Source organism: Eleutherodactylus coqui, chromosome 2 (genome assembly GCF_035609145.1).
Source record: "Eleutherodactylus coqui strain aEleCoq1 chromosome 2, aEleCoq1.hap1, whole genome shotgun sequence".
Classification (NCBI taxonomy): Eukaryota; Metazoa; Chordata; class Amphibia; order Anura; family Eleutherodactylidae; genus Eleutherodactylus; species Eleutherodactylus coqui.
The window spans coordinates 114,890,035-114,961,476 of NC_089838.1; the positions used below are offsets into that span (position 1 = coordinate 114,890,035).

General features: G+C 45.1%; 1 protein-coding gene and 1 long non-coding RNA gene across 3 annotated transcripts; one reads left to right on the top strand and one right to left on the bottom strand.

Annotated features, from left to right (window-relative positions):
* Positions 1–1,385: 1,385 nt before the first annotated feature.
* On the bottom strand, positions 1,386–3,591 carry LOC136610631 (uncharacterized). 2 transcript variants are annotated; one of them, XR_010790136.1, is made up of 3 exons: positions 3,507–3,591; positions 2,576–2,729; positions 1,386–1,515 (listed from the first exon to the last, which is right to left on the bottom strand). It is a non-coding gene; the product is annotated as an uncharacterized lncRNA (long non-coding RNA). The 2 variants fall into 2 exon arrangements; XR_010790137.1 differs by lacking the exon at positions 3,507–3,591 and adding an exon at positions 3,413–3,465.
* Positions 3,592–3,787: 196 nt separating this feature from the next.
* On the top strand, positions 3,788–44,485 carry SCYL2 (SCY1 like pseudokinase 2). The gene is made up of 18 exons (XM_066591392.1): positions 3,788–3,920; positions 9,781–9,976; positions 10,906–11,063; positions 12,665–12,809; positions 14,040–14,189; positions 15,752–15,973; positions 16,407–16,523; positions 19,052–19,177; positions 21,085–21,261; positions 22,392–22,514; positions 30,147–30,260; positions 30,893–31,025; positions 31,120–31,238; positions 32,357–32,457; positions 32,670–32,736; positions 35,265–35,357; positions 39,030–39,173; positions 40,289–44,485. Exons 2-18 carry the CDS (start codon positions 9,800–9,802, stop codon positions 40,940–40,942), a joined length of 2,820 nt encoding a protein of 939 aa, XP_066447489.1. The 5' UTR covers positions 3,788–3,920; positions 9,781–9,799; the 3' UTR covers positions 40,943–44,485.
* The last annotated feature ends 26,957 nt before the right edge of the window (positions 44,486–71,442 follow it).

Sequence of the window (71,442 nt, forward strand, 5' to 3'; positions counted from 1 at the left end):
TTGCCGTGCAGACTTTCCGCATGAAAATCTCGTGGCAATTCCGCCCCAAAACTAAGCCTTAGCTGCACTCCACAAAAAAAGGTAATACTCACGTGGTAGGCTCGGTCCTTGATTTTGTTGACCTTGTGAAAGTTACCTAGACCTGAGGAAGACCATGACATCCCATGTTTCACGCCTTGGTTTTGTGCAGCATCAGTTGCCACACAACAGACACTAATTCTGCGAGTAACGGCTTGAGGACTCCGCAGCAAATACCACTTGGTGGGGTAAAGGGTGAAAACCACAGTAACCTAGGTGCTGAGGATAGGTCATCAATAGTATTTCACTGGAAAACTCCTTTAACCATTTCCTGCCACAGGGCATAAGTGTACATCCTGGCAGAGGGGTACTTAACGCAACACAACGTACACTTGTGCACTATCCGGCAGTGGGAGCCGGCTGTGACCGATAGTTGGCCTCCCGCTGCAACAGCGGGAGTGCATTGGAGTAGCAACCCCCGCTGTTAGCCCCTTATGTTGTGTGCTCCCTCTTTGACATCATCAGACCCCCATGATGTAATCGCAGAAGGCCGAGTTGCCATGGCAACAGGACGCCAGCCACAGACGTCCTGCTTTGCCCTTGCCTATGATCACTACTGCTGGTGATAAGGCATTGCAGGACAGAAGTCCTGCAATGGCTTATCATAGCGATCATAGGTGTTATGGTGCAAGTCCCCTACAGGGACATAAAAAGTGTCAGCCATTTTGGTCCTGACATGCCACCTGTGTAATGGCCCTTAATAGCATTACACGGCAAGAGTGTCAGCCATTTTGGTCCTGATATTCCGCCAGTGTAATGGACCTATGGCGCATTTCACAAGAAGAGTGTCAGCCATTTTGGCCCGGACGTTCTGCCAGTGTAATGGAACTATGGCGCATTTCACGGGAAGTGTCAGCCATTTTGGCCCTGACATTCCTCCTGTGTAATGGATCAATGTAGCATTACACGGGAAGAGTGTCAGCCATTTTGGGCGAGACATTCCTTCTGCGTAATGGCCCTTGATCGCATTACGCGGGAAGAGTGTCTGCCATTTTGGTCCTGACATTCTGCCAGTGTAATGGACTTATGGCGCATGTCATGGGTAGAGCGTCAGCGATTTTAGCCTTGACATGCCCCCAGTGTAATGGACCTATGGCGCATTTCATTGGAAGAGTGTCAGCCATTTTGGCCCTGACATTCCTCCCATGTAATGGATCAATGTAGCATTACACGGGAAGAGTGTCAGGCATTTTGGGCGAAACATTCCTCCCATGTAATCGGTGTGGTGCATAATAAAAACGACACACTGCAAGTGTTAACTTACAAGTTTTTATTAACAAAATAAATACGAAATAATTTAACTTTGCCAAATACAAAATAAATGCAGATTGGATTGTTCTTCATTTTGTGCTTTTCAAAAAAAAAAAACAATTGTAAAGGAAAACAACAAATCATCATACTGCAGGAGCGATCAAAGCATCGCTAGTGGTGGTCCCCCTTGGGAAATAAAAGAAAGTGTAAAAATATAGACAAAAAAAGTTTTACTAATTATTACAGACAAAAAGGAAAGTAATAAAAGTAAAAAAAAAAATGTTGTGCCTTATTTCCAATTAAAGGAATCTAAATAATAACGCAAAAAAACTTTTTGGGAAATCACTGCGTCCAAAAAAAGTCTGATCAATCAAATTAACGCATTATTGTCCCCACACAGTTAATTGAGTCCAAAAAAAAAATTAAGAAAAGCAGAATGCGCTTTTTCGGTCACCCAAGCTCCATGAAAAAAGTAATAAAAAGCAAACATAAAGTCACGTATAATGAAAAATGGTGGCAATGAAAATGACAGGACGAACCGCACAAAATGAGCCCTGGCACAACTACGCGTTGGAAAAATAAAAATTTTTCCTGTGCGCAGAGTATGGAGACAGGAAATAAAGTGAAAAAATTACATATTTTTTTATTTAAAAAAAAAGTAAAGGGGAAAAAAAATTGTTTGGTATCGTAGTAATCAAACTGGCTCATACAATAAAGTTATCAGGTCATTTTTGCTGCAGTTTGTGCGCCATAGAGAAAGAACGCCCTGAAAGATGGCGGAATGTATTTTTTTTTTTTTGCCTTTCTCTCCACTTAGAATTTTTTAATCCCTTCCACCACACCTCAGTACATTATATGGTACATTAAATAGTAACATTGGAAAATACGACTCGTCCCGCAAAAGACAAGCCCTCATACAGCGACGTCGATGGATAAATAAAGGTGTTAAGATTTTTTACAAGGCAGAAGTAAAAAACGAAAATGGAAAAAATCCACAAAGCTGCATCACTAAGGGGTCAAAGTCACATACAGTGAAGCAACAGTGGACGCGACGTATGCGCTAAACTGCAAAGTAGGGAACGTCCTCGTGCACGGCGCAAATCAGCTAACTGCATGCAAGAAGAACGTGATCGGGCACAGGGCTACTCTAAACTACATTACACTATACACCACACATAACATAAATATATATATATATTATATAATGCGGGAGAGAAACTAATATCTGCTGCGCTAATATACTTACGGTCATGTTCCCATGGTGGGGGCCAAGTACATTGGTTGGTTCATGTACATGGAAGGTCTTTTCACCTTGCCGCTGGCTCCACTTCATGGCTTTGCTGTATCTCCCTTTCGGAATGTATCCCTTTCCGAACGCCACTTCTTCTTTACGTCCAAAACTGCAAAGAAAACAGGAATAAAGTTAGTGCAGTACCAAGTAATATAGCATAAGATGCGCAACAATGTCAACAGAAAATATACATATGCCAGATCAGTTTGCAGGTGACTGTAGCTGATGTCCATACATTGAATGACAATTGCGGATTCATTGCGAAAAAACGCTTCCATTGACTTCAATGGAAGCGTTACAGCGAGGATCCGCAGCAAATCGCAGCATGCCACACTTTAATATATGCGTGGAAAAAATCATTATGGTTTTCCGCTCGTGTACATGAAGCTGCGAGTTTCTTCTTTTCCTAATGGAAGGCATATCATGCGTTAATCGCACGCGGAAAATCGCTGTGATAAACGCAATACAATATCGCCCATGGCCATTTTAACCACACCATGAATGCTGCAAAAACCAAAATCCCCCATGTCACCCGGCTTCATTAAAAAAAAAATTCTAATAAGTTAAAAAAATACAACTCATCATGCAGAAAAAAGTGTTCATGTAGCTAGGCCAATGGAAAAATAAAAAAAGTTCTAGCTCATAACCACTGGGGATGAAAAAAATGAAAACAAGTGAGCGAGATTTTCCCGAGGATGGCTTAGAATGTGATTATTCAGGAACTGACCACTAGGGGGCCAAAAAAAAGCTCCTTTGCCAGTGCTGGGAAATAGAGGGCTGCTGTAGAGCTACCTGCCAGCACAGGTCCTCGCACATCCCTCCCACCACACCTCTGCTTCACAGCCCGCCCCTGCTACAGTCCCGTGACTTAAGCCTGTCACCTGACCGTTACGTCACAAGCTGCTCAGCGAGTGCGACACTTCCATCACCCTGGCTAATGAGGCCTTATTATACGTCATTGTCGCAAGAACAGACCAGAAAGACTTGTTTGTTCTCCTGGCACCTTAGTAACTAGAGCATGGCTCCTACTCCCTGACCCTTGTACTGTAGGTGACATCTTGTTGTAGCCTCTGGTATAGCCTAGAATCATGTGTGACCTCCGGAAAAATGGCCGTACAGTCCTGTACATTTGTGGCCGGTTATTTTGTCCTCTAGTGACTGCTGTGAGGCGATCAGCTGACGGCAGATGTGGAGCCACCTGAGCGAGGAGGACAGTAGTGGAGCGGCCTGACGGGAGGAGCACGTAGCCGTATGTCCTAATCACAGCCGCCGCCTCCTGTGTACTCGGAGCTGGGCGAAGGTACGGGGTCGCAGCTGTGTACGGAGGGGGAGAGGGGACAAAAAGGATGAGCAGCCCGGGCTCAGTGCAGTGTGTTGTCACAGTTACTGGTCATTCATCAGGAACTTGTTACTGACGTATATATTACATTAGTGAGATCTCTATCCATATAGCAGCTATAAATCATCAGGTGGTGGACAAGTGTCTCCTACAGGGCTGGACATCTATATACTGTACCTGGGCGCAGGTAGGTACAGGTAAGTGCCCTCTGTCACCCTGCGGAGCCCCAGGTACAGTACATAGAAGTGCATGCGGCCCCACATCTCAGTTGGAGCTGTTAAAGGGACAGGACTGATCCCCTATGGTAACAATGGGGTCAGTTACGCCATCAGTGCCCCCTGGGAGGAGGGCGATCGTGGACCCCCTACACCCCGTCTGTACAGCGGCTCTCAGGATGATGACTACTACCCCTGTGTGGTGCCGATGTAGGCTGCAGCACCCGACTAACCAGAGGGCACCCCTGCACATAAGATCAGACATTATACATGGCGGTAAACTGCTGGACAAGAAGTGTTCCTTCGCACGAACCTGCGGTGACGGCACATTACGCACAGAGTACGCCGCCATGCCAGGCTCCCATGTTGCCGCTCACACATATTAAGCAAAATAGGCACGCAATAAATATCACAATGTCTCAGTGCATATCACGCACACGTACGTGCCAAAATAGTGCATGGCGATTGGCGACACACAGCATTGTGTACTTGCTGTGTGCCACCCTGCAGCAAATTACGCTCGTAGGAGGCTGCCCTAGGAGTGAGGGCGCTGCTCACAAGAGCTTACAATCTATGAAGACGTCGGGGTAAGATAAGAGGTAGCGGTGCTTGTTTTGTACAAAGGGGGAGCGGTGTCTATATAAATGGGGTATAAAGCTGGGTGAGCCAATCACCAGCCTGTATCTGTACAGATAGAAGGAAGGGATCAGCTCCTGAGAGGGGATGCAGAAGAGGGGTGCATGCTAGAGATGAGCGAGCGTACTCGGAAAAGCACTACTCGCTCGAGTAATTTGCTTTATCCGAATATCGCTGTGCTCGTCCCTGAAGATTCGGGTGCCGGCACGGAGCGGGGAGCTGCAGGGGAGAGCGGGGAGGAACGGAGGGGAGATCTTTCTCTCCCTCTCTCCCGCCCGCTCTCCCCTGCTCCCCACTGCGACTCACCTGTCAGCCGCAGCGGCACCCGAATCTTCAGACCCGAGCACAGCGATACTCGGATAAAGCAAATTACTTGAACGAGTAGTGCTTATCCGAGTACGCTCGCTCATCTCTAGTGCATGCAGTATCTCCGAGGGGTGGTGGTTTTTCTGGCAATTTTACTATTGTCATTATCGGATTTAAACACCATTAGAAAGCTTATAAGCTCCATTGATGGGCCACTCGGGCAAAAACACTTTTTTTTAAAAAATCCCTGCCCCTCCCCTCCTACCTAATTTCCTGTCACTTTGGAGGTCTCCTCTTTGTTTTGCAGCCACATCCATGGTGTACAGCCCCCTGTCTGATGCTTATCAGCCATCATCTTGAGGCTGGATTCACACGAACGTATATCGGCTCGGTTTTCACGCCGAGCCAATATACGTCGTCCTCATCTGCAGGGGGGGGGGAGGCTGGAAGAGCCAGGAGCAGGAACTGAGCTCCCGCACCCCTCTCTGCCTCCTCTCCGCCCCTCTGCACTATTTGCAATGGGGAGAGGCGGGACTGCTCCTTGCTCTTCCAGCCTGCCCCCCTGCAGAGAGAGATGACGTATATCGGCTCGGCGTGAAAACCGAGCCGATATACGTTCGTGTGAATCCAACCTCATGGTGAGATTTCTTTGGTTCCACTTTCACATCTATCCCATGATGCATCAGCGCAGCATTAGTGAGGAGATGCTCCATTTCTGCCTGCTGGGGGGACAGTTTAAGTATCATTACATTATAGAGTCTTCTAAATAAGCTGCCAACAATATATTTACAGTTAGGAGGATGAGCTGTGATCTCCTCTATTATAACTATATGACAAGAGCTGTGTGGTCATCGTCCGTAACTGTGATAGGAATGCCTGTATCCCCCTGTAGGCAGTTTCTGTGGTAGGTCCATGTAACAGCATCACACAGACTGATAAATTGACTAGTAAGTGAACAGATAACCCCAAGTAGATCTTAGCTGGTCAGAATTGAGTTCATGTGACCATGTGAGGAGGGCTGCCTAGTATTATACCTGCACACAGATAAGGCTTGTATAGGGGCCAGTCATACAGATACGGGTAGTGCACCATGCCGGCTTACAGACTGTTAGTTATACCCATACTATTAGACCAGGCGGCCTGCCCCACACCATCGAAGTGTACCACACAAAGTACTGACACTCCAGGTTCCTCCAACATCTCTGGTCCCAACTACTACTCCATAATTATGAAAAATTAGTTGGCCAAATTACGCAAGCTTGCAACCCATGTCAAGGGTCCTTATGTTTTGTGAGTCCTCATGTCTAAGTTCCATTTAACCCTTAAAACACATGGTGAATTTTATATGTGCTATAAAACAGGAGCTCTAAAAATGTAAAGATGTCACACTGATGGCGGCCTAAAGCCTTGCAGGCCAGCATTTACACAAACCTTTGTTAATCTGAGACATTGTCATACTGAACCACTCCCAAGGGCTGTAACGAAATATTAAGGGGCGTTGCTATCAATGGTACATGCCGTATATGTCTGATGGGTGCAAGTTCCAACTCCAAGGCTCCCATTTACTGTGTGAAAGGGGTCCCATTCTCCCCCCCCCCTGTCAGCACTATAGAGAAGTGGTGGCCCATCTATACATGAATGTGCTTCTCCCCATTGTAGATTATGGGTGTTGTGATAACAGCCTAGCATTTCACAACTCCCATAAACTACATTACAGAGAGCCGGGTGGCCACTCATATAATCCTTTCTGAGGTGCTACACATGGGTCCTGGCACCCCATTCTCCTGCTTATAGGGGACTCGGAGTTGGCTACACGCTATACAGTTATTAGCTGCCCATCCATGTTCCTGGGCTATGAGACACTCCTCTTCTTCCTAACTTGGAGACCAGCACTTCTTTGTCCGGATGGTTGGGGCTGCACAGCACGGCATTGTGGGTCCGCAGGTTGTGCTGATTTAGACAGCTTACATTCTGCAAATAGATGTCAGAGTCCTTTTAGATGAGCTGATTCTCATTTGATCCAGAGAAGGAGCGGGTGACGTCATCGTTCGCTCTCGTTCAGTCTGTTTAGACAGGCAGATACATCGTTGGCTCGTTCAAACGAGCATCAGTCAGTATCGGTCAGTCATATTCGCTGTATAAGTGAATGAAAGGGAATGAATGAGCGCCGCTTAAACCGAACGATTAGCGAATGAGCCAACAATGGTTTTTATGCTGCATATAAGGAACGATGAGAGAAAAGCGTTGATTCTAGTTTGGCCGCTGGTTTACATTTAAACTGAACCATTGTTCACATTTTGCTCGCTTGAACGATATCGTTCCGTCTAAAAGCACCTTTAGACTGCAGACGTGTAGAACGACCTCGCTGATCGGCAGAAGCTGCTGGCATTTTGACAATTGCCTTGCAGTATCGGGCTGGTCCTGCTGCCAGCGGAGGGTTTATTCACACGCTGAAGGTTTTTCATTGATTTTCAGAAATTGCGTAAAAAGTTCTCAAATGGAACTGCTGTTTGACAACTATCTGTTGTATTCTAATGGTGGCCTTTCTTGTAATGACGGGATCCACTGATGATTATAGGACCAGACAAGGTTTCCAAGTGGAGCACCTCAAATATTGATGCAGAAGCCGGATGCAGGCCTCGCTGTATCTGTGCATATGTGGTGCTCATAAGTTTCATTGACTCACTAATATTAGTTTTACAATCCTAACTTTGAAGGAACACTAAAACTAAAAAATGGAGGACCGGCAAAATCTGCGTGTGGAATTTCCAACATGATTCAACGCAGATCCGCGTGAGGAAGTGGCATGCCACCTCTGTGTACGAAACACTGGGAAATTCTGCAGTTAGATTCTGACCATTGACCAGGCTAAATCCAGGTGTGGATCCAAGGAAGAATAGCCGCAGGTGTATGACCTGGAATCAGCAGAGATCATTCTGTGTCCGATTCCGCCATGTGAACTTACTCTTAAGAATGACAGCGTAACCCCAAGTAACTTAACTGGAAAAATAGATATCACTGAAGTGATTGTGAATCACAAGCTTTTGGTGCAAATGAAGGTGACAACAGAAGCCCTGGAGAAAATGGCAAGACAACCCCCGAAAAGGGAATGGTTTTGGTGGCCACAGGCAATTACTATCTCCTCATCCTTCCTGGAGCCTCGTTTGGTGCAGAGTGTTAGGGCAGCAGAAATGCAGCAATCTCTCGCTCGCGACCTGAAGGTTGTGGGTTTAATCCTCGCATGGTTCAGGTACTCGGCTCAAGGATGACTCAGCCTTCCATCCTCCAGAGTTCAGTAAAATGAGTAAACCACATGGTCATGTTTTCAGGATCTCCTATAGTAAGAACACCTGTAGCAATGTCTGAGGCACCGACAATAATTACATCACCTGTGCAATACTGAGGATATCCTGAAAACATGACCTGTTGGGGGTCCATGGGGATTGAGGTTGGGGAACACTGGCCTAATGCATATGAAGACCTTCAGAAAACTGTCTGGAGCATCCGTGGTAAAACCAACTTGTAACGTGGTGTTCCCTTCATGTCTCTTATGTAGTTTTAGCATATAGATTATGCGGGCCTGAATAGGAGTATGGAACTTCAAGCACGTACGTTAAATATATAGCCATACATCTATCTTTCTCATTATATAAAGAAAAAAAACTCTTTTCACTGTAAATTCTTTATACTGAAGTTTTTTTTTGGTTTTTTTTTTACACATTACGATCACTAGGAAACTGATGAAAACATAAAGCTGTACATTTCCATACTTTTAAAGTATGCATTTTGTTAAACGTATAGAATTGTACAGATTTATGCTTCCCTGCATTTCCTATTGACTGTAATGTAAAAAAGTACACAATTGTAAGAGAGGACAAGCTGTAAAAAGTGGGTTCTTTTGAGCTACATTTCAGGAATCCTAGTCTGTGGTTACAACGAGCAATACGTTTTAAGACTTTTTTTCCTCGTTTGTTTAATTAGTACATATACATTAACGTATGGCTAAAATGTGATGTGAACATGTTGATTTTGCTACTATCAATTGAATAGAATGTTTAACAGCTTTGTTTGGTCGTCTTTAAGGTACCTCTACCCCGGGATAACTGATGGGTGCATAAGTGTCCGTTCCTCGGACTACCGCCCAACTATCTCATAGGAGTGAATGGAGGTGTAGCCAGAGATCGTGCCGGCCAGTTCGCCTTCATTCACGGTAAACAGGCAGTCGTTCAGAAATTAAGCGGCTCCTGTTTTCGCTTGTTTTTTAGTTCTGCTAAAAATCAAGTGATCTAACATGTACATGGGGCGATTATTGCTCAAATTTGCTGTTTCCAGCAGTAAACGCTCCATGTAAAGGGACCTTTAAGGACTAGTGACATTGCCGTGAAAAGCGCATAATATTAGACATGATGGGATTTTCTGTCCGTAAGTCCTCCCTCATAATATATATTATTTTTAATTTGTTTCACCTCTTTCCCTAAATTTACAGCGCTTGCTAGTTCCTGTTCGCACGGTGTAAATTATTCACTGCTAGCTATGACGGGTACATAGCTGACACCCGGCTTCTCAGCCACTTGCATGCAATTATTTCATCTCATATTAACTCTTCCTTAGATTCTTTTGCACTGAAATTCCTCTTTTTTTTCCCCTTTTCTGATATCTACAAGATCAAACAAGAAAACCAAAATGGAGTCTATGCTAAACAAGCTGAAAAGTACAGTCACAAAGGTGACAGCTGATGTTACAAGCGCGGTAATGGGAAACCCTGTCACAAGGGAGTTTGATGTAGGAAAACATATAGCCAGCGGTGGTAATGGACTTGCTTGGAAAATCTTCGATGGGACAAAAAAATCAACTAAACAGGTAGGTATGCATTATTAATAGCAATGCCAGGTAGCCAGTGTCCCTTGTATGTGCCCACAGGATTCGCCATAAATACTTCATATAGTCCACATGTAGTTGGAAGCAGATAGCGCTGTCCGCATTGCAGCTGCCGGGTTTGGTACTACAGGCACAGCTCATATTGAATTCACATAGTACTATATGACAGCACAACTAAAGCAGCTCTGAACCCTAATCAGCCTCATACCTTAAATACGAAGCAATGTTATGTTATCAGTATAGAACTATTCAGATACTTTCATAAATGGTGTACTTCTTTTATTTTTTTTCTTCTCAATCTTGCTAAATGAAGTAGGCTGAAAAAAGTGGCGCAGCCCAAACATGTAGTCACAGTGGTGTTCCTGTCCCACTAATGTAAAAGTCAGTCAAATAAAATCACCTTTAGGATAGTTTCACACGGGCGAGAGTGATATCGGGCTGTGAATCGCCATGTGAAAGCCCCGTGGATGCTAGGCATTTTCATGTGAAAACACCTTGCATCACTACAAGTAATCCCTCCATCCCATTGCTTTCGGCAGCAGCGCCGGCCCATCGAAAGCAGTGGGAGAACTCCGCTATCCTCTGTGACAGCAACGTCTGAAGTGACTCCTTCATTCCCACAGGGAATCCCTTTACTCCCACTGCATCTGATGGGATTTCCCGGAGGGATGAAGACATCCTCTGCCGCTGCTGTCACAGAGGATTGCGGAGTTCTCCCATTGCTTTCAATGGGGCCAGCGCTGCTGCCACCTCATTGAAAGCAATCAGCGATACCGCAGGAAGATAGAATGGGGTTTATATTTGTGCATCTTGCCACACACAAATCTCGCACGATTTTTATCGCCTGTGTGAAACCGGCCTCACAGAGATGTATTAATAAGAGATCATTTTTTTTCTCTTTCTCTTAACAGGAAGTTGCTGTTTTTGTTTTTGATAAAAAGTTAATTGACAAATATCAAAAGTATGAGAAGGATCAGATTATAGATTCTCTGAAGCGGGGTGTTCAGCAGCTAACAAGGCTTCGGCATCCACGGCTACTTACCGTACAGCATCCACTTGAAGAGTCCAGGTAAGGTAGCCTGTTACAGACTTACATCATGAATTTTGAAGGAGCACAACATCTAAAGTATCCGCTTCCAACAAGAAATGTTTGTAAATGTATTGCGATGTTATCACACTGGATACATTTGCAAGAAAATAGCCGTCACAGTGGCAGCAATTTCCTGGTATGGAATAGCTAGCTGTAGGCTGTCAGTGCATGCTGGGAGTTGTAGTTTTGCAACAGCTGGAGAGTCACAGGTTGGAGGTTGATGATGTATGAGAGAGAATTTAGGCTTTCTGTTTTAGGTTCTGAAGGACTTCAAGATATTTCTAAAACAGACCCTGTTTAGCATATCTATACCCGAATTAATAATTCACTTGTATGACTAGAGATGCGTTCCACTTCCCAACTGCTTTAGAGTTATTGAAGTGTATGCACCCCTTTGGATAATGTTACAGTTTATAGTTAGTGTATGTCCAAATCTCTATATAAGATTGGGTAACTTTGTAAATGCATTCCATCATTTATCCTGTAACCATCCTCAATTATAGCCTACATTATACTCCAGAGCTGCATTCACAGTTCTGCATGCTTGCAGCATCACAACTTATGCTAGTAAAAATAACTTTCAGGCCTCATGTCCACTGGCGGATTGGATTCTGCATGCAGGAACCTGTAACGGATTCCGCCCCTGCCCGTGATCGAGGACACTGCGGGACTTCTCTTTTCTTTACAGCGGAAGTGTGCGGAAGCGCCAGCCGGCGCGCCACTGCACATGCGCAGTGGAGGTTTTTTTTTTTTTTTTTTTAAACTCCTACTTTCCCGCTGAATCCGCGACCCATACGCAATTCAATTGCGGATGGGTTGCGGATCGATCTGTGAGGGATCAGCAGTGAAATGAAGAATGCCGTGATTATTTTTTTCAGAACGAAATCAAATCCGCATTCTTTATTACGCTTGCGGATGCCTATATATCCCTATGGGCTGCTTGATTTGCAGTTCTTCCGCGTGGGTGAACCGCAAATCAGATCCGCCCATAGACACTGGGCCTTATTAATATGCTGTACAAAGGCTACAGCTACTCTCCAAAAGTTATTAATGTATTTACAACCCGGCAGTCAGACACTATTCAATGTCTGCTGGAGATTGCTTTAGTGATCTGCTTTCTGAAGAGCGTCATCCTTGCAGTACGCATACATGGGGCGCAACGCCGCGGATTTTCCACAACAGAATTGGGTGCGGTAAATTTGCAGCTTTGATCGTAGGGGCATAGTGGATCATATTTTATTAAATCTCCTCTTCATGCTGCCAAAAAAAATCTGCTGTATAACTTGACCTGCGGTTGGACTTTAAATCCGCAGCATGTCCGTTTATACTGCGGGTTCTTGTAGATTACACGGCATACAACACATGCAAAGTTTGCCACATACGTGGATATACCCTTACACCAGGCACCATGCAATAAATGTGCTGGAAAAGCTGCTTTCACCTCGAATAAACTGATGGGGATGTGTCTGATGGAAGCTGCTTGACCGTTTCCATCATCAACCAGGAGAACGGTCAGTACAGCCCTGAGCTATAGGTCAGCTAATATATCTCGATTTATTTTATTCCTTTTCTTCGTACAGGGATTGTCTTGCCTTTTGCACAGAGCCGGTGTTCGCCAGCTTAGCTAATGTTCTTGGAAGCTGGGACAATCTGCCATCGCCACTCCCTGCAGATATTAGGGATCACAAACTGTATGATGTGGAAACCAAATATGGCCTGCTGCAGGTAAGGGGTGGTGGGGGTTTAGGAATATAGCACTGTTTTTAGCGTATTTCTTCTTCTGCAATAGAAAGTACAAAACAAAAGCTGAAAGCGGTCCGCTGTACGGCGGTGTAGAGAGCAATTGCAAACCTAGTTCTAAGCATTTTGGGACATCTCTTCTGTCAGATGGGAAAACATTAGAGATGAGCGAGTATACTCGCTAAGGCACATTACTCGAGCGAGTAGTGCCTTAGCCGAGTATCTCCCCACTCGTCTCTAAAGATGCGGGGAGCGGCGGGGAAGAGCTCCCCGCCGCAACTCACCTGTCACCCGCGCCGGTCCCTGAATCTTTAGAGACGAGCGGGGAGATACTCGGCTAAGGCAGTACTCACTCGAGTAATGTGCCTTAGCAAGTATACTCGCTCATCTCTAGAAAGCGTGTCCGGCATAGCACAATCTCTGCCTGCACATTGTCTGGCTGAGCAGTGAAAGTGATTTTGGAAGGCTTTTTTTTGTCACCTGCAGATAATGATCATTAAATAGTATTTAGTTTGAGAAATACTGTAGTGGAGAGTCCATAGGAGGGAAGCTCAAGTGTTTGTTACTATGTGATTTGTAAACGTTTGCTTTTGTCTAGTTAATGATAGCCTAAGGCCCCATTCACACTGAGCTGTTTTGTTTAACATGTTGAATCTTTATCCTTTAACCCTTTTGAATTGAACTAGTAATTAAGAAATGATAGCACCAGTGTTGTTGGTGGCGCAATTCGACACCCAGCTCTGCTACATGCACGTCGCACACCCAGCTCTGCTACATGCACGTCGCACACCCAGCTCTGCTACATGCACGTCGCACACCCAGCTCTGCTACATGCACGTCGCACACCCAGCTCTGCTACATGCACGTCGCACACCCAGCTCTGCTACATGCACGTCGCACACCCAGCTCTGCTACATGCACGTCGCACACCCAGCTCTGCTACATGCACGTCGCACACCCAGCTCTGCTACATGCATATCAGCATATTGCGTGTTACGTTGAATTGTAGCAGAAAAGAAGAAAAATTACAAATTGTGCTGCAAAAAACAAGCCTCGTACTGCTTTGTAGATGGAAAAATAAGTTATTGGTTTTGGGAATTGAGGACAAAAAAACACAAATGGAAAAACTTGTCTGATGTTGTAGAGTGAATATACTGAAGAAGGAATGACTGATGTTTTGACCACAGGTTCTAATGAGAATTTGTGTCTCTGTAGGTTTCTGAAGGTTTGTCATTTTTGCATAGCAGTGTCAAGATGATCCATTCCAATCTCACACCAGAAAATATCATTCTAAATAAAAGTGGCGCTTGGAAAATTATGGGTTTTGACTTCTTCAATCCATCAGTAAACCCATCAGAACAAGAGGTAATTCTGAGACAACACATGGTAAACAGGTTGAGTCTCTCTTGATTTTAGTATTTTTTTTTTTTGTATGCCGATCAGTTTTGAATGCCATGACTATTGAATCCTGTCATACATACGTATTCCCTCTATTTTACCAGTCCTGGAAAAAGTAACCCAAAATAAGGTCACTTAGATTTGTACTCCAGATACTAAAATGATCGGAAAAAAAACCCTTATTCAGATGAGCTTATGCAAGTTGCATCTAGAATCTTGGGTGCAGTTCATGTTGGGCAGCACACAGATACCCCGTCCACATGCTGTCTGATCTGCGTGGACTGTGTACATTGCATGTTCTATCCTCACATGTGATGTGGACCAGAATAGTACATGCTTCGGCTTTTTTTTGTCCCCACAAACCATCCTGTGTGTGAATAGCCCCATTGATTTTTAATGGGTCCATGTGCAATCTGTTACAAACGCAGACCAAAGGTACACCCATGTAAATAAGCCCCAAGGGTTTCTAGAATTCTGAAATGCTGTAGGTTTTACGAAAGTAAACCTTAGTAATTGATTGCCTTAGGCCTCATGTCCACTAGGAAATTCGGGACCGCACGGATTCTCCATGCAGAATCCCGCAGCAGGTCCCTCCTTTCCCGGGGACATGAGGCCTGAAAATTGAATTTAACTCACCTGTCTGAACGCTGCGGGTTCCCGTCCGTCGTGGCCGGATCTTCTTTCCCTCTGCCCGGCGGGTGTACCGCGGATCCGGACAGCTTCCATAGGCTTCTATGGAAGCCTGCAGGAGCCGTCCCCGTGGGAGATGTGCACTAAAATGGAGCATGCTGTGGGTGGTTTCCCGCACATGCGTTCCGTGCGGCAGGGAAAAATGACATCCGCAGGTATTTACTTACCTGCAGGTGTCCAATACATCCCTATGAGCGCGGATCACGCGTGCAGGACACCCGCACGGATTTCCTAAATCAATTTATCCAGTGGACATGAGGCCTTAGGCCCCCTGTCTACGGCCTTGATGGAATATTGCTAGCAATATCCCGCCAAGAGGGGGAGCACTGACAGGTGTCCGAGGTGAGCCTATCAAATAAATAGGCTCACCGCAGAGAATCGCAGCATGCCGTGATTTAAATCCCACAAACGGAGAATCACTATGATTCTCTGCTCGTGAATGCCGGTGCTGCACTTTCCATAGTAACCCTATGGAAAGCTTTACAGAGCGTGATCCGCGATTTATTGCCAGTGGATCATCGCCCGTGGAGAGGCAGCCTTATCTAGTATCTATTATTCTGTATAGCAGCATACTGAGACATTCTACCCTGTCTGCCTCCATTCACTGTAAGCAGATTGCTGTTTACACTGACTGGCTCGTTGTTTAGTTTTCTGCATGCAGAAACTGAATGACTGAACTATCGCTCAGTCACTGCATGCGTTTATACGGGAAGATTATTCCGATTTCCCGTGCTTCCGTCCCATGTAAAAGGGCCATTACATTCCGTGTTCTCTAGAGCTCTCGTCTAAGTTTCTGTACGGTTGTTAACCACTGATCGTATTTCGTCTCCTTTCCGCAGATAAAGTATGTATGTAAAGAATGGGATCCTAACTTACCTTCGCTGTGTCTGCCTAATCCGGAATACCTGGCACCAGAATACATCTTGTCTGTAAGCTGTGACCCTGCCAGTGACATGTATTCGCTGGGTGTTATCATCCACGCAGTGTATAACAAAGGGAAGACTGTCTTTGAAGTCAACAAACGGGACATTTACAAAAGCTTTAGCAGGCAGCTGGATCAGGTATGTTCTGCCATCCTATAATGTGTGGAGGTAATGGGAGTGAAGGCGATGCGTGCTGACGGTAATGGCACCCGGTATCCTGTAATGCTCAGCTTTCTCTGTAGTAGCTCTGCAGAGTAAACTAGTATTTGTTTCCAGCAACATTAGACAAAAGGTGTCCCAACCTGCAGGTTTTGGCAGGACCCGATGACTCATGCCGTACTATGAATATCAAGTATAAGACATTGTTACAGAAACTCTTCATTCTAGAGAACCTACTTAGTATTTTGACAGTTTTTGTTTTACATCGTACGTATTAGCTTTGTGTGGCACAGATTGATGATCTTATAGAATATATATATATTATATATGCACTGCAGAATAAGTTGGCACTATACAAACAATGACTATTATTATATATTTTTGCGTTGTTCTGTTTTTTCATTTTACACAGTTAAGTCACTTAAACCCCAATGTCCTTGTAAACATCCCAGAGGAGGTCCAGGAACACGTGAAACTCCTTCTCAATATTACTCCAGCAGTCAGACCAGACGCAGATCAAATGACAAAGGTAGGTACAACTTGGCATGGATGTGAAAACGTTGTTTCCACATCCACTGTTTGCTTTATATATATCAGCTGATGGGATGTATTTAACCATCTGCAGTTTAGCAGCTCCAGACGTCTTCCACACCTCGTATCCATGAAATGTATCACTTGTGTGTCTGTGAATTAATCATGTTTTTAGGTATACTTTCAATACAGTATGAATTCAGAAGTCAGTGCTAATTCTGCCAAGGATGTCCCCCCAGTAATAACCTCCATCACCTACAGCATTTAAATTGGGTAAAGCAATAACCGTAAAAGTACAAGTAATGAGAAGTGAGTGTTGAACAAGAAGACAGGACTGTGCTTACAGTGTAAAGGGGCGAGGGGAGAGCTTCAAGAGGTACAAAGTGATTATTCTGTCTAGGAGAGCAGCAACTTGTATTATGGGGGAAATTAAGCTTCATGAGCCCGATGGCCATAAAGTGCGATGAGAGAAACAGGTTAAGGATATAGCAGTGTGCATTGGTCATGGGTTGTGAATGCAGCTTTTAAACCACTTCATAGTGTTTTTACGTCCTGGTTTAGCTGGGGTTTAATCCCCAGTGCTGTAAAAACACGCTTCCTCCAGGGATTAAAGCCCTGCAGGCTGTGGACGTGATGGCTCCATGCTGCAGTTACTGGAGGTAGCCGACAACCTGGAGCTGTCCTGGGGGGCCGCGGGAAGCCTTCCCCCCCCAGTCACGCGATCACCAGTACCAGTCACGCGATCACCAGTACCCACCGGATACTGGCGTTTGCATTAAAGTCAATATAAAGTAAAAAGTTAGTTTCAGCTCCCCTTACGGATTAAATCCATAAAGGGGAGCTGAGGAGACTTGCCCCCGTCCTCCACGATGTCTCCCAACGTTCTGGTCCTCCAAGACCTGTGTGCGTTTCCAGTGGATAACTGCGATCATGTGAAAATAAAGAAAAAGTGTAAAAAAGAAAGAAAAAGTCTGTTTCATCTCCCCTCACGGATCATATCTGTTAGGGGAGATGAAATGATGTACCTGAGGCCCCCGGATTTATCCGCAGACCTTAACCCAGCTTCTGCACACGCGCCCACCGCCAAACTGGCAGCTGCACGCGGATTGCCGAGGTAATCTAAAATCTCCTGGCTACCACACGTAGCCGAGAGCCTGGAGATTTCACGGGGCGCCACAGTACGCAGTTTTTGGTCACGTGATCACGACTATCCAATGGATAATGGCGATCACGTAAAAGTGAAAAAAAAAAGTTAAAGTTTCACCTCCCGTCCTGGATCCGATCCAGGAGGGGAGGTGAAATTACTTACCTAAGGCCTCCGGCGATGTCCCCTGACAGGATCCTCCTCAGCGGACCTTTCCTCAGCTTCAGTGCATGCGCCCATCGCCAAAATAGTGGACGCAAACACTGACACTGGAGAGGGCCTAGGAATTTTTTTAGTATTTTCTTGCTTCTGGCTACTAAAGGTAGCCGAGATCCTGGAGCAGTAACGGAGGGCTGTGGTGAGCGGCCCCCGGTCACATGATCGCCGTTGTCCAACGGATAATAGCAATCATGTAAAAGTTAAAAACCGTTGACGTTTGATCTTTCGGTTCTTCGTTTTTGTGTGTGCTGTAAAAAAAATCCCCTGTTTTTAAAATGACATGATTGCTAAAAAGATGAAAATTGTAATTTTTTTCCTTCTGCTTTGCTTAGATTCATTCAAAAACTGTTGGTCAAAATACACAGTACACCCCTAGATGACTTTGTTAAGGGTTATAGTTTTCAAAATGGGGTCATTTGTGGGGATTCTCTGTTTTGGCCGCTCAAGGGCTCTACAAGTGGGCAGTGGGGCCTAAAACACCTTCAAGCAAAATGTCTGTTCTGAAAGCCACCGGCTGCTCCTTTCGGTTTGGGTCCCATTGTGCATACATAAGATATAAGATTAGGGCCCCATGGATATGTTTCTGAACACAGGACAAACAGGGGCCGTATTTGCAAAAATATGAAATTTTATTTTTCTCCTCTAAATTGCATTAATTCCTGAATAAAAGAAAACTGTGGGGTAACAATACTCATGACCCCCCCTTAGTGAATATATTAAGGGATGTATATATGGGGTTTTTCCCCTTGAAGCATTAGGAATAGAGATGAGCGAGCACGCTCGATTAAGGCAGTTACTCGAGCGAGCATCGCTCTTCTCGAGTAACTGCTTACTGGTCCAAGCAGATTCGGGGGTGGTAGCCGGGGGTGGGGTGGGGAGAGAGAGAGCTTTCTCACTCTCCCCCGCCACCCCCCCCCCCCCCCGAGCCTGCTCGGACCAGTAAGCAGTTACTCGAGAAGAGCGATGCTCGCTCGAGCAACTGCCTTAACCGAGCGTGCTCGCTCATCTCTAATAAGGAACATTATGTAGAGTTTAGAGGCTACATTATGCATCAGTCTGGCCTTACATTAATGATTAGAGGGATACGGCAAATATCTGCTGTATTAATAATGGCTTCTAGATACATTGAATATTAAAGTAATGCTTTTCTCTCGATTCCACAGATTCCATTTTTTGATGATGTCGGTGCTGTGACTTTACAATATTTTGATTCCCTTTTTCAACGAGACAATCTCCAGAAATCCCAGTTTTTCAAAAGTTTGCCGAAAGTTCTTCCCAAACTGCCAAAGGTTTGTATCTCTTGATGGATCGCACTGGTAGAGACATATGTGAACACCTTTATGTCTATAGGGCTCTGATCAAAAAAGTGTAGTTATATTTTACAAGAACACTGGGGATAATTTACTATTCAAAACACAACAATTTTCTGGCAGAAATTACACCAGAAAACGGTCTTGCAGACTTGCGCCAAATTTATCATGTGTTTGGTTTTTTTGTTGTTTTTTTTTAGACAGTCTTTCCAGATTGACCAAAAGGGGGTGTGGGCTAAATTGCAGCAGATTGCATTAAAACTTTGGCATAAACTAAACCAACTAATAGGTGTCTAAACTTGGACTGGATAGCCTTAACACTTTGTAATCCAATTTTGGATTCAGGGTTTCCTAGGGGGCTTTCTCTTTCTGCCATTATACAATGGTGCCATCTGCTGGCTAGAGCCAGTACTGCGGTGTGGGACATGCTGGAGAGGCCCACGACAACAGAGCGGACAGTAATATACAGTAAGAATACCCTGCCGGATGTCTTCCGACATCGGAGCTGTACAGCCTTCAATCAGAATGTCTTCAGACGTCAGACAGTGGATTGGAAAGGGGTAAAATATGATAAAATCCTCATTCAATGATAAATCTAGCTCATTTTAAGACGGACTGGTCTACTTTTGCATTGTCTAACTTTTAGCAGTATTAGTAAATAAGCCCCAATGTCTTGTGGATCAATGGAATACGTTTCACAGATATACTTAATAGTCTTAAAGGGCACTGTCGCCTCTTTACAGCACCATAAACTAAGTTATAGTGCTGTTAAGGGAGATGACAGGGAGCCAAGTGATGTGTTTTGTTTTTTTTTGTCTTTTTATACCCCCCTCTCCTTGTTTCCCACGCTGTCAACTGCCAAAGGCTGCGCACTGCACAGCAGTGTGACTCTTCCTAGATTGCCATATGCGTGCACTCCAGTAGACTTGTGTGGGAGAGCATGGGCACCACAACCCGAAGAGTTGCATTGTCGTGTGGCGTGCAATCTTCGACAGGTGACAGCGTGGGATCCAGGGAGCGGGTGAGTAAAAATACATCCCTCTGCTCCCTGTCGCCTCCCATAACGGCACAGGAACTTAATTTCTGGTGCTGTAAGAATGTTACAGTTTCCCTTTTTAATAAATTGTATGAGAGAACCTTAAATACAAAGTTGAAAATGTACATCCCACTTCAAAGGTCAATGATAAATTTAAGATTTGGAGTAGAAACTGCAAAGAAGTAGGAAGCAGTATAGCTACTCTATAATCAGTGTTTGACCTTGGTAGCATGACGAAGTATGTAAGGTGTTGCATGGCCTATAAGATCCCTATGAAAACATGGTTCTCTCCATAAAGACAGTGATGTCCTTCCCCATACTCGTATTGAAGGCCTGTCACCCAGCCAGCCAGAACCCTGTTCTGCATTGATGAGAGGCAAGAACCCCAAGACTGCTATCTGTAGGTGGGTGTCTTTGCCTTATGGAGAAGACTCTAGTTTGGCTTGCATAAAATGATGGACATTGACTTATGGCATTGTCTCCTAACTTGAGTCCTTAAGGCACCCTGACCTGTCATGTTTTCAGGATATCCTATGGTAAGAACACCTGTGGCAATGTCTGAGGCACCGACCAGAATTACATCACCTGTGTAACACTGAGGAAATCCTGAATATATGACCCGTTGGGCTCCCTGAGGACTGGAGTTGGGAAAGACTGACTTATAGGGTTGCTATAGGTCCCAGTAGATGGTGCTACGAAGGCATTCTTCCATCTCTTGTATATCTTTTATCCCAGGAAGAATTGCATGGCCTATAAGACTCCTTACGCCAACTTGGAGCTTTCCATAAGGAGACATACATGACATATCAGTATATTCTATAAAACGAAGTGTTTTTCTTTACCCTTCCAGCGTGTCGTTGTACAACGTATACTGCCGGCACTGACTGCAGAATTTGTGAACCCAGACATGGTGCCATTTGTGTTGCCCAATGTTTTACTGATCGCAGAGGAGTGCACTAAGGAGGAGTATACAAAGCTCATCTTGCCAGATCTGGGGCCTGTTTTTCGGCAACAGGAACCTATTCAGGTTTGTTTTCTCCATTTATCTCTGGGTATTTCCTATTTTTGGATGAGATGGGAATACCAGTTTGAAATATGTGTGAGTTTAGATTTATAAGAATAACGCGCAGTTTAACCCTCTTATCTGCATTGCGTTGCTCTGCTTCAGACAGAAATGGAGGGTGCACTTTAACACACTGCACCCCTTTAAAACTCTACCCTCTGCGGCCCTACTTCTTCAAAGTACGGCTCTTTAGGATAATGTCTTGTGGCGAAAAATCTCTAATGTACAGTACAATGCTGTGCTGCCCCAAAAACTGCTTATTTTATGGCATGTTGCAGATTTTCAAATGCAAAGAGTGGAAGCTGCTGCAAATTAACAGGAAAATCTGCATGAAACGCGCTAGTCTACACCGTGTGCAAATGCGTTACATATGTGCCGTCTTTACAAAGCTTTTATTTTTACTAACTATTGATGAATCCTAAATGATACAACTTAGGCCGGCTCACACAGCCCTATGTATAAAACCCTGCAGAGATTTACTGCTGGGGAGCCGGCCTATTGCTGCATTATTGTACTACGCATGACCGTGTATCTCACGCTTGCTGTCATGCGCAGCCTTCCTGGTTTGTTATATGTTTCGTTTAAATTCGTCACATTGTCACTTCGTAACAGCGTGTACATACATTGTGTATGGGTGGCGTTAATTACGTGCCCATAGAGAACAATGGCTCTCTCGCATATAATACGTGCAAAATAGAACCTGCTGTGTGCTTTCTTGGCTCACGGATTAGGCAATTCTTACACGCAAATGTGAGCGAGCCAGCGGAAGGCAATGTATTTGATTGCCTGCGAATTGCTGCATATCACACGCGTAATATGCGGTAGTCTTATGCTCGCGTGAGCTTAGCCTTATGGGCGAGTCTTCCCATAGAAATAGGACAAATCATTCTATGTTGCTATATGTAAAATGCAAATAAGTCTTGTAATCATTCCAGTGATATCTTTCATTTCTAATAATTCTGCCAATTGTCTTCCACTTTCTATGCCATCAGGCTAGCAACATGGTGAGTGACTGATTAATTATAACACTGCTCTTTGGTCTGCGTATGTAAAATGTAATCTAACTGCTGAATTTACATTTTTATTACTTGTAGATACTTTTAATATTTCTGCAAAAAATGGATCTTCTTCTGACTAAGACTCCACCAGATGAGATAAAGAACAGTGTGTTACCCATGGTGTACAGGGCCCTGGAGGCACCGTCTATACAGATTCAGGTAGCCCTGCTCTTTTACTGCTTGTGTGTGACTAAATGCTTTAATCATATGAGTAACCAGTTAATTACCATTTTAGCAGCAGTAGGAATTAACATTGCCTGGAGTAGATTTGGCTCTATGGTGTCTCCTAGCCTTTCAGACTGACGATAACTCCAAATTATTTTTTTTCTAAAAAAGGCTATTTCATTTCAGTGAGATGAAGTCCTAATAATATTACCATATTTAAATGTTACAGTGAATATCCTGTCCTGTTACAATAATCAGACACGAGCCATTTTTTTCTCCGATATAACAGTTATTGCATGGGAGAGAAAAAATGCTTGAAGGGTAATAATGACCCCTGGTGGCCAGAATACAAGTGATGTGAACCCAGCCTAATAAGGGTTATCACTTGTAGGCATGTGACAACCGTTTAGGGTATGTTCACACTACAGAATTTCTCGTCCGTATCATTGGGGGCCACAGCCTAGACCATGGGATATAGCCACTGCCCTAGGAGGCGACACTAAGCAAAAAAGTGTTAGCTCCTCCCCCCTGGCTATATCCCCCCTGCAGGCACTCAGCTAATTAGTCTTTAGCTTAGTGTCTGCTAGGAGGCAGACGTGGCTATTCGCGGGGAGTCGGGGCTTTTCCCTGGCTCTACTGGCCTCCCGGGGGAGACGCAGGCAGGGGGTGTCTCCACCAGTTCTGCGGCGTCTCACCCAGAGAAGAAAAAGGGGCCCGAGCATGCAATGCGCATCTGAGTCGGTTACCCGCCAGCCATAGGGCTCCCCCTCCCTGGAGTGGCGCACTACCTGACCAGTGACGCATAGGGGGTAGCACTGCTGGAGACAGGTCGACGGGCGGACAGGCTGTGGCTTCCCTGACGGCGCAAGGTACCTCAAGGAGGACGTAGTGAAGAATGGCAGCGGCGACAGCAGCTCTCCCGGCAGCAGGGGTAGGAGCACGGCATGCTAGCAGGACGCCGGGGCGCTGGCTGGGCAGGTCACTTCCGGGTTGCGGGCCGACTTCCGGACCGCAGCAGACTTGAAAGAAGCAACCAGACAGAAGAATGGCCGCTCTCAGCAGCGAGACACCCTGGTTGTCTGGCACTACTGAGCCCAGCACTGTGCGCAGCTCTCAGCTTGCAGCACACAGCACACAGCAGCATCCAGCATCCAGCCCTCATACGGCCCTGCAGACTTCTGCTACAGAGTGAGCACCCGACCAGCAGCAGCATCTCCTGTAACGGGCACCAGCAGCTGTAGCAGCACCGCAGCAGTTTCTGCCACACACCTGCCGGGTCACCAGCGCTACTATCTCCGTGTGGTGGACCCACGTCGACTCCTGACGGCCTTCAAGCTTCAGGACCAGAGGCTCCAGCTGGATCAGGGGAACCGCTAAAACAGCTGCTAGACCGGGTAAGCCCTGCCAAGGCAGCACTTTGCGGTGTCTCCCCTACCCCTCCCCTGTCCCCCCTGCAGGTACTCCTGTGGCAGTACGTAGCAGCCCCACTTACCCGGGGTTTCCTTTTGCCATGTCTGACCCTAGATCAGAGGGTTCCAGCCCGGCCAAGGGGAGGGTGAAGCATTACGCTTGCACAGCATGCAGCGTTAAGTTTGCCTGCGGTCAAGTCGACCCCCGCTGCGCTAAGTGTGCCACGGCACGCGCGGTTCCAGGGATCACGGTGCCCCCCGCCGCCCCTGTGGAGCCAGGGCCCGAACCCCAATGGGCGAGGTCCTTGGCCGCTGCCGTCTCCGGCCTGGCCACATCTTCTGCTGCAATTTTACGCCAGTTAGAATCCAGCTCGGAAGTTTCCTCTTCGGAATATGCGCGTGGGAGGGCACGCAAAAGAGGGAGATCCCGCAGCAGCGAGGACACCTCCCGTAAATCTCGCCATACCAGGAGGTCATCTAGACCCTCCAAGTCCAGTCCATGCGTACCACAGGTCAAGGCATTCTTCGCGGTCCCGGTACTCTGCGGGACCGGTCCGGGCTCGCCAGGACTCCCCCCGAGCATCGTGCTCACGGGCTTCTCAGGATACGGCTCAAACAGCGGGCGAGAGCAGTGGGTCAGAAGATGACGAACGCTCCGCGGTCTTCTACTGCTTCTGAGCTGGACGACGAACAGGTTTCGCGGCTGGCGAGCCTAATGGACAGCTTAGTAATAGCTGTAAGAGAAACCCTCCAAGTAACGGAGGAATCAGTAGAGACGACTCCTTCCACGGTGTCGTTTAGACGGCAGAAGAGATCGCGACAGGTCTTCCCAGACAATCAGGATTTCGCTGACGTCCTTAATAAAGAATGGCAGAACCCTGACAAAAAATTTTTAGGGCACCTGGGAAGTTACATACCCATTCCCAGGAAGTCTGAAAAAGGGTTGGGCGCTACCCCCGGTATTCAACCAACCAGTGTCACGGCTATCTAGAGGCACGGCGTTGCCAACAGCCGAAGTGGCAACTCTGGCTAATCCTCAAGACAGAAAACTGGATACATTGATGAAATCGGTGTTTTCAGGCCACGGGCACCGCCCTGCAGCCGATCTTTGCGGCCGCATGGGTCAGTAAAGCGTCCATAGTCTGGGCCAGACAGCTGCGGAAAGACATTCTAGCAGGCGCTCCACCTAGTGAACTACTAGGAAGCAACAGACAGTATCATACAAACGAACAAGTTCGTATGCGCAGCAGGGCTAGATGCAGCTAAGTTCGTGGCGCGAGCGTTCTCCGCATCCGTCACGGCAAGAAGAATCCTCTGGCTAAAGAACTGGTCAGCCGATTCAGTGTCCAAGATGGTCCTGACAAAGTTGCCATTTGAGGGAAATAGGCTCTTTGGGCCTAAATTAGATGACTTGATAAAGGCGCCACAGGCGGCAAAAGCACGTCATTGCCACAAATTCCAACAAGAAAGGAAAAGGTTCCGTTGAAGAGGAAACCGTTTTGTAGGTCCTTACGGCGTTGCTCGTCCCATTCTGGGTCAGGGCAGTGGTCCCAATCTAGGAGGACCCCGACAGACGCAAGGAAGGGTCCAACCCTCAGGGCGAGACAAGCATGGCGATCCCGACCGGGAACATCTAAGGCGGCGGGATCAAGGAATGCGGCATGAGGCGCCGCCCCCACCCAGGGTCACCAGGGTGGGGGGGCAGGCTCTCCCAATTTCGGGAGACATGGTGGAGTCGCATGGGTGACAAGTGGGTGCAGGAGAGCGTGGCATCTGGGTACGTGATCGAATTCGTGACTCTGCCACAGGATTCGTTTCGCAAGTCCAGAGTGCCTGCCACCCCAGAAGGAGTAGCCAGCCTACAATTGGCAGTGGAAAATCTTCTGGCACAGGGAGTTATAAAACCAGTGCCAGGGGCGCAAGAGAAGCAAGGGTTCTACTCAAATCTTTTTCTAGTGCCCAAAAAAGACGGCAGGGTCAGGCCAGTACTGGGCTTAAGGAGACTGAACCAATTCATCAAAACAAAACATTTCCGGATGGAGTCGATCAGATCCGTGATAGCCTCCATGCAGCCGGGGGAATTCTTATCCTCAACAGACATCAAGGACGCCTACCTCCATATCCTGATTTCGGGAAGCACACCAAAAATTCCTTCGTTTCGAGACGCAGGGAAGGCATTTTCAATTCACGGCTCTGCCATTCCGCCTGTCAAACTCTCCAAGAGTCTTTACGAAAGTACTAGCAGCAGTGATGGCACTACTCCATGCAAAGGGCATAGCGGCCATACCATACCTGGACGATGTGCTAATAAAAGCACCGTCATGGGACGGCAACGTCAGGAGTTTACGTGTCACGATGGAAACTTTAGAAGAATTTGGCTGGATAGTAAACCGCGAAAAAGCGTGCCTAATACCAACACAACAGTTGGAGTTCTTAGGCATGATATTCGACACCAGCCAGCACCGAGTGTTACTACCCCAAACGAAGGTGGACAAGCTTCTACACGGTGCTCAGTCTCTAATACAGAAGAGAACGCTAACCATCAGACACTGTATGAGTATTCTGGGCCAGATGGTAGCAGCCTTCAAGGCGGTCCCCTTTGCCCAGTTCCTGTCAAGGATGCTACAACATCTGATATTGTCCCGCTGGAACAGGCCCTGGAACAACGAATCCGGATAACCCCTCAAGTCCAGGATGCGTTGAAGTGGTGGTTGAAACCAGGGAGGCTTCAGGCGGGACGGGCTCTGGGCCCAAAACAATGGGTAGTATTGACAACGGACGCCAGCCATTCAGGCTGGGGCGGAGCACTGGGGGGCCAGTCGGTTCAGGGAGTTTGGTCTCGGAAAGAAACAAGGTTGCACATCAACATCCTAGAATTACGGGCCATTTACCTGACCATCCGGCATTTCAGGTCCAGTCTCAAAAAGAAGGATGTGCGCATCCAGACGGACAACACCACAGCTGTGGCCTATGTCAACCATCAAGGGGGCACACGGAGCGCGTCAGTAATAAATGAGGTGGCTGGCATACTGACGTGGGCGGAGAATCATCTGAGCCAATATCAGCAATCTACATTCCCGGAGTAGACAACCGGGTGGCAGATTACCTAAGTCGGGAAACGGTGGATCCCGGCGAATGGGGGTTGCACCCCGAAGTATTCCGGACAATATGTCGGAAATGGGGTACACCGGACGTGGACCTCATGGCATCCAGACTGAATTACAAAATTCTTCCATTTGTGGCCCAAGCACGGGATCCGCAAGCGACAGCAACGGATGCACTGACCATTCCGTGGGGAGGACACAAACTCCTGTACATATTTCCACCAGTCCCCCTCATACCAAGAATCCTGTGGAAAATCAGACAGGAAGGGCGGACCAGCGATATTGATAGCACCAGATTGGCCAAGAAGAAGCTGGTACACGGCCATCATAGAAATGTTGACCGACACACCATGGCACCTACCGGATCGAAGAGGCCTGCTATCCCAAGGGCATGTACTACACCCGGATTCCAGGTCTCTACATTTGACGGCCTGGCTGTTGAAACCGAGGTGTTAAGAAGAAAAGGTTACTCGGAGAAGGTGATTCAGACAATGATACGGGCCAGGAAAACCGGCCTTGTCGGCTATTTATTACAGAATCTGGAAGCGTTCTTCACCTGGTGTGAGGAGCGGCGAGTGCAGCCGATGCAATTTCAGTAGCCAATATACTGGCATTCTTACAATCGGGTCTCGAAATAGGATTAAGGGTAGGCTCGCTAAGGGGGCAGGTGTCAGCACTGACAGTGCTGTTTCAGAGGCCAATCGCAAACAGAATGGCTGTGCGTACATTCCTTCAGGGAGTTGCCCATACGACACCCCCGTTGAAACTCCCGGTTCAAGCATGGGATATTAATCTCGTGTTGGAGACTATAACAGACCAACCGTCTGAGCCGCTGAAAGAGATTCCTATGCGACTACTGACCTGGAAGGTAGTATTTCTCGTCGCTATTAGCTCTATTCGTAGGGCCTCGGAGCTGGCGGCCTTGTCTATACAGACCTCCTATATGACTTTCCACCAAGATAAAGTGGTACTGAGACCATCACCAGGGTTTCTACCAAAAGTAGTCTCAGAGTTTCACATCAATGAGGAAATTGTCTTGCCTTCCCTCTGTCCAACGCCGGTACACACGAGAGAGAAAACGCTGCACCACCTGGACTTGGTGGGGGCATTGAAGATTTATGTAAAAAGAACCAAAGGATTCCGTAAGACTGACACCCTCTTCGTAATTCCGAAGGGGGCTCGGAGGGGCTCGGCAACCTCAAAGGTCACCCTATCTAAGTGGATAAGGTCCTTGATAACAGAGGCGTATCGCACCTCAGGACGCACGCCACCATTTCGGGTTACGGCCCACTCCACACGGGCGGTAGGGGCCTCCTGGGCGGTCCGGCGCGGAGCCTCGGCACTTCGGGTGTGTAAGGCAGCCACCTGGACTTCCTTACATACGTTTTCAAAGTTTTATAAGGTCTACATATCTGCATCATCGGACGCCGCACTCGGCCGGAAGATCTCACAGGCAGCGGTCCTTTGACCACACAGTCAAACTTTAAGTGCCCACCCGTTATATATAGATTTTCGGGACTGCTTGTGGACGTCCCATGGTCTAGGCTGTGGCCCCCAATGATACGGACGAGAAACAGATATTTTTGGTATAACTTACCGTAAAATCTCTTTCTCGTCACGTTCATTGGGGGCCACAGCACCCACCCCTTGTTTATTTAGGCGGTTGCTGGAACTTTCTGTTCTTTGGTCATTGTTTGGCAGAGAATTATGCCAAAGTATGTATTCTGGTATGTATGAAACATAATATGCATAATCGTACTCCCACTGGCTTCCTACTGCTTGCAGACAGACTAATTAGCTGAGTGCCTGCAGGGGGGATATAGCCAGGGGGGAGGAGCTAACACTTTTTTGCTTAGTGTCGCCTCCTAGGGCAGTGGCTATATCCCATGGTCTAGGCTGTGGCCCCCAATGAACGTGACGAGAAAGAGATTTTACGGTAAGTTATACCAAAAATATCTGTTTTGCTGCTTAATTCACACCGATTCCGCAACAAATCTTCATCCCATTACTTTCAATGGGAATCCATGCCTTAATTATATGACATGGATTTAAATTGCGGAAGTGACAGGCCACTTCTTGATGCAGATACCCTTGTATATAAGGAATTCTACATTTGGATTTCCCCAATGCAAAGTGCAGAATCCGTGTGTGGAGCTGCGGCCATATATCTGCGCAGCCACATCAGAAATCTACATCTCGGCTGCAGGTTTCTGTCGCACTTTTTAGAGGCAACACAAAATAAACTGCATTGAATTCCCCCATGTGAACATACCCTTAGGTCGTTTTCCCACATGCAGAATTATGGTTTCCGTCACATTTGTGATTAGAGATGAGCAAGTACCAAAATACTCGGGTCCTCATTATTCAAGTCGAGCTTTTTGTAATATTCGAGAGCTCTATTCGCGTAACGAACGCCATTGAAGTCAATGGGAGACTCTAGCATTTTTGTATTGGACCCGCTGGGTGCCAAGCTTTTTTTTCTTTTTCTCTCTCTTGCCAGCCAGCCAGCCACATACTGCTGTGGAGGTGCGCACGCTGGCACGTCACAGCAGGAAGTGGTAAAGCAGGGAGGGGTCGAACACAACGTGGTACTCGCTCGAGTGTGCTAATACTCAAACGCGCATCAAGCTCAGACGAGCATGTTCGCGTAACTCTATTTGTGATGTTTTCATTCATGTGATGTTGCGAGTAAAAAAAATTGCGGTATGTCCCATCTTTCTGCATTTTTTTTTTATATCTCCCATGTTTCCCTATGGGACCTCTTCTTCTTTTTTTTTTTTTTTTTTATTGCATCGCAAAGCACGAACTTGTGATTTCCATGCAGTGCTATTTTAACATTGGAAGGTCTGTTGTCCGTTTTTTCTCGTGGCGATATCGCGATTGCCGTGTGACACTACCCTCAGTGTATTTCCGTGGGTCAGTAGTGAGCACAGCATGTGCTTTTCCTGCAGTTTTTTGAAGCATGTTTCTCTACAGGCAGAACCAGCAGGGCACACAGAAAAATTCATTGCAGCTGAAAAAACGAACTCTGTCAAAATGTGATCCATTATCTAAAATCTGCAGATTTTGACTGATAAACCTAAATGATGTGTATACTTTTTATGTTTCTTTAGGAACTGTGCTTGAACATAATCCCTACATTTGCCAACCTAATAGATTACCCCTCCATGAAAAACTCTTTGATACCAAGGATTAAATCTGCTTGTTTACAGACATCTTCACTTGCGGTGAGTATATAACATATTTCTTCTCAGTAGCGCTATTGTTTTCTATGCTCTTCTCTCATATGTTATTCCCCCTCACCCACAGTAAGCAATCACGCCCCCATCAGATACTTTCTGCACATGGAAAAGCGTGCATTTACCCAGCACCCTGCAAGTTTGACCATCTGAATAAGACCTGTCCCAGGGAGTCTGGATCAGACCTCCATACCAAAATGGGTTACTGTAAATTTGTGGCAGTACCACTACTCACGCCACCGTCCGTTTTTTGTTTTTTTTTTGCAATGTTTTCAAGGCTCCTCCCCATAGAGAATTGACATGCCACATCTTTGTTTATCGCGCGGCATGCCTGTTTCAGTGCGGCTTGGTCGCAGCATGTGGATGAGATTCTGCACGGAAATTTCGCAGCAATTCCGTCCCGTGTGAACCCAGCCTTACATTACTGCTGGATTGCATCCTCAAAAGTGAAGACCCTTGTATAGTATTTAATCCCATATGGAAGAATAATGATTGGCATGCACATTCACTTTGCAGCGCTTTTGCACATTGAAAGACGCTCACTTGGGTTGACCGCTATGAATAGCAGTATGGACAAAGAAAAATGAACACAATTTTTATTTATTTTTTATCTTGTATAGGTGCGGGTCAATTCATTGGTTTGCTTAGGAAAGATATTGGAATACCTGGATAAGTGGTATGTTCTGGATGAAATTCTCCCTTTTTTGCAACAAATTCCATCTAGAGAGCCAGCAGTTCTTATGGGGATTTTAGGTACTGATATTTCCTATGTGCAAATACGGGCGTTCAGTATTTATAACACATGTAGACTTTTTGTTTATATAGAATATCTGCTTTGTATTACCAGGTATATACAAGTGTACCTTTACACACAAGAAGCTCGGTGTTACCAAAGAGCAGCTAGCGGGAAAAGTCTTGCCTCATTTAATTCCTCTAAGCATTGATAACAATCTAAATCTCAACCAGGTGAGTATGCTGGTGATCTGACTTGTAACACATACATGTCCTAGTCGTACAGCCCATTCAGATGTAGAACGCTATTCCGAAAACACAAATGGCAGAATAGAATTTTAAAATTTCGCAATTTCTTGGCAAATCGTGCACGGGATAGGTCTGTCTCGGACAGCTAATGTTTGAATTCTTTTATTCCAAAAAATCCATAAAATTACAAATAGTGGGTACTATGTAACAGCAGGTCTACACATAGACGTTTTTCGAAAGACACCTTTTTCTTGATCACACTTCTTTCAGAACGTGTCTGGCATAGGCCTGGTGTTACACGGTACCTTCCATTTGTAGTTTTATGGATTTTTTGGAATTGGAGAAAAAATAAAGAAGTGTTTTTAAGAAGCCGGCTTTTCTTATTTGAAGTGCTTACCACTAGGCGTCTCCCTTCCAGCACCTTTGTTGTCCACTGCCTGTCATCAGGCATTTTGCTTCTCTAATAACATGGACATAGTGATACTGCTAGTTACTGCATGTAGCAGAGGGATGAGCATTCACATGCTGTCTTGCAGCTGATTGGAGCAGGGCTATGCAAGGCTGTATAGGAAGTGTGGAAGTAGTTGTCCAGCCAGAGCAGTACTTGCAGAATGGCTGCTTAAGACACTAGCCCACCTATAAGTGGATTGCAAACAGTGGGTCAGTGGAAAAATAGCTAAATCTACATGGAAAACTGAATTGATAGAGCTTAAACTGGGTGCAAACAGAAGTGATTTTAAGCACTCCGGTGATGCCCTCCATTAGGGTGAATGGATGTCAATTTGAGGTGTGTGGATATTCTGTCTGCTCTTGTGCATCCCATCCATGTGTATATATCAGCATTCATTTGAATGGTCACCAAGAAATACAGCATTGTGTAGTCAGACTTGTCTTTCCGAATACAGGATGACTTGTGTTGGAAAAGACGTTTTCTTTCTGAGCATTCGGCCAAACAATTCTCCTATACCTGCTGTGAAGTGAAGCGTCACATAATGCTATTACATGTCATTGGGGTGATGGTTTTATATTAATGGAGTGTACCTGTCTCTCTTTTGTGCTGTACGTTTGACAAGACAAGTCCTTTTTTTCTTTTGCTCATTTAGTTTAATTCGTTCATGGCTGTGATTAAGGAAATGTTGAGCAAGTTAGAGGCAGAACATAAAACGAAGCTTGAACAGCTACATGTTATGCAAGAGCAGCAGAGGTAAGTGGATTTCACTGTGTATACGCCATGCAGGGTATAGAACACATGGGCTGTCGCCTTGTATGAGGCCGGCATACGTCGTCATTACTTCCTCCATAAATAGTTACTCAAAAATAGTTTTGCCAGATCTGTTCTCTCTCTGTCAGTACAACAGATTAATAGGTTCACAGTTTGCTGAACTGAGACATTGTTTATTCCCAATTTCTTTATAGGTCTTTGGATATAACAAGCCAGTTGAACATGTCTGCAGAGCAACAACCTGGTAACACAAACAATCAGGTAAGACAAATTGTAAAAGACTGCTGTTAAGCATTTAGTTTTTCCCTTTTTTTTTTTACCCCTCCAGCAGTTACATAATAGTTGGCTCTATAGGGTTCAGAGATGTAAAGAGACTTTTTTTTTTTTGTGATTTTTTTTTTGTTTTTTTTTTTTTTTTTTTTTATTTTTTATGGGAGGAAAAAAACTAAAAAAAAATATTACTATGCAGTGCTTTCCCCAGTACCGTGCCTCAATATCTATATATCCATATTGCTACCCTGATACTATATAGTTTATAGTATGTAGTCAACGTCTGCTTACTATCTACTTATACAGTACTGTGCAAAAGTTTTAAGCAGGTGTGTAAAAAAAAATAAAAAATCAACAAAGTAAGAGTGTTTTCCAAAAAAGAAGTTTTTATCAGTTTGATCCCAAGCACTGATCTTGGGAACTACAAAACATGGAGGAGGGAGTTGGTGTTTAAAGGGAACCTGTCACTAGTTTTGAGTTCATTAAACCACCAATATGCCATTATGGGGAATTGGCTTTCTAAAGATACCCCTGTGAAAACTGTCTGTTTTAGGATTAAGTAGTAAAAGAAGTTCAGGACTCATCTGCAGCAGCATTGGGTGCATGTTCATTGCACACTTTGCTGCCTGACCGCGGAGAATCGCGGCGAAGAGCAGCATGCCGCAATTTGAATCCCACAAGCAGAGAATCACTATGATTATCCGTTTGTGGACGTCAGGCTGCGCTCTTCATAGTAAGCCAATGGAAAGCGTGTCATGCGAGGTCTACATACGATTTATCGCCGCGGATCTCACAATGACAACTCGCCCGTGGACAGACAGCCTTATAAAGCCAAGGAAAGTATAACTCTGCTTCTCATGCACAATTCGTGTAATGAAATTTAAATATTTGGAGTTTTTTTTATTTTTTATACACTTGCTGTCCGTCTAGGAAGCATTTCACATGTTTGTTATTAACCAAAGAATGTGGAGCAATACCTCTGCAGCGCCACCTATTGGATGGCAGCATTCCTTCAAATCAATGTATGACTCTTTAACCCCTTAATGATGCGGCCATTTTTCTTTTTCAATTTTTGTTTTTTCCTCCCCCTTTAAAAAAATCGTAACGCCTTTATTTATCCATTGACGTCGCTGTATGAGGGCTTGTTTTTTGCGGGACGAGTTGTATTTTTCAATGGTGCTATTTACTGTACCATATAATGTACTGAAAAACTTTTAAAAAATTCTAAGTGGAGTAAAATGAAAAAAAAACCCACATTACACCATCTTTTAGTGCGTCTTGCTTCTACGGCGCACAAACGGCAACAAAAGCGACATGATAACTTTATTCTATGGGTCAGTACGATTACTATGACACCAAACTTGTATAGTTTTTTTAAATTTTTTTTACTTTACTCCTCTTTTTTTTTCAAAGACATTACATTTTTTTCAATTATTTTCTGCCGTCAATTTGTGCGCGCAATAACTTTTTTATTCTGTCGACGTAGTTGAGCAAGGTCTCATTTTTTGCGGGATGTCCTGTAGTTTCTGATAGTACCATTTTGGAATACATACGACTTTTTGATCGCTTTTTATTGCGTTTTTTCTAGGAGACAGGGTAACTAAAAAAGTGCATTTTTGGCGGTCTTTATTTTTTTTTTAGACGACGTTCACCGTGCGGGAAAAATAATGCACTACTTTGATAGATCGGACTTTTACGGACGCGGTGATACCAAATACATATTTTTAATTTATTATTTAGATTTTTTAATAATAGATATGGCAAAAGGGGGGTGATTTAAACTTTTACAACTTTTTTTTTTTTTTTTTTAACATTACTTTGAAGTCCCCCTGGGGGACTTTAAGATGCGATGCTTTGATCGCTCCTGCAGTATGATGTAATGCTATAGCATTACGTCATACTGCTTTTTGACAGGCAGTCTATCAAGCCACCCTGTGTGGATGGCTTGATAGGCAGTCTGTTAAGGCAGCCCTGGGGCCATTCATTAGGCCTCCAGCTGCCATGACACCTGCACGGCTCCCCCGATCTCACCGCGGGGGGGCCGTGCGGGACCCCCGAACATCGTTTGGGGGATTTAAATGCCGCTGTCAGAATTGACAGCGGCATTTAAATGGTTAATAGCCGCGATCGGCCGTGCGGCCGCGATCGGCTATTGCCTGCGGGTGTCAGCTGTTATAAACAGCTGACGCTCGCACTGTATGAAGAGAGGTTGCATCGCAACCTCTTTTCATACATACCCCGCGGCCACAGGACGTACCGGTACGTCCTTGGTCGTGAAGGGGTTAAACAAGTCTTTAAAATAATGATTGGGAATAGGAAACCAAGCCAGAATCCATACACAGACAGCTGTTTCTGGGTGTTTGACCCCTCATCATTTTGCAGTAGGCTGGTAAGAGGCCTGTGACGTGGGTTGGGAGGGGTGTCGTCTCTCCTTAAGGGTATCCTCCTCTGGGTAATATATGCAAATTAGGAGGATTGAACCTTATTAACCAGGCACAAATATTTGTTTTCATCTACAGACAGATAAAGTATTTGAAATGAGCCAAGATTTTCTGAGCGGTTCAAGTGAGAAACAAGAAAATGGACATGTGCCAAAGCAACAAAGCAAGGCGGTGAGAGCACTTGAGTTTATCTAGTTCTAGACCACAAGGTTTTTAAGAACAGTAATAGTAGTGAGCAGTCCACAAGTCACATACTTATTTTTTTTTTGTATGTTTTTATTAAACTTTTTCAAATTAATGTGTATCTCCTTCCCATAAGATGGAGGGGAAGCATTGCTAGCTGTCTTTCCAGAAGTCCATCTCGGTATGTTTGTATCAGAAATACTAAAGAAGATTGATTTGTTAGACATTGTTTTGGAAGTATGGTGGGTAGATGTGGAAATCCCTCCCGGCCCCAGCTGAGCATTTAGAACTCCCTAAAAGGGTGATTCCCCTGGCCCCAGTTGTTCCTAAACAAGAACTATTTTTGAGCCTATCCCTAATTCTCTGTTAGGCCACATACAGAGTCTAGTTGAATGCAGTCTTAACACCTTCCCATGACATACATTTCCATCATGGGTGGACGGACAATACACTTATAGTGCAGTCATGTTGTGGGCTGAGGAACTGCATCCATGCTATCAGCACAGATATAGCAGCTGTAACAAATATCTGAGACCCTGCTGCACGGGCCAAAATCAGAGATAACCCTAGTCCCAGCTGTTTAACACCTTTGATGTCGTGGTCAATCCTGACCATGGCATATAAGGGGTTGAGAAGAGGGACTGTCACTCCACTGGTGCCTCTGCAACCCTATGATGATGGGTTATCTTAGCAGTTGGGGGCCTAACGCATGCTATTTTCTCACACCTATTACACCCTGCTGCGTTATGCTGTCAGGTATAATACACTGTGGTACAGGATTGCCCCTGCAGGCCCCCTAGTGGGACTAAAAAAAAGTAAATATCTCAACAATATAAGAAAAAAAGTGTATGTATGTGTACATATAATATGTCTGTGTGAATAAAAAGTATACATTTATCACCGGAATCATACTGACCCACAGAATAATGGTAAAATATTCTTTATATTGTAGGACGAGCTCTGCAAAAATTATAACTTAAAAAAACAAAAAAGCAGACGGTCTCTTTTCTATTTCCCCAGAAATTAAATTTATATGGAACCCAAAATGGTGCAGTTGAAAAACTAGAGCTTGTCCTTCAAAGAACAAGTTTCCCCTACGACTATGGAAAATAAAAAATAGTTATGCTCTTTAGAATGGGACAATAACAAAAAAAAACTTAAAAAAATATTGTGTTGCTGAGAACTTAATTAGATGAACTCTTTATATTTTATTGCTTCTGATATTTAGGTTTTCCCCACTATTACTAAGATATGCCTTAACTTCTAATCAGAGGTGGTATAACTTCTGGGCTCTTGCAGTTCATTAGAGCACTGCATACACAGAATTAGTAAAGTAAAGCCGCCCCATAGGATATTTCACCTGCACAGTATCTGGTCAAGAGTATCACTATGTAGTAATCGTTGGGGTCTCAGCAGTAGGACCCTTGCCATCACACAGAGCATGTAATGTAACCTAAAGCATAATATATTACAGCACCAGCATGGTAGTAGGCTGCTGCTTAGGACTTGTGTTGCTCTCTAAAGCCCTACAATCCACCTGTCACAGGCATATCAGCAAAATGAGCATAAATGTATTGGCTGCTGTATGAGCTTTCATATGATGCTATGGCGGGATTGTACGCACTGGATGGCTCGGTGTCAGCACCACACTTAACCCTTTGCAATCCAATTTTGGATTCAGGGTTTTCTAGGGGGCTTTCTCTTTCTGCCATTATACAATGGCACCATCTGCTGGCTAGAGCCAGTACTGCAGTATGTGTCATGCCGGATAGGCCACGACAAAAGAGCGGCCGGCAATATACAGTAAGAATAACCTGCCGGATGTCTTCTGACATCGGAGCTGTACAGCCTTCAATCATAATGTCTGAAGACGGCAGACAGTGGATTGGAAGGGGTTAATAATGCAAAGTTACTCGAGCCTTTGGTTTACTGACTTGGTCAGTCTCCCATAATCTGTCCTCTTTTCTGATGGTCTAAACTGCAATGTGTTCTGCTGTAACCCCTTAGCCACTAATAAGCTTTAGACCTGCCCATACGTCTTTTTTAAGGGGGTGGATTTGCTAACATCGAGGCTCCTGCTATAACTGCCAGGAATGGAGAAACCTCAGATCCTGACTCCTTACATGCCACAATCATTAGCGACTGCAGCATGTAAGCAGATGACAGGGGGTAGGGGCTCCTTTTGTCACCCATCGGCAACCAGGTAGAAATGGGTTCCCATGGCAGCTGCAGACCTAATGGAGGCCTCCATGTCTGCAGTGTAACTCCACCTACAGCATAGTTTAAGGCCTCCTTCCCACGAACGGATTTCCGCCGCGTAATTCGCGGCGAAAATCCGCTGCGTTGCCCGCAGCTATTAGGTTCTATTGAACCTAATAGCACAATGCTCACGATGCGTAATTCCACCGCGGAATTACGCACCGCGATTTCTCCCGTCCTCACCCGCAGCATGCTCTATTTTTTGCGGGTGAGGACGGGCTGTACGCACTGACGGCTTCCATTGCAGTCAATGGAAGCCGTCCGTTCACGCTATCTCCCGCTGTAACCAGCGGGAGATAGCGTGAAAAAACGCTTTCCCGCCCACCGCCGCGCGTCATATGATGCCATATGACGCGGCCGGCCGCGTCACGTGACACGGCCGGCCGTGCACGTGACACGGCCGGTGATGCGGCGGCGGTGGGCGGTGACGGGCGGTGACGCGGCGGCGGTGGGCAGGGAAGCGATTTTACGCTATCTCCCGCAGGTAAGTATAGGGGCTCTGGGGGGCGCCGTGACGGGCTTCACAGCGTAATATTACGCGGCGGAGCCCGTCACGCTCGTGGGAAGGAGGCCTAATAGACTGATATTACAGACCTAGTGATAATGCACTGCATAAGTAATGCAGTGTACTATCCTAGCAATTAAACAATCACATTTTCAAGTCCTCGTGCAGAGCTAAACAATACTGTAAAAATGTTTTTATAAAACTTCATTTTAAAGAAAAAAACCATAAAAGTTATGCATTTTTCCCCACAAAAAACCTTTTTAAATGGATGAAATACCAAAAGGAATTTTTAAAAAGCAGTACATAAAATTGAATGCCCGTCTGGACAGAGAGAGATATCTTTCTTGCGTGCGGACGATACGCTGTGCACACACACACACGCACACATTCGCTCGGAAAAGAACGCTCGCATTTGCGATCTTCCGTGATCATTCGCAGTTATTTTTCGCGAATAATCGCAGGTCTTCCACTACGGAAATCCGCATGGGGAATCTGACCCGTTCGTGTGAGCCCGGCCTTAGTGTCTTCATTGATACAGTTGGTGTCATTAATGTAGGAAGTAATTCATATAGTCTGCATGATTTAGGCTGAATGCACACAGGTGGAAATTCCGTGGTGAGATTTCACGCAGAATTTCCGCCGTTGCATGCTGCGGTGGGATTGCATTGGTTTTCGCAATTTTATGCAGACAGCCGCGATTTTAATCTCAGAAAACTCGCAGGGCAGAGCAAAAACACTGGTCCGGTAAGCCGGACATCACTGCAGGGGCACGGGGTCACATCCCGCTGTGAGAATCTCGCAGTCGGAATCCGACCCGGCCGTCTGCATTCACCCTTCGTATAATTTGTTGTTGTTTATGGTCCTATTGCAACATGTTTAATTTTTCGTTTGATTAGCCATCACTTACACTTGAAGAGAAGCAAAGGCTTGCAAAGGAACAGGAGCAAGTACAAAAGATGAAAAGTCAGCAGCCGCTAGCACCTAGGACAGTGACGCCCCCAGCACCTAGGACAGTGACCCCCGCAGCACCTGTAAAACAGGTAAGGGCTTGTTTGTAGAATTCTGACACTTCTATCTGAGTGAAGAAAACCTCACCAGATCTCACAGTTGCTAACAGGCGTGCACAGATTTTTAAATAAAAACATTAAAAGCGTTACACCCCTTCTTGGTAAGGCTTTTCGCTCCAAATGACCGACTCGGACCAGCTTAACACCTAGATGACTGTGATACCAGCCCTGTAATACTTTGGGAAGCTCTGAAGCTTTTCTTCGGCTATCAAGAAGGACTTTTCCCTATGCGAGAGGGAGATGGCCTCCGGTTACTCGAAATTGGAATCGACATACATTGCAGACCCCTCTGGCAACAGGGCACAATGGTTTAGGTATGGTAGGCAATACCTCCTGTTATTGCAAGAAAAAGCTCGTAGATTTAGCTTCTTTACTTAAAAAATATATCACACAGTAAACTACATAACTTGGCATGCCACAGTCTTCCCCAATGCTCAGTGTTTGCATCTTCTGGCACGTGTGCAGTTTGATCTATGAGGATTTTTATCCATAGGAGAGATTTATTCCTATTAATTCTCCTTGATTGGGTTGTCCAGTTGTAAACTATTGATGGCCTATCCACAGATTAGGACATCAGTATCGGATTGGCAAAGTCTGTCGCCTGGGAACCCCTCTGATCAACTGCTCTCTGGGCTAGTGGTGTTATGCACTCGGCTGATTTCTGCAGGAAGCAGACAGCTCCGTTCCCACTGCAGTGACCAGGCTTTTGGTATTACCCGCAAAGTTCCCATTTACGTTAACAGCCTGCAATATGAAGCCTGGCAAGCAAAGTGGGAATGAAGCTGTTTGCTTCCTGCAGCAATCAGCTCTGTATGAGCAAGCTGGCTTGGTGAACAGGCAGCCAGAGGGGATCCTAAGCGTCGGACCCTTGCCGATCTAATATTGATGGCCTATTCTGCAGATAGTCCGTAGTTGACAACTGGACAACCCCTTCAAATCTGTTTTGATAAGGCAACTGGTGCTGATGTCTACCTATTAGAATTGTGCTAAGTGTACATTTGTAGTACTTAGGAGAAACTGGAATCTAATAGCTCGTCAGTGATTGAATATATGGCCCTCTAAGCTAATGGTTTGCTTTATTCTTGCAGACAAAGGACCTGACCATGACACTTATGGAAAATATGTCATCTCTGAACAGTTTCTCAAGTGTTCCTTCCAAACCAGCGGTGGCAGGGTTTTCTCCAGTCACCAGCATGCCAGGAAGCATTGGGTTCCCAGCCTCCGTTGATAACATGGCTTTAAACAGAAACCTACAAAATGGGCTAAATTCGAACACAGGGTTCCAACCTTCTGGCTTCAATATGGGGCCAATGAATCCCAATCACAATTTCTTCAGTGGAACAGCCTCAATGGGAATGAACAAGTTGCCGCCTATATCTACTCCTGCCACTATGCAGAACTTCAATACTCTTAGCAGCCCTCCTGGCATGCTGCAGCAGAACTCATTCAGCAAGCCCACCTCAGATCTGTCCTCTTTAGACAATTTATTTGGTCCACAAAAACCCAAAGTGAGTATGAACCAAATGTCTCATCAAAAACAAAACCCATGGATCAACCAGTTCGCAACACCACAACCTTCTCAGGCCGTGAGTGGCAACGTAACTCAAACGGGCATGGCAGGACAACCTGCATTTGGAATTCAGTCCAACCCATTTTTCAATCCTCCAAGCCTCACACAGCCTGCAAACACAATGAAGAGTAGCAGTTCTGCTAGCAATGATTTAAAGGACCTTTTTGGCTAAATGCTTTTCTTAAATATTTTCTATTCATACTTAGCCTGCTTGGATCTCTCGGTTCTGTACTGTTCTGCCATTCTGATATTACAAGGTTTCTGAAGCGTATGTTCTGTTCTATTGCCTTTTGCTTCCCTTCACTTTGTGATGATCCTGTGGTTCTATGTGATCAGCTGACGTCACGAGTCGGCATACTTTTTTTTTCTTCCTATTTTGGTGTCCATAAGTTATTACATAGAAGACACCAAAAAGTTTTCTATTATTTGCAGCACCTTCTTAGAATACTAATAAGCAAACATGAACCCATGTGCAATCTTAAAGCTCACTTCATCCATTTACCAGGATCATGTCTCAATGCGTTTGCTCTACCATTGGAAAATATTTTTTTCTTAATTTTTGGATTGTTTTATTGTGACATCTCGAAGGGATTTGAATTGTTAGTCTTGCTTTCAGTACCGCTCACCATTTCTTTGCTCCTTCCTCAGGGTAAACACCTTTTATTCTATTCTCACTTTAAATTTGAACTACTGAAAACCATAAAAATAACAAAAAGAATTCCTCTTGTTGAGCAGCACTTTGTCCAGCCTTAAGCCAGTCCACTAAAAAGGACTCCACCAAATAGTGAATCGTAATACATACATTCCTCTTTCTTGCGTGCATGTCCCCTGCAGCAGATGTAACCAGTCGATGAGATTTTATATTTTAATTAGCTCACTTTAATATGTGATGAACATATTTTTTTTTTATTTATGTACAAATAGCATAATTTTCTGTTGAATGTAAACATTTTAGTTTTATTTTATTTAGCATTTGGCACTTTTAACTAAATGCGTTAGGGAATAAGATCTGAGAGAGAAGCTATACAGTGTAAACACCATTCATCTCAATACATATATATAAAGCTGTAGAAAAGACCAAGCAGTGTATTTCTTGGGGATGAAGAAGATTTCTGCTTGTGACTAAAGTTAAACAACTGGGTGACGTGTATATCAGTGGACAGTGACATGACAAGTTCTTCATACAACTTTCTATTGTTTGCCATTTTTTTCTGCTACAGAACTTCAAATCCCAGTTTTGCATTAAACAGCAATAGTTAACTGAAAATAATGATCAAAAATGGCTGACTGCAGCGAGCACAAGAGGGAACTTGATTCATTAATAAGGCCAATGGTACCCTTATGCATTAAAGGGAACCTTTCTCCTCTGAGCAGCATCATAAACTGAGTTATAGTGCTGTTTGGGGAGGTGACGGGGATCCAGGAAATATACTTTATATGCTTTCCACCTGTGAAGTCCAATGTGTGGTCTAAAAATCAGATTTTTTGTTTTTTCTTCAGACCGCTGTGTGTGTGCAATCCCCCATAGACTTCTAGGAAGCGTACGCACACAGCAGTCAAGGAGTCAGGTTTTCAGAGCGTGCTTGGACAGCGAAGTGGGTGAAGACATCCCCCGACTCCCCATCACCCCACCATACAGCACCACAATTTTAGTTTATGTTGCTGTTGGGTGGTGACTGGTCCCCTTAGCATCCAGAGTGTTGTCATTTCACTGTCTACCTGAAAAGAAGAAGCTCTGGAACCAAAAAAAGGAGCTCCTGTTACGATATGTTGGTAAATTAATCAGTTTTGCACCCAAATAATTTTGGACCCATTTTAGAGAAAAGTAAGACATTGATCATGGATCAACATTCATGGCTAAAGTAGTGAATGTTGACCTATCAGCCGGTTCTAGAGGCAGTATACGGTCGAAATTTGCTTTTCCCATTAATGGCTGACGCAGATAATGTGAGAAAACTCCTTTTTAAAAGGGTTGTCCCATCACTTAAAATTGATTCACAACCCCTTTGCTCTTCCTGGTTGCTGCTGACCAGGACATGTGACTGCTCCAGCCAATCACAGATGGTTCTTTCTATAGCCAGTCATTGGCTGCGGCAGTCAGCAGCAACCAGGAAGAGCAAAGCGGTTCGGAAGCAATTTTAAGTGGTGAGAAAATCCCTTTAAGGGCTTATTCAGACGACTGTATATCGGCCGGCTATTCATGCCGGCTGATATACGGCGTCTCTCTGCAGGGGGAGGAGGCTGGAAGAGCCAGGAGCAGTGCTCTGAGCTCCCGCCCCTCACTGCCTCCTCTCCACCCCCTCTCCCTCTGCACTTTTTGCAACGAGAGGAGGATGGGGGCGGGGCTAAGTTCTGGGAATTAGCTCCGCCCCCACCCCGCCTCCCCTCATTGCAAATAGTGGAGAGGGGGGGAGAGTTGGCGGGAGCTCAGAGCACTGCTCCTGGCTCTTCCAGCCGCCTCCCCCTGCAGAGAAGGACGTCGTATATCGGCCGGCGTGAGTACCTGGCCGATATACGGTCGTCTGAATAAGCCCTTAGGCAAACAAAAATGTTTTTCTCACAGCTTGAATTCCCTGATTTCTTATTCCTGGTAAGTGTGGATTCCCAAAAACTGAAATCATTGGTATTTTATACATCGGTTTGCTCGGCGTTCTCTGTGTCAAAAGCAAATTTGATTGACAATATTAGACTAAGTGTATATCCCAATATACATAGTGGGAAATTCCTTGGTGTTGGTATCCACATGGACATTATTACATGAGTTGTGGTTTTCTCCTACATTTTCATTTGTACTCTGCAATAAATTCTTGTTTTGGATATATTCTGGAGGTTTCATATTTTCTCTCCCCGTACGTCATGCAGCTAGGTTTGTTCCTCTGGATTCCCCCACAAATGCAGCATATCTCATGATGTACATGTATTACATAGGACCATAGTTAAGCTGTCTGAGTTGATTTTCTGTTCCATATATAAAGTTATTATGGCTTGTTGTTACACATGGCATACTTCAGAAAGGGATTGGATATAAAGATTGTTGCAAGTGTCAGTGTTAAGTCTTCTTAACATGACAGTAATACTTTGAAAAGTTCTCTTCGCTATAGCTGAATCATTGGATATCTATCTTGCTCTCTAGGCCAGGGACAACCGCCATGGATGCACCTCTGTATGCTGAGTACATGAGTCCTGAAATATCTGGTTACAGTTGAATGGAGGGGGGCCAACCAAACAAAATCCTAGTTCCATCACCTGCTACGGTATGGAATGCTTCAAAGTAACCCCTATTAATGGTGCATTTTAGGTCAAAGACCCATGAGATGGGTTTAATTGGTTACCAGCAGGGTGGAGATTACATAACATACACCATTTTCTATGTTCATCTTTGGGCATGGTAACTACTGATCAAAAAGACTTAATAGTGACCTTCCTTAAGTTGACCTTTGACATTGCTTGCTTTGTTCCAATGGACTATGTTCATCCTATTGATTTTAAAGACCACGGGGCCTTACAGTGTAAATGGATTTGTTATATAACAATATTGAAAGACTTGAACACGTACCTTAATTTATATATGACTGTGAATCATTGAAATTGTTTAATATACTATTGAAGGTTTGTGTCTTGTTATAATTCCTGTTGAACCTGTGTTGTTGGTATTTACATTTTGAACAAATTGTTTGTAAGGAAATCATTAATAAATGAAGCTTGGGTAAGACAACACACTGGAGAGGAGAACTGTGTTTTGCCTTAAGACTGCATGGGTTTTCTTTCATGAGTTTGCAGATTTTATGATTGTAAGGAAGAAGCTGATATCAAATGTAGACAAAAAATGGTATTCCCATTAAATGCAGAATTGGTATTTATGAGGATTTCTAGTGGCGCACGAGAGTCTGATTAGTCAGATATCTGCTCAGTGTGGTCAAAACACCTTGTTTTACATGATTTGGTGTAAATACACATACAGATGTAGCCACATTTAACCCAATGCAGATAACTTGCTGCATCAAGTTATCGTAACACAACAAAAGCCATTAAAAATGCAAGAATGCAAGTTCTGTGCCACAGTTTAGCGTGTCAAGTTAGACTTTGCTACATTTGTATATCCATATTTTTTTTGTATGAAAGATTTAAAGGGAATTCAGGCAGTCCTATCAGTGATTGACCGCTATCTGTGTATGTACAGTCACTTAGATTGGACAACCTGTATATGATTGTGCATACACAGATAGCTGTCAATCACAGATAGAACCGCCCATTGGAAAAAAGGACAAGTTATACTAAATCTTTTCCCATAAAACTATATATCAATCTGCTCAGCTCCTCCTGCTCCATAACATGATGCCTGCAGAATGGACAGCAAGTTCGTGCTGACCGATTCTCAAGTGGCCCTCCAAAAAATGCAGTTTGAGCTTTTTACCACAGTAAATCAAGGTCAGCACTAGAATTATCAGCTACACCTGTTTACTTTCCCGTGTCTCTTTATATATCTATACCTGAGGAATCACTATTTTAGAAGTTCCTGAATGAGATGCAAATTGGGCAGAATGGCCCAGTGGGTGGGCCGAATTGTCTCTCTTCTCGGAAAGCTTTTTCCCATAAGGCTGGGTTCCCACACGGCGTATTCCCAGCAGAAATCTCATGGTTTGGCCGCAGCGAAAAACCGTGAGATTTCCGCGGGGAAAACACTGCTTCAAAACCCGCAGCACTTAGCCGTGGGGTTTGAAGCGGCATGGCCACATGCTTTTCCGTTGCGGCCGACACTCCCATGGAGGAAAGTGGGGCCGCAGCAGAAAAAAAAAAAGAATGGACATGCTGCAGCCAGCTTTGCTGCGACTGCTTCGCCGTCCCGTGTGGACGAGATTTCTGAGAAATCTCGTCCATATGGCTGGCTAATCCCAGGATTAGCGTCCGCGGGCGGATTTGCCGGGGTGAAATTCCAGATGAAATTTCCGCGGCAAATCCACTTTGTGTGAACCCAGCCTAAGTCTTCCACTTCCTTTTCATGCAGTGCTGCAGAGTCTTGCTCCGCCGCTGACTGGCACATGCAGAAATCCTCAGTCCAGTTTGTGGGCAGAATCACTGCACGTATGTGTGCATGTGTAGTTCATGATCACACACCGGCGCAAGACTTTTTTTTTTAGCACTGTATGAGAAAAGAGGGCAGGACTTACGGGAAAAGCTTGCAGAAAAGAGACGCTGACCGGTCCGCCAACCAGGCCACTCTGCCTAATTTACAGGCCGTGCGGCATGTAAAATGGTGATTTCTTCAGGTATGGATTTCTAAAGACAGGTGTAGGTGATAATTGTAGCGCTGGTCTGGTGTAGTAAAAAGTGCTGACAGGTTCCCTTTTTAGGGGTTGTTCTATAAGGAGACCCCTTTCTGTATACCCTATTGAGACATATGGACAACATAAAGGAAGCCTGCTCAAAATTCTCCTCTATTGGTCACAACGCCTCTGAGAAACCTGGCCGCTGAAGAGAAAACGTGCGGCCAGCTGGCGCTTCCTGCAGGTCTCGGATTCTGGACCCAGACTGTTGCAGTTTGTTTTCAGATGCTGAGCTTTAACTCAGACGTTTGTGTTGTCAGTGAAGGTGGACTTGTACTTTTAAATACAGAATTTTTCTGGATTCCCGTTACCAAAGACCAGCACAATGCGGGATGAGATAATCTGCTGACCGTCCACTATGTTTGGAGATTGGTAAAGTGACCTTCCGGTCCCGGGCAAAAAAAGATGTCTGCGTTGGTTCTCTGACTACCTCCTGCAGACTGTGCACTAGTATGCATCATTAGTCAAAGACACTACATGGTGTTTTCATTGATTGGTGCAGCCCACATGAGTAACACTGGCCAGTCAAAGCAGCATGTAGTGTCAGACGGCCACACTGCTTCTCTGACTACCTCATGCAATAATATACATCTGTTGTCTATGTCCCGGATTTAACATCAAAGGAAGTCTGTCACCTTATTTTTTTTTTGCCTAGTAATACAATATATTATTCACAGAGGCAGAGAAATCCCAAAATATCTTTGCTATAGAAATGCCCTTCACAGTTAGGATTAAAACATGTAAACGTTATTAACGTGTTAAAATAAGAGACACTAGTGGGCGACAAACATAAATAAATTTCCAAAAATCCCTCGGGATAGGAATTGATGCAAAGAGTGTAATCACACAAAACCACGTTTTGCTATTGAAGCTAAGGTTGTATGTGTGTATTTTCACTCAATGATAGTTCTAAAAACTATGTTTCTGAACAAAGAGGCAGTCCATCACTTGAATATTAGCCAATAGAACTCTGTCGTTCTTAACCCCTTAGTGACCAAGCCTGTTTACGCCTTAATGACCAGGCCAAATTTTGCAAATCTGACACGTGTCACTTTAGCATGGAAAAAGACCAGAAAGGTTTTGCATATCCAAGCGATTCTGACATTGTTTTTTCGCCACATGTTGTACTTCATTTAGGTGGAAAAAAAAGACCGATAGAATTTGTGTTTATTTATTAAAAGCGCCAAAATTGGGAAAATTTTGAAAAAATCGTCATTTTTTCACATTTCCAACTGCAATATCTCAAATATGTGCAAACATAATATAGAAATTTTTGCTAAGATTTATATTTCCATCCGTTTACTTTATTTTGGGCGCACATTGGAAAAACTTTCGTTTTTTTTTTTAACCATTTAGGAGACGTACAAATGTAACATTACTTTTTAGCATTTTGAGGAACACTTTGTTTTCCTACACCAATCCAAGATTGGAAAGGCTCATAGGAGTCAAAATGATAGATACCCCCACAAGTGACCCCATTTTAAAAACTACACCCTTTAACGTATTCACTGAGGGGTGTCATGAGTATTTTAACCCCACAGTTTTTTTTCAGGAGTCAATGCAATTTAGAAGAGAAAAACAAAAATTTCATATTTTTGCAAATATGTCATTTTAAAGACAGGACTTTTTTCTATAGTACACATGAAAATAACGCCGGGCTCACGTAGCCGTAGGCGGAATCTGCTTGCGGAGGCCTGCAGCGGATTCCAGCTGTGAGCCCGGCTGTGACCCTACGTACGGCCGCGTAATGTACTGCGCATAACTGCCTACTCACACAGGCGGTTTTTTGTTTATATTTCCCATGCCATCGCTTAGAGATGACCCGGGTACCCACAGCCCGTACACAATGTGTTTGTATATGGGCTGCGGGTATATCCGCGGTCATAGAGCACAATGGGCTCTAGGTCGCAGATATTCGTGGTAAAATATAGCATGCCGTGTTCTGTTTCTGCGAGTGGATTACGTAATTCCGACCCGCTAATTGGGGGGAATTGTGTAATCCAATGCATGCGATTGATCCGTGGATTACCGCTGATCAAGCGCATGCAGAACCTGTAATTCCTCTCCGGTCATGTGTGACCGGCCTAATGTTAGTTTGCTACTTTATCATGTGACCGGGGACCGCTCAGCGAGGCCACCGGTCACTGCTCCAAGCACTCAGCGACCGTTGGTCGCTGGGAGCAAGCAGATTTAAAATTTCCTGGGCTTCCCGGCTCCTGCGAATGTGTCCGGCATTTTGCCGGCGGGTGCATGCGCAGAAGCCGGAAGGGTCCATGGAGGATAATCGCATCTGGATTCAAATGCGGAAGCCTCCGAGAAGATGTTTCATCTCCCCCCCACCGATCGCATCGGTGAGGGGAAATGAAACTGCCACTTTGTAAAGAACTTTTACGTGATCGCCATTATGCATTGGATAACGGCGATCACGTGACAAGTAACCGCATACCGCGGCTCCCCGTGACATCTCCAGGCTCTTGGCTACCTTTTGTAGCAGCAGGAGCAGCAGGGAGATTTTATATTTCTTGGGCAATATTTCACTTTTGCGCATGCGTCCGCCATCATGCTGACGGGCGCATGCGCCGAAGCTGGGGTAAGATCCGCGGATCAACATCCCACCAGGGAACAAATCCGGGACCTTGGGTACGTAATTTCATCCCCCCTTACGGATACGATCCATAAGGGGAGATGAAACTTTAACCTTTTAAACTTTTCTTTACTTTTAACTTTTTTTTTTTACTTTTTAACTTTATATGATCACCGTTATCTGATGGATAACGGTGATCATATGACTGGAAACCGCATACAGCGGCCCCCAGTCATATCTCCCTGCACTCGGCTATCTGTGACAGAGATTTTGAATTTGCCGGGCTCGCCGGCTTCTGCGCATGCGCGCCGCATCGGCACATCGCAGAAGCCAGTGGGGGGTCCCGACACTGGCCGGAGGACATCGGCGGACCTGAGGTGAGTATTTTCACCTCCCCTCATGGACCCTATCCATGAGGGGAGGTGAAACTTTTCTTTTTTTACACTTTTTTAAAACTTTTTTGCGATCGCCGCTATTCATTGGATAACGGCGATCGCGGTACCGGGGACCGCTCACCGCAGTCCCCGCTGACATCTCCTGCCTCCCGGCTACCTACAGGAGCCGGAACCAGGAAATTTTAAGTCTCCCGCGCCGCCGGGCCTTCTGCGCATGCGGCTGACGTAATGCCGCCTGGCGCGCATGCGCAGAAGGACGGCTACGGCGCCCGGAGCATCGGGACAGCTGGGAGTCGTGCGGCGGACATCGGTGAGTAATTTCAGCTGCTCCGATGGATCCGATCCATCAGAGCAGCTGAATCTTTAACTTTTATTGTACTTTTATTTACTTTTTTGCGATCGGCGCTATCCATTGCATAGCGCCGATCGCAATGCCGGGGGGGGGGGGGGGCTCCGAACAGCCCCGGATGACAGCTCCATGCTGTCAGCTACCTGCGGACACCAACAGCATGGAGCTGTCACGTCCCCAGCCCGAGGGGCATTATTCTCTGCAGGAAGCATGTTTTTACGTCCTCAGATAATAAAGCCCACTTCGGGAGGACGTAAAAACACTATGGGCTGGTCGTTAAGGGGTTAAAGTTCAGTATAAAAGTAGTTACTTATATACGTTCTGGAGAGCGATCTAATGGTACGTGGACCAGAAGATAGTATTAACTCCGCTGATGTGAACTATTACACAATCAATTGTATTGGATGCGATGTTGCCCCAATTTATTAGTGTAATAATTCTAAAGAGAAATACAGTAACTACTTGATGTAGGGTGCAGAGGCTCCATTCAGATGGACTACAACAATCCGTAAGGTAAGTAAAGAAGTTTCCTCAATAGGGTGAAAACTCTTATGGAGATTATACTCAATTATAGCGCACTCCTGTGTGCTTGATATGGAGGTGTTTTATATATAACTATTGTGACTCGACGCGTTTCTCCGCAAGATGATAGCGGTTCATCAGGAGTATTGAGTTTGTGATGAACTGGTTCGTTAGTTCATTAAGAGTATAACGTATGTGCTGAAGTGGTTCGTTAAAAAACTGAGCTCAACCATTTGTAAGTGGGATATATACAGAGACCGGTCTGTTCTAAAAAATATATATCCTATGTCAGTATATGTGTCCTAGGGCTAGAGTATGTCAGCTTTGAAATAGGTAGCCAATAGAGATGAGCGAACGTACTCGGATAAGCACTACTCGTCCGAGTAATTTGCTTTATCTGAGTACTTCTCTGCTCGTCCTGAAAGATTCGGGACGCGCTGCGGAGCGGGGAGCTGCAGGGGAGAGCGGGGAGGAACAGAGGGGAGATCTTTCTCTCCTTCTCTCCCGCCCGCTCTCCCCTGCTGACTGCCGCAACTCACCTGTCAGCAGCGGAGCGCCCGAATCTTTCAGGACGAGCGGCGAGATACTCGGATAAAGCACATTACTCGGACGAGTAGTGCTTATCCGAGTACGTTCGCTCATCTCTAGTAGCCAACATGCATTAGCCCAGACCAGATTCAAATTCTTTGAGTACTTGATCACATATTTGCTACTAGGTATGATCACAAAAGTGAAATGAGGAGAAAAGCCTCTAAAGTAGACTTTGTCTATGAGATATTTAGACAGAGCCCGTATTTCGGTTAGAGTCTTAAGATTAGTATGTAGCTAATCAAGCCTCAAGGTGAGTAAAATGTATGAGCCAGAAGGAAAGTTAAACCCCGAGAAGCCAATGCGATGAACATGGATTGCTGACAAAAAGCATTCCAAATGGCTAGGGCTTTTCAACACTGTGCTCCACAGGTGGGAGTGCAGTGCTCACAGCTCAAGGTAGATGTTAAAGGATCTTCAGTGAACACTGACAAACTACTGGGAGCACACCAAACGAACCAGACTTAAATGTGCTCAATTTAGCTTTTGTATTGACCCAGGACATAGAGATAAATGGTCCATAAGGGTTGTTTTGCAGCTTAATGTATGAGCACAAGAAACATAGTATAAAAGGAGCAGCGCCTCCGGCCTTGATGGTAGGACGCATTGGCTTCTTGGGCTTTAACTTTCCTTCTGGCTCATACATTTTACTCACCTTGAGGCTTGATTGGCTACATACTAATCTTAAGACTCTAACCGAAATACGGGCTCTGTCTAAATATCTCATAGACAAAGTCTACTTTAGAGGCTTTTCCCCTCATTTCACTTTTGTGATCATACCTAGTAGCAAATACGTGATCAAGTACTCAAAGAATTTGAATCTGGTCTGGGCTAATGCATGTTGGCTACCTATTTCAAAGCTGACATACTCTAGCCCTAGGACACATATACTGACATAGGATATATATTTTTTAGAACAGACCGGTCTCTGTATATATCCCACTTACAAATGGTTGAGCTCAGTTTTTCAACGAACCACTTCAGCACATACGTTATACTCTTAATGAACTAACGAACCAGTTCATCACAAACTCAATACTCCTGATGAACCGCTATCATCTTGCGGAGAAACGCGTCGAGTCACAATAGTTATATATAAAACACCTTCATATCAAGCACACAGGAGTGCGCTATAATTGAGTATAATCTCCATAAGAGTTTTCACCCTATTGAGGAAACTTCTTTACTTACCTTACGGATTGTTGTAGTCCATCTGAATGGAGCCTCTGCACCCTACATCAAGTAGTTACTGTATTTCTCTTTAGAATTATTACACTAATAAATTGGGGCAACATCGCATCCAATACAATTGATTGTGTAATAGTTCACATCAGCGGAGTTAATACTATCTTCTGGTCCACGTACCATTAGATCGCTCTCCAGAACGTATATAAGTAACTACTTTTATACTGAACTTTAAGAACGACAGAGTTCTATTGGCTAATATTCAAGTGATGGACTGCCTCTTTGTTCAGAAACATAGTTTTTAGAACTATCATTGAGTGAAAATACACACATACAACCTTAGCTTCAATAGCAAAACGTGGTTTTGTGTCATTACACTCTTTGCATCAATTCCTATCCCGAGGGATTTTTGGAAATTTATTTATGTTTGTCGCCCACTAGTGTCTCTTATTTTAACACGTTAATAAAGTTTACATGTTTTAATCCTAACTGTGAAGGGTAGTAATACAATATACTTTTACAACATGAGGAATCCAGTGCTACCTCTATTTTGTTCCACTCTGGCTTCCGTCTCAAGATATTGCCTCGGAAGTTGTTTGCGCACTGCATACTAACTAACTCTAGACCGTCAGATGCGCAGTCCACCACTGCCAGCAGTCCAGCCTCTCTCCCTGCCTATTTAACTAAGAAAAATGCCCCTTTTCTTGCTCAGTGACAACATCACACGGTCCACCTTGAAAGCACTTGTGCTGGACTGATGATGGTGCATGCCCAAGCTATCATTCCAGCCCAAGAGGGAGTCACCGCACATGTGCCGATTGTGCGGCGCAAGCACTTTGAAGGGGAAATGTGGGCAAAGCTGGTTGGCACTCAGCAAGGTTTTTTTTCTTGTTGAATAGGCGGGAAGAGAACCCGGACCGCTGGCAGAGATTGACCGCCCATTGGACAGCCTATTAACATGGCGAATAAATTATTTTTGGAGCAATATTTTGAGATGGGAGCCGAATTGGAATACACTAAAGGTATTGCTGCATTTTTCAGTATGTCCCACAAGTATATTGCATTACTAGCCAAAAAATAAGGTGACCAAGTTCCTTTTAAAGCAAACACCTCGTTTCAGGCCAAAATTCTTACCTAGGATGGGAGGGGAGGTTGGGGGGTATATTAACGGCAGCTGTCACTCTGCTCTCTGGGCTGTTTTTAGCCATCCATGATGGATGACAATTTTCAGACTGCTGTATCTAATCCCTACAGTGCATTGCTAGTGTTAGAATACCAATGCACTATAACTAGTCCCTGACTGGCCAGGGCTGCTCATGTGATTAGTGCTGGCCAATCATAGAGCAGTGCACAGTGTGCATTAGGTAGTTAGAAAATTGCAACAGTCAAAAAAAAAGCCCGGGGATCAGAGGGACAGCAAAGAAGAACAACTGCAGGTAATATATTCCCCCCTCCCTATCCGGTCTCAGGACAGAAATTTGTTCTGGAGGTTCGTTGTAACTATTTATTTTCTGCCATTTATATCTTCCAACATTTGAAACACAAATCGAGGGACATTTAAAGGGGTTGTCCAGCGGCAGCAAGTGGGTCTATACACTTCTGTATGGCCATATTAATGCACTTTGTAATGTACATCGTGCATTAATTATGAGCCATACAGAAGTTATAAAAAGTTTTTCACTTACCTGCTCCGCTGCTGGCGTCCTCGTCTCCATGGTTGCCGTCTAATTTTCGCCGTCTAAAATGGTCGAATGGCCAAATTAGACGCGCTTGCGCAGTCCGGGTCTTCTTATCTTCTCAATGGGGCTCCGTGTAGCTCCGTGTAGCTCCGCCCTGTCACGTGCCGATTCCAGCCAATCAGGAGGCTGGAATCGGCAATGGACCGCACAGAAGAGCTGCGGTCCACGGAGGGAGCAGACCCCGGCGGCCATCTTCAACCGGTAAGTATAGAAGTCACCGGAGCGCGGGGATTCAGGTAAGCGCTGTGCTGTTCTTTTTTTCAGTCCCTGCATCGGGGTTGTCTCGCGCCGAACGGGGGGGGGGGGGGGTTGAAAAAAAAAAAACCTGTTTCGGCGCGGGACAACCCCTTTAAGTTTTGTCCGACAACACTAAAAAAGGGTTAAAAGACCTGATTAGGAATCGGCATAAGCTCTGACAGTCTTGCAAAGTTCAGAAAAAAAGCAAAATATTTATGTGCACAAAAAGAATGTAAAAAAAATCTAGATTTTTTTTTTTACAACATTTTTCCCCAGGAACTGGAGCATGGCCTAAAAATAAATATGAATTGTAACAAAATTTGGATCAATTGCTTTGTTCAGCTCTGCTCTCGTAATCCTGCCTGCCATTTTTTGTTGTACACAAAAATTACCTATCAACATTTTGATTTCGAGTCAATCATTGTGATAATAAATAAAAGTATCAAAAAACACAAATAGAAGAGAAATGGCGTGGAGAGGAGAGGGTTCCAAGCAGGATTTCTTCTGAAGAAGCGGGTCTGATTTTGATGGTTTATATAGAATAGCCTTTCTAGGAAGCTATACCCGGCGACTGACCGTTCTGGGTGAGGTCTGTCCTGCCCATATGCCCCAAGAGGCAGCCTTTGGGCTACCCCAGCTAGTCTGTGTGGGTTCCCTAATAGGTTTGATGAGAGGGAAGCATGTATATCCTGTGGGTCTAAAATCTGTTGATATGGACTATTCAGACCTTTTATAAGTTTCCCTCTACCTCCTCTTCAGTTGGGGTCTGCCTGCCTACCATTTTTTAATGATTGATTATGAATATTGGTGAATTTTAAATGCAAAGCATTGCTGCATGGGCAGTCCCATCGCTTTTGACTACAAGAACAACGTTTTCTAACTGTCTTCTCATTAAAATCATGCATCCTCAATGGACTCCTAAGTCCATGCAGTCTAGATCTGCCAAAGATCCCGTAGTGTCATAATGTATGTCAAAAGCAGAAACCATGGTGCCTGTGTGAACATAGCCTATAAGACATTCGCTTAGGTTTTATCACTGATCTAATCATGGACTAAGACAGTACCCCCGATTCAGAGAAACATTTGAAGTATGTAATCAATGCAAAAAAGGAATCTGCACTGCAGCTGCTGATTCTCCAACTGGAAGTCTGAATTTTGGGATCCCAAATCTAATTTTCATCATTTGTTTGGACCATATGACTGCAGCTAATCCACGGTGCGCTGAGCACAATGGGCTCTGGGATAATTAGGCTCTTGTTGACATATGATTGTATTCTCCTCTAGCACTGCTTTCATCCTACTTTGCCTTTAACGCTGACATAATGGAACAGCTGTTTGCTCTGCCAATTATTATGAGGTATTCAGTCTATTCTAATAATATTTAACTCTTTTCTTGCTTTTGTTGTCCTTCCACCTAACGTGGTACAAAATTATATGTGAGTATGAACAATTTCCCATCTGACCCGTTCCACTACTTTACTTTCACCGTCATATCTTTAGTTCCTGGTCTTTGTGATGTAACCACACAGAGCTTCATATTCAAGAAGTATGGCAAACCTATTAGCATACATTAATATTTTAGAGCGTGGTTGAATTTGTAGATCAAGGTTTGTGCCTAGTAATGTTAGGACAGATGTATTATTTTGGTTTGGTTCTATACTGAAGTGAATTATAATAGAAATAGCGGAAGCTGATAGAAATAACAAAAAACACTATGAATGTCATGGGTTTTCGCCAAGCATTTTTATTAGTGATGCTCTTTTTATTCATATATTTTTTTACATGCATATTTTTGGTGTGTTTTTCTATTCTTCTAGGGAGGTCTATGGGAAGATACATGAAAAAATATCATACATAGAGCATCATGCGTTTTGAAAAACAAAATGCCACTGACCCTAAGGGCTTAGTCACACGGGCGGTTTTTGCATGATTTGCAGGTGCGTTTGCAATCATGAATTCATGAATGGGTGAGTGAGTGCTGCTTCTGATTGGCTGAGCGCTGTGACCAATCAGAGGCAGCTCTTAGCTGTCATTCAATAGCTGAGAGCTGCTTCTGATTGGTCACAGTGCTCAGCCAATCAGAGGCAGCTCATTCAGCAGGTGGGAATTTTAAATCCCCGCCTGCTGAATACTACTGAAAGCAGTTCAGGAGAAGAGCTGTCTGGACGAGGCTGAGCCCCGGCAGCTGCAGAGAGGTGAGTATTGATAATTTTTTTATTTTTTGCACTTTTTAAGGATGGTTTTCAGGGAAGGGCTTATATTTGAAGCCTTTCCCCGAAAATTAATACAGCGCTTGCCGGCAGCCCATTGCTTTCAATGGTGCCGGCTGTATTGCCGGCTCCATTGAATTCAATGGGAGAACATCGTTCTCTTCTGACTCAGCTGTGGCATAGGATAGCAGGCAGAGCTCTTTTTGAGCGTACAAACGCCCGTGTGACCGAGCCCTGTGGGCGGATAAACGCTGCTAGCAGCGTTTTTTCCCGCCGTGACACTGGCTTCGGTCATGCGATTTTTTTTTTTTTTTTTTTTTGAGCGCATCAGTTATGCGCACAAAAAATCGTGCGAAAAAAGGCCCGTGTCACTAAGCCATAAAACTGCAACAAAAAGAAAATAAATGCACTGTTTGTAAAGCAATAAATATTGTGATATTGACTTTAAGATAAAATTTGGCCAAAGTGTTTTTGGAAAAAGCAAATTGCTGAAAAAAATGCTGAAAAAAAAACACAGAATTTTTTAAGAATGCTATATCAAACCAGCTTAAGGGTACTCACAGACAATTTTTGGGTTGAAAAAACAAAGCCAGAAAAATCACAAGTGGTTTTTGGATGATGCCTGTGGCTTTTTACTAGCATTTTTTTCATTCACACATCTCTTTAGCATGTTTTTTCCCCCTATAGAGATAACAAGGGAGAAACACAAGAATTATCAAGACCAAGATGGTGCATCCGGATGTTCACAGGGAAGCTCTCCGGAATGCTGTAAAATAAAGCACAACAATAATTATCGCTCAAAAAATCTTTTGAGCAATAATCATTGTGTCTAAACCAGGCATTACGTAATAAAGATTCTTAATACACAGACCAAACAAAAGCAATCACCTCAACAAGCAGAGGAGCATTTTCAATGCAGAGATAAATGCCAATGCTATCTACTCCAAACATATGAAAGGAAACTACAAAAAATTAAAGCTCAGTACTGCTCGTAAAACAATAGGTCAGGAGAACTTTTGGCCAGTCACCTTTAAAGCTCACCATATTATATTGGGGATTCCATACTTCTAGGACCGCAACAAACATAGAAAGCTTACAAACCCAAAGGATAATAATCATAAAGCTATCCACACCAGGACATCAATTATCCTGGTACTGCAGCTGAATAATGGCTTCTACCTCACCATGAACATGTGAAAAACTGATCACAACTTCAAAGAATACCAGAGAAAAACTCTTGACAAATTTATCGCAAGGATATTGACTAGAGTTGAGCGAACTTACTCTGCCGAGCTTGATCCTCGTTTGAGTATTAGCGTACTCGATGGTGCTCATTACTCGAACGAGCATCACGCCGTGTTTGACTCCGCCACAGTTTTTGGCCCCTCCCCGCTGTGACGTGCCTGTTTTGGCCCCTCCCCGCCGCAGTGCCAATTTTTTTTGAGAGAGAGAGAGAGAGAGAGAGAGAGAGAGAGAGAGAGAGAGAGAGAGAGAGAGAGAGAGAGAGAAAGGGGGGGGGGGGGGGGTTCGGCACCCAGCGTCCCACATACAAAAATGCTTGAGAGTTTCCCATTGTAGTCAATGAGGTTCGTTACTCGAGCAGAGCTCTCGAATTTTACGAAAAGCTTGACTCGAATAACATGAACCCGAGCATTTGGGTGCTCGCTCATCTCTAATGTTCACACAAATAGTTTCATATCCCTGTCCAGTTGCCACTTGCCAACATGGCTTTTAAATATTCCAAAAGTTTGGGGGGGCGTGTTTAGCAGCCATGCTGTGAGGACGCACAGAGCCTGCGCTCCGTGATAATCCCCATTATCCTGCACCCATCCTGACTGCCCGACGAAAATAAACGGCAAAAGAACTCACCCGGATGCAGGTGATCACCCCCAGCGAGGACAGGAGAGATTTAGCGGGCATCCGACGGCGAAATCGGCAGATACCGGCCGCGGGCCTGCTCCCTGGACTCCGGCCCCGGCACTTCCGGTCGCAGCGGACGGCGCACGCTCCACAGCTCCCTCACATAAGAAGACCCGGCGGGATGCCGGAATCCTCTACAGCGGCAAAGCGCAGGATCGGGAGACCGAGCAGAGCGGCGAGAGCCACAGGAAAGCCGAGACTTGGCAGCCCTGAATACCCGGAGGCTCCTCGCGGCATAGAGAAGGAGGAGGAGCCTCGGAGAGAGGCAGACACCGACCGGCCGGCGCCGGGCTCCAGACCTGACACAGAGGGCACCCGGTACAACGGTGGGAGGCGGTGGGGTGCGGGAAGGAAGAGGGGAAGCGGCATAGCGGTCACCGGAGTGCCCCCTCTGCACAACAGGGACCGAGGGGAGTACAGCCCCCCCCCCCCAGCCACAACAGTAGCCCGGCACAAAAAGTACCCCACGGACAAAATGAGCAAGAACCCTCACAACCAAATAGGGCCCATTGGTAACCCGCACCACCTTAATATAAGGTGCAGGGTGGACCCCATCCGTCTGGGCACTGCTCTGAGTACCACCAGAACACTCAAAGTGATTGCCAGCCACCCCACAACGTATACACCCCTGAAGCAGGGAACCAACACGCAACAGGCACCGTCTGCAACCCATACTACCCCAGCATAAGGGGTAAGGCGGCACCCCACCCGTCAGTACACCACTCCAGCCCGGAGCGGGCAATTGCCACCAGGCCGCACGCATAGTCTGCTGACGATCCCGCAGCCACCCTACCCCTGAAGCGGGCGAATAATAACACGCGGAACAACTCGGGTGCACCCATCTCTCCCTGCAAGGAGGGGCTGAGGCACGACCATCGACATACCGACGTCCCGCGAAAACGCAGCCACACCAGCTGAACTCTGACCATCAGAGCCGCTATATTCACAACCCAGCGCCACCTTCAGCCGTAATTCTGACTGTGGCAAATATTGAATATACTCCACTGACAACTAACCAAAGCAAGCAGCTCAGAAATTTCTGAATCCCAGATTTCCCACCCAGCCGCAACGGAGCATATTCATACATCTCAAACCCTCGCTCACAAGAAGATCCTCTACTGACCTCCCAGTGGACGAAGATCGTAAACATACCACCACCGCTCCCCTCCCATAAGCGGGCTAGCTCAGTAATTTCTGAACCCCAAACTTCCCACCCCGCCGCAAAGGAGCGTATTCATACATCTCAAACCCTCGCTCACAAGAAGATCCTCTACTGACCTCCCAGTGCACGAAGACCACAAACACACCACCACCGCTCTCCTCCCGCAAACGGGCCAGCTCAGAAATCTCTGAATCCCAAACTTCCCACCCCGACGCAACGGAGAGTACTCATACATCTCAAACCCTCGCTCGCAAGAAGGACCTCTACTGACCTCCCGGTGCACGAAGACCGCAAACATACCGCCACCGCTCTCCTCCCGCACGCGGGCCAACCGCAAGTCTTCCAAGATGAGCCGCAATACCCCTCCACCAATAACGGAGCGTCTCAAAGCCTACGCACTCGAACCGACAGCAGACACCCCGCGTCGATCACCCAGATCAGACGAAGATGCGAGCGGGGCCTCAGGCTCCGCCCTCCCCCCAGAGACCGAAAAGGAACCAACGCTCAGGCAGGTCACAGCGCAGCTCCTAGAGGCCATACAAACCAGCACTACCTCCCTAACCGGTAAAATCGAGGAGGTTAAAATTGATGTAGGACTGTTGCGACAAGATATGCACAACCTCAGCAGCAGAGTAGGAGAGGCCGAGACACGTATATCGCAACTCGAAGACATCATGGCTCCAATACCAGACAAACTCACAGAACTCGACAAAGCGGTGAACACCTGGTCCCAGCGAGCAGACGACCTGGAAAACAGGCTGCACAGAAACAATCTCCGAATAATAGGACTACCGGAACGCGCCGAGGGTCAAGATCCCTGCTCATTCATGGAAACCTGGCTGAAAGAACTCTTGCCAGAGGCCAAATTCACCGCGGCCTTTGCCATTGAGCGGGCCCACAGGGTCCCGGGCCGCCCCCTACCTCCAGGAGCACCCCCAAGACCGATGCTGGCAAGACTCCTCAGCAGCAAAGATAGAGATATTGCCCTCCAGGCAGCGAGGCGAGTGCAGAACCTCCAATATCAGAACGCTAACATTTCTCTTTTCCCAGATTTTTCGGCCGCCCTTCAGAAAACCAGAGCGTCCTTCGTGGCTGTCAAGCGCCGTTTGAGAGAGGCCGCCATACAGTACTCCATGATGTACCCAGCTCGCCTGCGCGTGGTACATAATGAACGAGCCACCTTCTTCTCCACTCCAGAGGAGGCTGAGGACTGGCTCAACCGTATGCCAAGATCGCCCAGACGTCAATGATCTTCTGACAGGTTTACCCGGGAGGGGGAGGGGGGACGAAGGACTTGGGCGCTCGGTTACGGTCAGTCTGATATCCCCTATGTTTTTTAAGAATGCAAATGTATACACCTGTGCCCGTTTCCTGTTTGCCCCACCTCTCACCCTCTTGACTGCCGGTATCCCCCCACTCCCCCTCGGACCTAGACGTCGGCGACCTCTTAACAGGCTTGCCTGGGAGAGAGGAGGGAGATGAGGGGCCTGGACGCTGGACCACGATCAATTCAACTCCCCCCATGGCCTCTAAGATCGTACACGCATACACCGGCGTCTGCTCCCTGTCTGTCTTCTTTCTCCCCCCTCCCCGCCACCACCATCCTTCCACCCCCCTGAGTGCCACTTCTAGGCAGCAGGATCTAACTAAATAGGAGAAATTATAGAAAGAACCTGCTACATATTTTAAAAAATTCTTACCGGTTAAATCAAGCACAAGAAACAGAGAAGCAGAGAAGCATATGTACCTGGGATAATGGGGGACTAGAGCTCTAAGCAGAATTAATCTGCCTGACTGTGCCCAGATCTACCATCGTTTATTGGGTGCACAGTCTTCCCCGTTATCACACGCACGTTTAAGTTAAGTTAAATGTTATGATGTTTGTAACATTTTCGCAACCTGCTGTTGATGTAATCACAATTGTAAAGTTTTGGTTAAGTTACTGCAGTACAATATATGGAATCCGTTTCGGTCGGAGCCGGGGGACACATCCCTCGACCTTTGTTCGGGGAGACCGGGTGGCGGACCGAGCGCGGGCTCAGCTTGATATACTGGGGAACCCCCATCCGCATAAATATAGAACCACACAAACCAAATGGCCAATATAAATATTCTCTCCTGGAACGTGAGAGGGATGGGAGCTCCTAGGAAAAGATCTATGATCTTCTCTTACATCAGAAACCATAACCCACACATAGTATGCCTCCAGGAGACACATATGATCTCTGAGAAAACAGGGCAATTACAGAAACCATGGATCCAATAGGCTATACACTCAACCTATTCCTCATACGCCAGAGGAGTATCCATACTAATCCACAAGCGACTGCGGTGGGAACCGGGACGCACAGTTAGAGACCCAGAGGGCAGATTCTTGTTCATCCAGGCATGGATAGAGTCCCTGCCCTATGTACTAATCGGGATATACCTTCCCCCACCGGCCAACATAACAATTCTACACCAGGCGGCCCAATTCGCCACCCAATACCCCAATGCCTCCATAATATGCATGGGCGATTTAAACCTGGTACTGGACCCCCAGTTGGATAGGTTCAGCGCCCCGCACGCTCACCCAGCCCATACCAACCCGTCACCTCTGGCGCAATTTTTGCAAGAGGTTGGGTGGCGAGACGTTTGGAGAGTTAGGCGACCGGCGACCCGCGAATACTCCTGTCACTCTGCTGGCAGGAATACTCTTTCCCGGATAGATTATTGCCTCGGGAACGCCAGATTATGCACTGCAATAACCCATATTAACTACCTCCCCAGAGGCATATCAGATCACTCCCCTATACTTATAGAAATCTCCACCCCTGACACACATGCCCATAGGCATAACTGGCGCGTACACCCATTTTGGTTAAACCTATTCGGAGCAAATGATAGAATCCCCGATCAACTCTCCGTTTTCCTAGAACTTAATCGGCCGGACACCGACCCGATAGTGTTGTGGGAGACATTAAAGGCCTTCTTAAGAGGCGCTTTGAAATCATCTATATCATATATCAAAAGGGAATCCTCTAAGCTAGAGCGCGAGATGGCGTCACAATATGAACGCCTGGAGGCAAGTTATATCGCAGACCCAACGGACGAACGTAGGAAGCAGTGGCTAAGACAGGGCAGGCAATACCTAACCCACCTACAAGAGAAAGCCCGTAGAGCCTCCTTCTTTGTAAAACAGCGATTCTATGAACTGGGCAACCAATCCAGCAGCCTACTGGCCACCCTGGTGCATCAAAATTCGGCATCACCGGCAATACTCCGTATCGCATCGGAAACAGGAGAAATTCTCCATGAAAAAAACTCGATAGGCACAAGATTCCAACGCTTCTATAGGGACCTGTACGCCACTGGATTCCATGCCACACAACAAGAACTAACAAGCCTCCTATCTAACCTCAATTTCCCCACACTCTCCCAGGACCAACAGGCCCTAGTAGATGCCCCATTTACACTGATTGAACTATCAGAAGCCCTTCAGGAGATGTCCAACGGTAAAGCCCCAGGCCCAGACGGCCTACCAATAGAGGTATTTGCAAAATACCAAGAGACACTATTGCCCACACTACTTGATACGTACAATGCTGCCTACGACAACAAGACTCTGCCCCCATCCTTCTATGAGGCCACAATTGTACTGATTCTAAAACCGGGAAAAGACGCTCTCGACTGCGGCTCATGCAGACCCATCTCCCTCCTTAACTCGGACTATAAACTCCTGACAAAAATGCTAACTCGACGCCTTAATGGCGTTATTCTAGACCTGATACACCCAGACCAAACCGGATTCATGCCGGGCAAATCTACAAGAGAAAATCTGCGAAGAGTTCAGGCAATAACACAAACCGGAGCGGTAGACAAAACGGACTGGGCCCTGGCTTCACTAGACGCAGCTAAAGCCTTTGATTCCATAGAGTGGCCCTTCTTGCTCCAGGTGCTGAAGAGATTCGGGTTCGGAGACCGTTTCATGCAATGGATCTCCCTAATCTACAAAACACCACTGGCAGCGATCTCCGTGAATGGCACCTGTTCTACGTACTTCCCCTTGTGCAGAGGTACTAGACAGGGATGCCCTCTCTCCCCGCTTCTCTTCGCCCTGGCCATGGAACCGCTGGCTATCATGCTACGGACGTGCCCATTGTATCACGGGATAAAAATAGGAAATCGGGAGGACCGTGTGGCGCTATACGCCGACGACCTTATGCTATTTATGTCGGACCCAACAACTTCCCTGCCCCGTGCCATAGACATCATTAATAAATTTGGAACCTTCTCAGGTCTGCAGATCAACTGGTCAAAATCCGCTCTAATGTTCGTTTCGGCACAAAACCCCCTACAACACACGGACTCACTGTGCGGATTACGAGTCTCTAAAGACTTCAAATATCTGGGTATCCAGATCACCAACATAATTTCCCGAACCCTAGACCTGAACGTATACCCGTTAATAGACCTTTATAGATCCAAATTTAAAATATGGGGATCACTCCCCCTATCAGTTGCAGGTCGTATTAATCTGATAAAAATGATAGTCCTACCAAAGTGCCTTTATACCCTGCAACACATCTCTGTACCAGTCCCAATGAAGTTTTTTCGCATTATGAATTCCCTTATGATCTCCTTCATATGGGGAAGTTCCCGCCCAAAACTCAAGCTCTCCACGCTACAGAAACCCAAGGATGAGGCAGGGGCAGCACTCCCTGATTTATTCCTATACTATCTTGCTGGTCAGCTGATACACTTAAAATGCTGGCTGAATGACAGCCCACTGCCCAATTCAGAGGCTCACCTGGCCCAGGCTCTAAACACCTCCAGCCTCTGGCCGCTGCTGGAACTACCCGCCACAGTGAAGGGTAAAATACTACCCATCCATAGGCTGGCAATGCGAGTTTGGCGCCAGACTAGAGAGGCGAGCGGATTTTCTGACATAGCCGCCGACATGCCGCTGTGGAGGAACCCAAGGCTAGGGGAACTGCGGCTATTAACAGACCTAGAGGTATGGGAACAGCATGGGGTAGCTCATCTAGGAGACCTATATAATTCTAATATCCTGATATCCTTCGAGCAACTCCAGGCCCAATACCAAATACCCCGATCCCACTTCTACAAATACCTACAGATCCGGCATGCGCTCCAGACGCAATTCCCGCCAATGAGTAGCACCATATCTCATTACCCATTAATCGGAATATTAAAATCACAAGGGCCCCGAGGACTCATCTCAACACTATATGCCCACCTAACCACTTCAAAAGCCGCTAGGGAAATCCCTCCCCCCCTGACTAAGTGGAAATCTTTGATTCCAACGCTGACGGAAGAAACCTTCCAAGAGATATTAGAATCGCCTCTATCTGTCTCCTCCTCAGCAAATAATAAACTAACCCAACTGTACATAGTTCATCAATGTTACCTCACCCCGGCGAGGCTACATAAGATGGGCAGGATCCCCTCCACACACTGCATTAGATGCACCTGCACATACGCCGATTTCTGGCATATGATCTGGGACAGCCCGCGGATCCGATCATATTGGGACGAAGTTATAAATTTGCTCTCCGCGGTCCTCGATATCCCGGTCCCCGCCACCCCAGAAATCTGCCTTTTTGGAATCCTTGATGAGGAGCAGTGGCAACACTACCACAGAATATTCCTACGGGAAGTCCTGTTTATAGCCAGGAAAGTTATCGCAATGAGATGGATGGACCAGAGAGGCCCGACCGTGACAATGTGGAAGAAAACCACAAACTCGATCATACCCTACAACAATATAGTATACAAAGCCCGCAAATGCCCGGACAAATTCCAAAAGGTGTGGGGCCAATGGTGTGACTCCTCACTGACCCTGTTCCCTCCGCAGCCGCTCTCATTAGCCATATCAGCGTTACAAAGACGGTAAAGCCCCCGGAGGGGTCGAGATGGGATCGGGAGAGTCTGCCCCGCGCTCGGTCGGCCACCCGGAGTGCAATAATATTCCTCCCCCCCCCCCCTTTCTTCTTTTTTTTTTTTTTATTCCTTTTTTAAGGGGGGAGGAAAGTACTTTGATGGCCCCGGCTCCGTACCGCAACATAACCGGTTAATAATTATAATTTGGTGTAAAGGTATACATGTCTACTTATGGCGACTCCTATAGCAGACATATGCTTTAAAATATGTCTCAGCACAGCTACATTTTTCTATATAGACCCCTCGCCACTTCCACCCTCCCTCGCATACCCACCCACCCCATGTCAGTATGCCCTTGTTTCTTTTTGTTAATCCTAACCAACCCCCCTACCACTTCTGACTAATGAAACGCCAGACATGATGTACACTGTAAAGCACAGGCCCGACCAGCTTATACCTCATACTCAAGATTATGTACTGCACAATGTTCTGTTACTGTATCTGATATGTTGTTAACCTGTCAATAAAACGAGTTTAAAAAAAAAAAATATTCCAAAAGTTTAAATCATTCGGGCACGCAGTAGCTGCTCTAGTATTTTGGAATATTTTAAAGAGGCGACTAGATTGCAAGAAAATTTTTTAAACAGTGGCTACAGTCTCACACGGCTAGAAAAAAATTAGGAAGGAGACAGGAAAAGCCCAAAGGGAAACTTTGTTGCAGTTAAAGATTAACAGTGATAATAAACAGTCTGAAGAGCTTAGGATCCCTATAGTGGAGCAATACAATGAAAGATAGGCTTATTACTATTTTTTTTAAATATGCGTAAATGTTGGCCCCTTCTTAAACATAAGATAAAATTATTGGGCCTCTCCTATCGGATGGAGCTAATTTTGTTTATAGAAAGACAAAACATTTAGGGAACCCTGTGGCCCATGTGATGGTGGGAAAAACAAACAGAGAGTACGATTGGGAAAATTGGTGAGTACATTTTATCCCTTGTAGAAATTGTGACGTATCCAGACATTGCATATGAACAGCGCGTCCCACGTGGTTTTCACTTCATCATGGCTGAGATAATATACATTGATACTATTGCTTTGAATTTCACCTTTCCTCCTTAGTTCTTTTATAATTACTTACATTATTTACCAACTCGGTGTACTTTTTTATGCTTTTACGCTTCTGTGGCATTGTAATAAAGGATATTTATGCATATTGAATGTGGCATTTATTATATTCTCATAGGTTTTTTTAATATTCTAATAAGACTAGCAGTGTTGCTGTGGATTACTACTCACCTCTTTCACCTGTTTGCGCACTGAATTATTGTTGTAATAGATAGTTTTAAAGATTATTACTCCTCACTTAATAATTTGAAAGATAATCCATTTACGTTTCCCGGGACATTACAGCAGGTCCGACAATTTTTTTCAAAACATCAATGTGCCTACTCTTTCTGAAAACTAAAAAGATTTACTTGATATTCCATTCCAAATACTCATAGATATCAACTCTCTACCATCTGGATAATTACCAGGCCCAGATGGACTTACAATTGCCTACTATAAGACATTTCGCGGAATCCTATCCCTATTTATGCGTAAAACATACCAATTAGCAATGAAAAAAGTCACCATTCTTAAACCAAGGTGACTACTAAACACTCCCCAAAATGTTTGTCCTATCTCATTACCAGACACCAATATTAAACTTTATGCAAAGTTATTAACATCTAGACTAGCTGGTATTTTACCAACTCTGATTCAAGTGAGATTTGTGAAAGACAGACAATACCAGACCAATCTTAACCCCTTCCCACTCCAGGACGTACATTTACGTCCTGGAGCGTCAGGGTATGTATGCAGAGAGGTCGCTCCCGAATTGACCGTTCGGCTGATCACGGCTATTAACCCTTTAAATGCTGCTGTCAGTTCTGACAGCGGAATTTAAAGCCCCCGAATTGGTCCCGTACGCCTCCCCCCCCCCCCCCCCGCGGTGAGATCGGGGGAGCCATGCAGGTGTCATGACTGCTGGGGGCCTTCTCAAAGGCCCAAGTGCTGCCTTGAGAGACTGCCTATCAAGCCATCCCGATGGAGTGGCTTGATAGGCTGCCTGTCAGAATGCAGTATGATGTAATGCTATAGCATTACGTCATACTGCAGGAGTGATCAAAGTATCGCATATTGTAGTCCCCCAGGGGGACTTAAAAGTAAAGTGCAAAAAAGAGCAATAAAGTTTTTTTAATTGTAAAAAAAAGTAATAAAAGTTTAAATCACCCCCCTTTTGCCATATCTATAATTAAAAAGTCTAAATAATAAAATAAAAATACATATTTGGTATCGCTGCGTCCGTAAAAGTCCTATCTATCAAAGCAGCGCATTATTTACCCTGCACAGTGAACGTCATCTGAAAAAAAAGAAATGCACTTTCAGTCACCCTGTCTCCCAGTAAAAAAGGAATAAAAAGCGATCAGAAAGTCATACGTATTCCGAATTAGTACTAACGGAAACTACAGGACATTTCGCAAAAAATGAGCCATTGCTGAACTACGTTGACGAAAAAATAAAAAAGTTATTGTGCGTACAAGATGACCGCAGAAAATAATTAAATGTCTTAAAAAAAAAAACCTATACAAGTTTGGTATCGTAGTAATCGTACTGACCCATAGCATAAAGTTATCATGTCAATTTTTGTTGCAGTTTGTGCGCCGTAGAAACAAGACGCACTGAAAGATGGCAGAATGTCCCTTTTTTTTTTCATTTTACTCCACTTAGAATTTTTTAAAAGTTTTTCAGTACAATATATGGTAAAGTAAATGGCACCATTGAAAACTACAACTCGTCCTGCAAAAAACAAGCCCTCATACAGCGACGTTGATAGATAAATAAAGGAGTTATGATTTTTTTAAGTGAGTAAAAGAAATGAAAAAGGAGGGTGGAGTAAGACCCAGTGAGGGTGGTGCAATATTTATGGAGTACAAAGTGTTTCCAATGATGGAGTATTTTGAATGGTGGAGGTACTGCCAACCAGATGACGCTCTACCAGGGTGGGCGTGCGTGTAGCGAAAAGGATGTGAAAAGAGCTGGTATGGAGGCGCAACCCTCTAAGCTACTAGAAGATGTAGATCAAAGTCCAATGTGTGATGGTGAAAGCACTTTTTAAAAATTTTTTCACAAATTAAAAACCAGCAATAGAATACGCGTTTCGGGGAAGAACCCCTTCGTCAGTTTGGCTGGATAGGACAACAGGATGCCTAGGGGTGACACGATTCCAAAGGTGTATTGGATGTGTCGGAGGTCCTGTGTGCAGGAGGACAGGGGAGAAAAAAGTGCTTTAGCCAGTATTCTATTGCTGGTTTTTAATTTGTGAAAAAATAAAAAAGAAGTGCATTCACCATCGCACATTGGACTTTGATCTACATCTTCTAGAGGGTTGCGCCTCCATACCAGTTCTTTTCACATCCTTTTCGCATGATTTTTTTAAGGGGGGGAGAAAAAAATGAAAATGAAAAAAAAAAAAAAGGGGGGGCGCGTCATGAAGGGGTTAAATCTTGTGCATTATATCGAATCAACAAAATCTCCTGCAGTCTTTCTTGCTTTAGGTGCAGAGAAAGCATTTGACCGTGGAAAAATTGGACATATGCTTTCATAGTGAAAGTTTTTACAAATGGAGCTATGTCAGACTACATCAATATTACAAATGGCACCAGACAAGGATGCCCACTGCCCCAGCCAATATTCATGCTACTCCTGGAACTATTAGTGCAAGCCCTTAGAGATGATGTTTTCATCAAAGGCATTCAGATTCAAGATCGTCCCCACTTGATATCATTATATGCCGATAATATCATCCTGACATTAGCAGGCCCTATATCTTTTTCAGGTAATGCATTATAGGTGATAGATGAATTCGGGCAAATTTCTTACTACAAAATCAACATCCAAAAATCTCCAATCCTACATCCTACCCATGAATGTTTCTAATGATGCACTATATTTCCTGCAAAAAATATATCATTTTAACTGGCAATGCGATGGTTTAAAATATTTAGGTATACCAATTTCGATAGACATTCCACAAAGTTCCTTTCTTGAAGCAAATAAAATACTATCCCGATTAAACTGGGAACAGCATAAACCTCGGGTGGCTAGAGTAATTCTTACTAAAGAGAGATAGGCAGGAGAGCTGGGCCTCCAAGATTATCATACAGCTGCACACATCTCGCAACTCACTCCTTGGTGACGCTCTGAATTCCAAAAACACTGGATCCATATTGAGCAACACCTAGTTTTTCCTATTTCTATCCAATTTTTACTAGTGTTTTCATTATGGAGCTTACCTTTATCCTCTCATCCTTTTCTCCATTGACCCACATATCTTTAAAAATATGACCAAAAATTCACAAATTGGTGAAACCCCAGAATACCCTTCCATAGGACCAAATTTCTCTTGACTTATTTCAACAGTTCAACCCCCATTTGAACGTATCACATTGGCTTTCACAGGTTCTTATCCAACCTTACATATACTGTAAGGTGAATCCCTTGTCCCATTTGAACCCTTTCAATCTGAATACTTCCTAAATTCAGGGGACACTTTAAAAAATATCTACAAATACAACATTTTCTTCAAGCAAACAAAAGCAAATAAAGCCTTGGGATGAATTAAAAGAAGTATAGGGGCGAAGGACGAGAACATTATTCTCCCACTATATAAGGCACTTGTCGGGCCTTACATGGAATACTGTGTACAGATCTGGACACTGGTGCTCAGGAAAGATGTTACGGTATTGGAGTGGGTTCAATGAAGCGCAACTAAATTAATAAATGGAATGAAAGGACTGGAATACCCAGAGAGGCTATCAAAATTAGGATTATGTACCTTGGAAAAAAGACGGTTAAGGGGTGATCAAATAACTCTGTATAAATATATTAGGGAATGATACAAGGATCTCTCCCAGGATCGGTTTATACCCAGGACTGCGACGGTAACAAGATGGCATCCTCTCCTTTTAGAGAAAAGAAGGTTTCATCACCAACACAGAAGGGGGTTATTTACTGTAAGAGCAGTGAGACTGTGGAACTCTCTGCCTGAGGACGTGGTGATGGCAAAATCCATAGAGGGGTCTAGATGTCTTTCTAGTGCGCTACAATATTACAGGATATAGACATTGGGTGACCAGCGAGATCGTTTATCTCAAACGTTGATCCAGGCTGCCATATGGAGTCAGGATGAAAGATTTTTGGCTAATTGGCTCGCAATGTTTTTTTTTCCCTTCCACTGGACCAATAAGGGGGAGGTTAAACAAGGCTGAAATAGATGGACATTGTCTTCATTCAGCCTAACATACTATCTTGCTATGTTCAAAAGTATAAACCTACTGAATTAAAAGGAAATACAAATATTTTTGTTGAAAGGGTTGAAAAATATATACACAATACTTCACAAACATTCACACTTTCAGAAAATATATCCAATAAAAGAATGCAAAATTGAGTTAAACCAACATCGAAGCTGTACAGCCTTAAATCATAATGTCTTTAGACGTCAGACAGTGGATTGGAAAGGGTTAATCCTTCCTTTGTATTTTTATCTGATCTTTCTTTCATTAGTGTATTTAGTCTATTTTTATCTTTACAGTTGTTTATCTGTTATTCTAAGCTTTAGAACAGTGTCTAGAAATGTACAACATGGGACTTATGTCTTCTATGACAATATACCTGACTTTCAGTCTGTATTCGATGTCCTAATGATCTAACATGTTACATTTTGCTCTATAAAAAAATGAAAAAATGAAATTAAAGAAAAATATTAAAAGAGGCAGGAGTGGAAGTGCTGTGGCTGCCTTCACTCCCACTGAGATCAATGGGAGCTGAAACTTCCTATTACACTTTTTTTGTCTGACCTCAGTGTTAGACGTGGAAGTGCTGAAAGTATAAGGCCTCATGTCCACGGGAAAAATATGATTTAGGATCCACAGCGGATTACCTGCACGCGGATCCGCACCCCATAGGGATGCATTGACCACCCGCGGGTAGATAAATACCCGCGGATGGTCAATAAAAGGGATTTAAAAAAAGTGGAGCATGAAAAAATCTGGACCATGCTCCATTTTCGTGCGGGTCTCCCGCGGGCTTCTATTGAAGCCTATGGAAGCCGTCCGGATCCGCGGGAGACCTAAAATAGGAATTTAAAAGAATTTACTCACCCGCAGCGGCCCGGGAAGGTCTTCTCTTCCTCACGGCCGCATCTCCCTTGCTTCGGCTCGGCGGATGTGCCCGGCGCATGCGCGCGGCACGTCGACGACGTGCCGGCGACGTGCCGCCGGCGTGAGGAATTCATCCGCCGGCCGAAAAAGAAGATCCGGCCGTGAGGAAGAGCAGAGCGTCCCCGCCCGCTACGGATAGGTAAATTCTTATAAATTCTTATTTTCAGCGCTCATGTCCGCGGGGCAGGAGGGACCCGCTACGGATTCTACATGTAGAATCCGTAGCGGGCCCGATTTTCCCCGTGGACATGAGGCCTAATAGTTAGTTTCAGCTCCCATTGATTTAAATGTGAGAGATGCTGGCT

What these genes read in the sequence shown, in the direction of transcription:
- SCYL2 (XM_066591392.1), top strand. Translation starts at nt 9,800, where the DNA reads ATGGAGTCTATGCTAAACAAGCTGAAAAGTACAGTCACAAAGGTGACA. An exon ending in CCAAATATGGCCTGCTGCAG is followed by an intron (nt 12,810 to 14,039) that starts GTAAGGGGTGGT and finishes GTGTCTCTGTAG; the next exon opens with GTTTCTGAAGGTTTGTCATT. An exon ending in TACAGACATCTTCACTTGCG is followed by an intron (nt 30,261 to 30,892) that starts GTGAGTATATAA and finishes TATCTTGTATAG; the next exon opens with GTGCGGGTCAATTCATTGGT.